The sequence below is a fragment of the Bufo bufo genome, chromosome 2, assembly GCF_905171765.1.
Source record: "Bufo bufo chromosome 2, aBufBuf1.1, whole genome shotgun sequence".
Taxonomy (NCBI): Eukaryota; Metazoa; Chordata; class Amphibia; order Anura; family Bufonidae; genus Bufo; species Bufo bufo.
The window spans coordinates 301859278-301931366 of NC_053390.1; the positions used below are offsets into that span (position 1 = coordinate 301859278).

The 72089-nt window shown below is 41.5% G+C and overlaps 4 gene segments (V, D, J or C); all 4 read left to right on the forward strand.

The window, feature by feature from the left end:
- Window positions 1-5732: 5732 nt before the first annotated feature.
- LOC120989002 lies at window positions 5733-6294 on the forward strand. The segment is given in 2 exon segments: window positions 5733-5825; window positions 5915-6294. Coding segments are annotated over 2 exon segments (345 nt in total).
- Window positions 6295-22448: 16154 nt separating this feature from the next.
- On the forward strand, window positions 22449-23051 carry LOC120990841. The segment is given in 2 exon segments: window positions 22449-22509; window positions 22669-23051. Coding segments are annotated over 2 exon segments (444 nt in total).
- A 20412-nt stretch (window positions 23052-43463) lies between these two features.
- Window positions 43464-44026, forward strand: LOC120990842. The segment is given in 2 exon segments: window positions 43464-43530; window positions 43644-44026. Coding segments are annotated over 2 exon segments (444 nt in total).
- Window positions 44027-62998: 18972 nt separating this feature from the next.
- Window positions 62999-72089, forward strand: part of LOC120990843 — a 17718-nt gene continuing 8627 nt past the window's right edge. The window contains 1 exon segment of the V gene segment in view: window positions 62999-63075. Within this exon segment, the coding sequence occupies window positions 63015-63075 (61 nt within the window).

The window sequence follows — 72089 nt, forward strand, 5'->3', positions numbered from 1 at the left end:
GTTTTTGGGCGATTATCTTGGGTACGGAATGATTTTTGCGGGATGAGATGGCGGTTTGATTGGCACTATTTTGGGGTGCATATAACTTTTTGATCACTTGCTATTACACTTTTTGTGATGTAAGGTGACAAAAAATGGTTTATTTAGCACAGTTTTTATTTTTTATGGTGTTCATCTGATGGGTTAGGTCAGTGATAGGCAAACTGCGGCTTTCCAGCTGTTGCAGAACTACAACTCCCAGCATGCAAAGACTGCCTACAGCTTTCAGCCTACAGCAGGGCATGGTGGGAGTTGTAGTTTTGCAACAGCTGGAGAGCCGCAGTTTGCCTATCACTGGGTTAGGTCATGTGATATTTTTATAGAGCAGGTCGATATGGACGCGGCGATACCTAATATGTATACTTTTTTTTAATTTATGTAAGTTTTACACAATATCATTTTTGAAACAAAAAAAAAATCATGTTTTAGTGTCTCCATATTCTGAGAGCCATAGTTTTTTCAGTTTTTGGGCGATTATCTTAGCTATGGTCACATTTTTTGTGGGATGAAATGACGGTTTGATTGGCACTATTTTGGGGTGCATATGACTTTTTGATCGCTTGCTATTACACTTTTTGTGATGTAAGGTGACAAAAAATGGTTTATTTAGCACAGTTTTTATTTTTTACGGTGTTCACCTGAGGGGTTAGGTCATGTGATACTTTTATAGAGCCGGTCGATACGGACGCGTCGATACCTAATATATATACTTTTTTTTTTTTATGTAAGTTTTACACGATAACAGCTTTTTTAAAACAAAAAAAATGATGTTTTAGTGTCTGAGTCCATACTCTGAGCCATAGTTTTTTTTTTTTGGGCGATTGTCTCAGGTAGGGGCTCATTTTTTGAGGGATGAGGTGACGGTTAGATTGGTACTATATTGGTGGGCGTACGCCTTTTTGATCGCTTACTGTTGTACTTTTTGTGATGTAAGGTGACAAAATAATTGTTTATTTAGCACAGTTTTTATTTTTTATTTTTTACGGTGTTGATCTGAGGGGTTATGTCATGTTATATGTTTATAGAGCTGGTTGATATGGACACGACGATACCTAATATGTCTATATGTCTTTTCCCTATTTTTTTTTACAATTTTTTTTTTTTTCCACTTTATTATTTGTCCCACTCTGGGACTTCAACATTACAGGGTCTGATCCCTGTTTCAATGCAGCACGATACATCTGTATTGTGCTGTATTGAACTGTTAGTGTCTTACACTGTAAGACGCTAACAGTTGCCTTGGAATGGCTTGGGGCTGCCATGGCAATCATCAAGTCCCCGCCACAGCAGCGCGGGGACCGTATGTATGAGGTGAGGGAGCGCAAACCTCCCAAATGCCGCGGTCAGCGCTGACCGTGGCATATGAAAGGTTAATCCACCGGCATCGGCGTTATCGCTGATGCTGGTGGATGCAGCAGGGATCCGGCTGACAGTAATCGCCAGATCTCTGCTGCTGATCGAGGGACCGCACGCGGGGGGGAGGAACGACTGCAGGACGAGAACGCTCGTCCTTTAGCGCTAAGTGCCGGCGATTTAGGACGAGCATTCTCATCCTGGGTCGTTAAGGGGTTAAAGGACACCTGTCACCATGAAAATGCAAATTAATCTGAAGGCAGCATTTTATAGAACAGGAGGAGCTGAGCAGATTGCTATATAAGATTCAGTATAACTTTTATTTCACTAATTTAAGTTCTTACTCATTTTGGACTTTGCAATCAAGAAGGTAGTCCTATCAGTGATTGACAGCCTTACTTCTATGACTGTGTATACAGAGATAGCTGTCAATAGCTGTCAATCACTGATAGGACCACCTCCATGACCCCATAATGAGCAGGAACTTAAATTAATGAAATACAACTTATACTGAATCTTATGTATCAATCTGCTCAGCTTCTCCTGCTCTATAACATGCTGCCTTCGGCATAGACACCATGATCAAAGTGAAAGGTTCCCTTTAAATACAAAATACTATGCTTTTGTAGCAGTCAGCACAGAGAAATAAAACTCCTATGTAGACAGGGCCAGGCAAGATAACTATGCAGAAAATTGGCCCTGTCAATCATGAAGGAGACGGGCTGGCAGAGGAAGCAGGAGGTGCAAAGGTACACAGAGTGGTTTGGACTGACCCTCGGTGCACTTATCTTCCCATGGATTAAAATTACATAATTTCCGCCATAATAACATAACCAATGTGCGTAACAAAGCATTTATATATATAGAGGGGGGGGGGGGGAAATGCAGCAGCACCCTGCAAATCAGATAAAGTACAATAATGCAAAAACTTATTGTGCTAATGCTACGCTTATTTATAAAGTGAGATGCTTGGCCAATGCATTTTGTACAAAACCATCTGAGCCCGTCTGCCGTACGTCAAGGCGATCTCTGTTAGACGGGTCCTAACACTAAAAACTACCTGTTATGCGCCATAATGGCCGCCATAAAGTTCAGGGAGTGTTGGATCCACATGCATGCTGGAGCCACTCTGCTTTCTACCATTTTTGGTGCCATAATGGCCTCCATTACAAGGGATGCAGGTACCAACATGCATGCCGAGCCTACTCTATACCTTTCCTTGTGCCAGACGGCTTCCAATGAATGTAGTGAGAGCAGGCCACAGCTTTATACTAATTAAAATCAACCTATGGGGCAGACAAGCTAATCAGGAGTGCATGACTCGTTGTAGTGCCACATCTCCAGTATTGTAAATCTGCAAAAAAAGGGGGTTAGTCAGCACCTCCCAGTGCGCAGGTGCACACCGCCATGGCAAAGACCTAGAGGAAAAAAAGAGACAATGCAGCAGCACTCTGCAAATCAGATATAGTACAATAATGCCAAAAATTATAGTGCTAATGCTACGCTTATTTATAAAGTGAGATATATAATTTGCACAAGTATTCAAACATTGGGACACACCTCTTAATCACTGAATCCATAGGTTTCATTCAGTCCCATTGCCACAAGTGTATAAAATCCAGCACCTAGCCATACAAACATTTGTGAAAGAACGGCTCATTCTAACGAGCTCACTGAATTCTAGCATGGTACTGTAACAGGATGCCACTGTTGTTACAAGTCAGTTTGTAAAATTTCTTCCCTACTAGATATTTGTGAACTAAGAGTGATAGTATTGTAAACTATAGGCGTTTAGGGACCACAGAAACGTAGCCATGAAGTGACAGACCACGTAATGTTACTGAAGCAGTGTCACCGAGTGCTGAGGGACATAGTGCATAAAAGTCACCAACGCTCTGCTGACTTGTTAACTGTGGAGTTTCAAACCTACTGTAGCATTAACATCCACACAGAAAGTGTGCCCTGGGAGCTTCATGACATGGGTTTCTATGGCCAAGAGGCTGCATGCATGTCTTACATGACCCAGCACAATGGCAAGTATCAGATGAGGTGGTGTAAAGCATGCCACCACTAGACTCCGGAGCAGTGGAAACTAGTTCTTATGGTTTTGCTAAATGCAAGGAGAACATTGCCTGCCTGACTGCATTGCACCAACTGTAAAGTCTGGTGGAGAAGGTTAATGTTTTTTTTTTGTATTTTAGGGGTTGGCCTAGGTCCCTTAGTTCCAGTGAAGAGGAATCTTAACCCTTTCGCCACTAGTACCGTATATGTATGCCACTGGAGCGATGAGAAAACATGGCGCACGCTTGTACATGCAGCGGGCGTCTTGGCCGGTGAGTCTCTGTTCATGGTAATCAAGTGAGATCACAGCATCTAAAGGGCTTCCGGGCTTATTACCGACATCCCCTGCGACCAATGAGGATGCCGGTAAGGGTCCATTCACACGTCCGTAAGTGTTATGCGGATCCGCAAATTGCGGATCCGCAAAACACGGACACCTGCAATGTGCGATCCGCAATTTGCGGATCCGCACATCACAGACACTATAATAGAAAATGCCTTTGCTGGTCCGCAATTGCGGACAAGAATAGGACATGTTCTATTTTTTCCAGGAACGAAATTGCGGATCCCAAAAAAACAGATCCCGAAAAAACGGATGCAGATCCCGAAAAAACGAATGCGGATCCAGGAAATGTGGATTTGCATCCGTTCCAGCCCCATTGAAAGTGAATGGGTCCGCAAATTGCGGAACGAATGCGGACCCAAATTACGGACGTGTGAATGGACCCTAATTGATTTAAATGTGCTAGGTCTCGCTGAAGAGACCTAGGGCATTTAAGCTGCAATTCTTATTTTGGCCAGCAGAAATGAGCAATTCTGACATTTAAATGGACGTAAAAAATCCATGAATGTTCAGAATTAAAAACAAAAAATTGGATTTTGTAGGCTCAAATATGAGCTTTAGAATCATAACAAAAAAGTTTAAAAAAAATTAAAAAAATATATTAAAAATTTCAAAAATATATAACATTTTAAATCACCCCCTTTCCGTATAATAAAAAAATAAATACATAAATAACAAAAAATATAAAAATCATGGGTATCACCGCTAACAAAAATGTCCATACTATTAAAATATAAAAATATTTTTTCTATACGGTGAATAGCGTAATGGAAAAAAGTGTCAAAATGGCCAATTTGCAATTTTTTCATTGCATCTCCAAATGTAATAAAATGTGATCAAAAAGTCACACACACTCCAAAATGGAATCAATAAAAACTACAGATTGTCTCGCAAAAAATGAGCCCTCACACAGCTCAAAACATATAACTATAAAAAAGTTATGGGGGTCAGAATATAGTGATGTAAAAAAAATTTTTTTTATCAAAGTTGAAATTAATTTTAACACTATTTAGACACAAAAAAATTATACATGTGGTATCGTTGTAATCATACTGACGCAGAGAATGACGGGTAAAACTGTGGAGGAATTTCGCTTTTTTCCAATTCCCCCCCCATTTGGAATTTATTTCCTGCTTCCCACTACATCGTATACATTAATAAATGGTGGAATTAGAAAGTACAACTTGTCCCGCAAAAAAATAAGCCCTCAAACAGCTATGTGAACAGAAAAATAAAAAAGTTATGGCTCAACGAAGGGAAGAAAAATCAAAAAACGCAAAAACGAAAAAACCTCCGGTACCCTAAGGGTTAATGCTTCAGCATACCAAGACATCTTGGGCAATTGTACACTTCCAACTTTGTGGGAACAGTTTGAGGAAGAGTCTTTTCTGTTCCAGCATGACTGCCTCAGTGATCAAAGCAAGGTCCATAAAGGCATGGTTGGGTGAGCTTGGTGTAGAGGAACTTGACTGACCTGCACAAAGCCCTGGCCTCAATGCCATCAAACACCTTTGGAATAAACTAGAATGGAAACGTCCTCTTGTCCAACATCAGTGTCTCACTTCACTAATGCTCTTCTGGATGAATGAGCAAAAAATTCCCCCAGACACACTCCAAAATCTTGCGGAAAGGCTTCCTAGAATAGTGGAAGTCGTTTTAGCTTCAAAGGGGGAATAAAATTCATATTAATGCCTAGGGATTTAGAATGTCATGTCATAAAACCTACTGTTGATGTCCCAATCCTTTTGTCCGTATAGTGTATTTTGGGATACTATATAAAATATGTGTAGTAATTGTTGGCACATAGAAGAAATCTGTGGAAAAAATTTGACACAGGAAGTACAGAAAACATGAAAAATGTGTTGGTCTGTCTTATGTGGTTTTGTAGGTTGAGTCAGTTTGTTCACTACATGTTCTGTTCATGTTCTGCAGAGACGACCGTGCTGTGACTACATCAGGCACTGCTGTTAGGACTCGGGAACAATGCTACTAAATCATCTGATTCTCATCTTTATTATAAATCTACATTGTAAGTTACCATAATAAAATATAAAACCTTCTATATTCATGATGTATTATATAAGAAGAATCATGACTTTGTTTTCCATATTCTAACAGGTGGGACATGTAAAGAAGATGTAATACAGACGCCTCCTGCACTCACTGCAGAGCAAGGACATACAGCGGCTATGAGCTGTGAATATACGGACAGTGCTTTCTACAGTCTGCAGTGGTACAAGCAATTTCTAGGAAGGGGTTTAGTGCCTTTAGTAATCTTGAGAGACAGTAATAAGAATGTTACTCGAAACAGATATGTATTTGCATTGAAGAAGGATCAGAAGTTAAGTACCATGTTCATCACGAATCTGGAAGTGGAAGACTCAGCTGTCTACTGGTGTGGGTATGAGGCACAGTAACAGAAAGCAGCCAGTAACTGTGCAAAAACCTTTGCTTCAAGATCAACTATTCTACATATCATAGAAAATCAAAGAAGAACCAATTAGGGTCCATTCGCACGTCCGTAGAATGGGTCCGGATCCGTTTCGCAACGTTGCGGAACGAATCCGGACCCATTAATTCTCTATGGGGCCGGAAAAAATGCAGACAGCACACAGTGTGTTGTCCGCATCCGCATTTCCGGAGTGCGGCCCCGATCTTCCGATCCGCGGCTCCCGAAAAAAATAGAACATGTTCTAATCTTGTCCGCAGTTCTATGGGGGTGCCGGCCGGGTGTGTTGCGCAATTTGCGGATCCGCAATACACTACGGACGTGTGAATGGACCCTATGTGTCTTTTATTTCACATGTTCAATATTAAAGGGGGCTGCTACTAAGGTGAGATGAGACAGTACCAACCACCAGTTGGCTGGGAAACAGAGGAGCGCACTGGCACTTGCTGTTAGCGGGGCATGGGAGTTATAAAACAGTGTAGCACAGAAAGCTATATATTTTCCCTAGCTCAGAAAAAAATTGCATAATTTTCAGTGATATTCTGTTTCCAGAAACAGGATGTGCCGGCACGCTCTGCTGTTTCCCGGACGGCTGGCGGTCGGTACTGTGTCTCAACTCTCCTTAGTTACGGTGAGAGGAAACAACCCCTTTAAATAGTTTCTATCTAATTTTATATGAGAAATGATAATAATATCAAACATAATAAGCAATACACAATAATGTATTATAGAAACATAAATACTGTATACTAAAATAGAAAGAAACAGGTTCAAGCTTTTTATTAGAATATTTGTAATCACTTTTGTAAAGAATCTCCCATCTTTACATCTGCAGTTAAAGTTGAAAAATAAACTATAACATTTTGTATAGAATAATGTATAGAATCATTATTTTAGGGCGAGAATATTCCACAACAGACAATCCAAGGAAGTACCGTATTTTTCGCCCCATAAGACGCACTTTTTCCCCCCCAAAAATGGGGGGGAAATGCCCCTGCGTCTTATGGGGTGAATGCTGACATTTTTACATCGCAGACTGCGATGTATGAGCGAGCGGGGAGGGACTGGGAGGAGGAGCTGGGGGCCGGCAATTGCGGCAGGGCCGGTGCAGTCACTGTACTCCGGCCCCGCCGCTCCAGTGCTGCACTAAACAAATATGAAATGTCTCATTCAATTAAAAGTGATTAAACATGCCCCCCCACTTTTAATATTACCGTACACCCTAACAGCTTCTGTAGAATGCAGGCAGATTTTTTTGTCCATTTCCCAATGATAAAGGCTTTTTAATGCTTTTAAGCCCAATGTAGAGCTTTATGGCAATTATTCAGACTGAATTGTGCATCAAGTGCTATCATTTTAGTTAGGAGTCATTATAGAAATGAGAGACACCCCCTTTAGATGCTTTGACATTGAAAAGAAGAAATACATTTTGAGCCACATGGGAGTGGTAATTAAAACTTGAAAATACCATAATGGTGCACAAGAGAATCAAATTTAACCAAATTTGTGTCTGGTCGTAAATCTAAACATTTAGGGACACACTTATTAAGGACGGCGTTTTAGACTTAAAGGGCTTCTGTCACCCCATTAACCACTTGCCGCAACTGTAACGCCGAAAGGCGTCATCGCGGCGGCTCCCCCAGGCTACGCTAACGCCGATTGGCGTCATCTCGCGTGAGCCGAGATTTCCTGTGAACGCGCGCACACAGGCGCGCGCGCTCACAGGAACGGAATGTAAGAGAGTGGATCTCCAGCCTGCCAGCGGCGATCGTTCGCTGGCAGGCTGGAGATGTGTTTTTTTTAACCCCTAACAGGTATATTAGACGCTGTTTTGATAACAGCGTCTAATATACCTGCTACCTGGTCCTCTGGTGGTCCCCTTTGTTTGGATCGACCACCAGAGGACACAGGTAGCTCAGTAATATGTTGCACCAAGCACCACTACACTACACACCCCCCCTGTCACTTATTAACCCCTTATTCACCCTTGATCACCCCTGATCACCCCATATAGACTCCCTGATCACCCCCCTGTCATTGATTACCCCCCTGTCATTGATCACCCCCCTGTAAAGCTCCATTCAGATGTCCGCATGATTTTTACGGATCCACTGATAGATGGATCGGATCCGCAAAACGCATACGGATGTCTGAATGGAGCCTTACAGGGGCATGATCAATGACTGTGGTGATCACCCCATATAGACTCCCTGATCACCCCCCTGTCATTGATCACCCCCCTGTAAAGCTCCATTCAGACGTCCGCATGATTTTTACGGATCCACTGATAGATGGATCGGATCCGCAAAACGCATACGGACGTCTGAATGGAGCCTTACAGGGGCGTGATCAAAGACTGTGGTGATCACCCCATATAGACTCCCTGATCACCCCCCTGTCATTGATTACCCCCCTGTCATTGATCACCCCCCTGTAAAGCTCCATTCAGACGTCCGCATGATTTTTACGGATCCACTGATAGATGGATCGGATCCGCAAAACGCATACGGACGTCTGAATGGAGCCTTACAGGGGCGTGATCAATGACTGTGGTGATCACCCCATATAGACTCCCTGATCACCCCCCTGTCATTGATTACCCCCCTGTCATTGATCACCCCCCTGTAAAGCTCCATTCAGACGTCCGCATGATTTTTACGGATCCACTGATAGATGGATCGGATCCGCAAAACACATACAGGCGTCTCCCTGGAGCCTTCCAGGGGGGGTGATCACCCCATATAGACTCCCTGATCACCCCCCCTGTCATTGATCCCCCCCCCTGTCATTGATCCCCCCCCCTGTCAGGCTGCATTCAGATGTCCGTATGATTTTTACGGATCCACGGATACATGAATCGGATCCGCAAAACACATACGGACATCTGAATGGAGCCTTATAGGGGGGGTGATCAATGACAGGGGGGTGATTACCCCATATAGACTCCCTGATCACCCCCCTGTCATTGATCACCCCCCTGTCATTGATCACCCCCCTGTCATTGATCCCCCCTCTGTCCTTACATTTTCACCCCTCTGTCCATTCAGACATTTTTTTGGCCCAAGTTAGCGGAAATTATTATTTTTTTCTTACAAAGTCTCATATTCCACTAACTTGTGTCAAAAAATTAAATCTCACATGAACTCACCATACCCCTCACAGAATCCAAATGCGTAAAAATTTTTAGACATTTATATTCCAGACTTCTTCTCACGCTTTAGGGCCCCTAGAATGCCAGGGCAGTATAAATACCCCACATGTGACCCCATTTCGGAAAGAAGACACCCCCAGGTATTCCGTGAGGGGCATATTGAGTCCATGAAAGTTTGAAATTTTTGTCCCAAGTTAGCGGAAAGGGAGACTTTGTGAGAAAAAAATAAATAAAATCAATTTCCGCTAACTTGCGCCAAAAAAAAAAAATTTCTATGAACTCGCCATGCCCCTCATTGAATACCTTGGGGTGTCTTCTTTCCAAAATGGGGTCACATGTGGGGTATTTATACTGCCCTGGCATTTTAGGGGCCCTAAAGCGTGAGAAGAAGTCTGGGATCCAAATGTCTAAAAATGCCCTCATAAAAGGAATGTGGGCCCCTTTGCGCATCTAGGCTGCAAAAAAGTGTCACACATCTGGTATCGCCGTACTCAGGAGAAGTTGGGCAATGTGTTTTGGGGTGTCATTTTACATATACCCATGCTGGGTGAGATAAATATCTTGGTCAAATGCCGACTTTGTATAAAAAATGGGAAAAGTTGTCTTTTGCCGAGATATTTCTCTCACCCAGCATCAGTATATGTAAAAAGACACCCTAAAACACATTCCCCAACTTCTCCTGAATACGGCGATACCACATGTGTGACACTTTTTTGCAGCCTAGGTGGGCAAAGGGGCCCACATTCCAAAGAGCACCTTTCGGATTTCACAGGTTATTTACCTACTTACCACACACTAAGGCCCCTAGAATGCCAGGGCAGTATAACTACCCCACAAGTGACCCCATTTTGGAAAGAAGACACCCCAAGGTATTCCGTGAGGGGCATGGCGAGTTCCTAGAATTTTATATTTTTTGTCACAAGTTAGCGGAAAATGATGATTTTTTTTTTTCCCCTTACAAAGTCTCATATTCCACTAACTTGTGACAAAAAATAAAAACTTCCATGAACTCACTATGCCTATCACGAAATACCTGGGGGTGTCTTCTTTCCAAAATGGGGTCACTTGTGGGGTAGTTATACTGCCCTGGCATTCTAGGGGCCCAAATGTGTGGTAGGAAGTTTGAAATCAAAATGTGTAAAAAATGACCAGTGAAATCCGAAAGGTGCTCTTTGGAATATGGGCCCCTTTGCCCACCTAGGCTGCAAAAAAGTGTCACACATGTGGTATCTCCGTACTCAGGAGAAGTTGGGGAATGTGTTTTGGGGTGTCATTTTACATATACCCATGCTGGGTGAGAGAAATATCTTGGCAAAAGACAACTTTTCCCATTTTTTTATACAAAGTTGGCATTTGACCAAGATATTTCTCTCACCCAGCATGGGTATATGTAAAATGACACCCCAAAACACATTCCCCAACTTCTCCTGAGTACGGCGATACCACATGTGTGGCACTTTTTTGTGGCCTAGGTGGGCAAAGGCGCCCACATTCCAAAGAGCACCTTTCGGATTTCACCGGTCATTTTTTACACATTTTGATTTCAAACTACTTACCAAACATTTGGGCCCCTAGAATGCCAGGGCAGTATAACTACCCCACAAGTGACCCCATTTTGGAAAGAAGACACCCCAAGGTATTCGCTAATGGGCATAGTGAGTTCAAAGAAGTTTTTATTTTTTGTCACAAGTTAGTGGAATATGAGACTTTGTAAGAAAAAAAGAAAATAAAAAAAAAATCATCATTTTCCACTAACTTGTGACAAAAAATAAAAAGTTCTATGAACTCACTATGCCCATCAGCGAATACCTTAGGGTGTCTACTTTCCGAAATGGGGTCATTTGTGGGGTGTTTGTACTGTCTGGGCATTGTAGGACCTCAGGAAACATGACAGGTGCTCAGAAAGTCAGAGCTGCTTCAAAAAGCGGAAATTCACATTTTTGTACCATAGTTTGTAAACGCTATAACTTTTACCCAAACCATTTTTTTTTTACCCAAACATTTTTTTTTTATCAAAGACATGTAGAAAAATAAATTTAGAGCAAAATTTATATATGGATGTCGTTTTTTTTTGCAAAATTTTGCAACTGAAAGTGAAAAATGTCATTTTTTTGCAAAAAAATCGTTAAATTTCCATTAATAACAAAAAAAGTAAAAATGTCAGCAGCAATGAAATACCACCAAATGAAAGCTCTATTAGAAGAAAAGGAGGTAAAATTCATTTGGGTGGTAAGTTGCATGACCGAGCAATAAACCGCTAAAGTTGAGGAGTGCCGATTTGTAAAAAAGGGCCTGGTCTTTAGGGGGGTATAAACCTGTGGTCCTTAAGTGGTTAAACCGTTTTTTTTTTTTTTTCTTTACTAATAATCCCTACACTGCGATCTCATCATACATAAGCTAATTAATGATTTTCGTTCAGTAGAATTTGTTAAAAATCGATTTTTGAAATATGTAAATTACCTTGCTACCAGCAAGTAGGGCGGCTACTTGCTGGTAGCAGCCGCATCCTCCGATGGTAATGACGCCCCCTCCGCTTGTTGATTGACAGGGCCAGCGGACGGGATCTTTCTCTGCTGGCCCTGCCTGTTTTGATTCAATATCCGGCGCCTGCGCCGCGGCCGTACCTCTCTTCAATCTGCGCAGGCGCACTGAGAGGCGGCCACTCACTCGGCTGCTCGCTCCTCAATGCGCCTGCGCCGGGTGTAGATGTGACGTCATCGGCGCAGGCGCATTGAGGATGGAGCGGCCGAGCGAGTGGCCGCCTCTCAGTGCGCCTGCGCAGATTGAAGAGAGGTACGGCCGCGGCGCAGGCGCCAGATATTGAATCAAAACAGGCAGGGCCAGCACAGAAAGATCCCGTCCGCTGGCCCTGTCAATCAACAAGCAGAGGGGGCGTCATTACCATCGGAGGATGCGGCTGCTACCAGCAAGTAGCCGCCCTACTTGCTGGTAGCAAGGTAATTTACATATTTCAAAAATCGATTTTTAACAAATTCTACTGAACGAAAATCATTAATTAGCTTATGTATGATGAGATCGCAGTGTAGGGATTATTAGTAAAGAAAAAAAAAAAACGGTTTAATGGGGTGACAGAAGCCCTTTAATATCCCTTTTAGCTGTTGGTGGATCTGCCAATGTTATGATATGGTGCCTGCCTCTACATAACTTCAGCATATACACCACCGGTATAAATCTAAGACAGCTTCCTTGCTGGCTTAAGTTGAAACCATTTTCTATGCCTAAAACAGACTTAGAAAATGATAAATGAGATTAGCCTGCTGGCCTTTCCCCTTCCCTGCCCACATTACACCCACTTTTTTTAAAACTGGCATGAATGGGGAAGAAGTTGCAGATTTTGCCGCAACATGGCGTGCAACAGAATCTGCACCAGATAAACGCCATGGAAGTGGTGTATATCTTGGTCATAAATGACCCCTTTAATGTCAGCATTTTTCCATGATATGGTCAATGTTAGGCAAATAGCAGGAAATAAATTGTGGCTCTGAGATCAAAAGATTACGGCGTTACATCTGTAAGATTAAAGGGAATCTGTCATCACAAGAAAAATTGCTTTTAAGAGGTATAGATCATAATTTTTATGCTGCCCTATCTGAGGTGATAGATACCCTTATCAAAAGGCTGATAAGCGCAGCGATTGGCCAGCGCTACAGCATGGGAGAAAGAGACGCCGGCAGGTTCCACTGGGTGGAGCCTAACATGTGAAGATACCGGAGGCTATACCGGGCGAACGGAGCGGCGCCCAGGGATAATAGTAAGTGTAGGGGGATCCCTGGGCGCCGCTCTACATGTCTGTATAGTTAGTTTAGATTTTTTAATCTAGTGAAAGGTCCTCTTTAAACTCAATCAGTATTGAGTAACTCCAACGCAATACGCATATGAAGACTCACTGGAGAAGGCTCTGCATTGAACAACTCCAGTGCTCGGCTCACACTGAAAGTGTTTCGTACAGATTTTACAAATATGTGAACTTGAATTGACTCTGCATTTTGCTAGGGCTTTCTGTGACCAGTGTATTCTGCCCTCTGGTTCCCTTTAAGGCTGAGTTCACACTTCAGTTATTTGGTCAGTTATTTCCATCAATGATTGTGAGCCAAAACCAGGTGTGGGTCAAAAACACAGAACAGGTGCAGATCTTTAACTTGCACCTGATCTCTGAGTAGGCTTCACTACTGATTTTGGCTCACAATAACTGATGGAAATAACTGACTAAATAACTGAATTGTGAACTTGGCCTAACCTGTGCACAATGACTCCTAGGGCTGGCTCCCCATATTACACATATACATAAATTGCACGGTACATATATGACTTTTAACTTATATGCAAATAAGCACTCAAGTGCATCGAGAGTAGGCCTGAGCCTCCAGCCCTTTACGCTCTCGACCCCTCTATTGCTGCTTAATTGACAGGGCCTGCCTTCCTCTGCTTCATTACATCTGACCTTGAAATACCACTCCTACACTGTTAGTTTGAAGCTTGGTGCATGCATTGTATGGCCTAATGAGGCCAAGCTGGGCCATCGAGCTGCTCTGCTCATACACTGAGGTTTGAAAGCAGGAGAGGGATTTTGTGGGATTGAGGAGAGGAAGAAGTGTGAAGATTTTTGTTAGTGTTAGTCAGCTCTGACTAGTTAGGTTTATTACCAGTGGCGTAACTACCGGGGAAGCAGGGGAAGCGGCTGCTTCGGGGCCCGGGCTGACAAGAGGCCCGGCGCCCGACAGCGTGTCAGTCAAGTTTTATCTTTTTTATTTATATGCAAATTACCTTCCTAATGTGCCCAAGAGGTTGTCCCTCCGGCCGTTCGTGCCCAGCTGTGCCCATTATCGCCAAGCCCAGCGCCGTCCCGCTATTAATTATTCACTGCTGTCCTCGTCTTTTTTTCTAAGTGCGCCATAGTCTCGCGCATGCGCTGATGTTACTCACGTCCGGGCCCATGCGGTGTCCTGGCAGCAGCCTCAAGTAGTGTAATCACGCATGCGCCAGCTTTCTCCGCTTTCTCCGCTTTGAGGCTGCTGCCAGGACACCGCGCGGGCCCGCACGTGAGTAACATCGGCGCATGCGCGAGACTACGGCACACTTAGAAAAAAAGACGAGGACAGCAGTGAATAATTAATAGCGGGACGGCGCTGGGCTTGGCAATAATGGATGCAGCTGGGCACAAATGGCCGAAGGGACAGCCCTTTGGGCACGTTAGGAAGGTAATTTGCATATAAATAAAATATTTTTATCAAAAATAAAAAGGACAGGTGGGGGTAAAAATAGTATATCAAAAATTGGACGGGGGGCTGGGGGGGCCCATACAAAAATTTGCTGTGGGGCCCAGGCACTTGTAGTTACGCCCCTGTTTATTACTAAACAATATATACATCTTTCACTTCAAGAAGTGAAAAAGAGGGCTTAGTATTTATTAGTGTTGAGCGCAAATATTCGAATATCGAATTTTTTTCGCGAATATCGGCACTTCGCTAATTCGCGAATATTTCGAATATAGTGATATAAATTAGATATTTCGAATATTCTTTTTTTTTTTTATTGTTATATTTTTTTCTTTCCCACTTCCCTAAAGTTGTTCTTACCTGTCCTTTGGATTCCTGGCTTCCTGGCTGCTCCAGGAAGCCAGGAAAAATTAAATTCAAAGTTATAATAATCGAATTTCGATTTTAACTTAGCACTGCTATATTCCATATTAGGCTAGAATTAAATATAGCAGTGCTAAGTTAAAATCGAAATTCGATTATTATAACTTGAAATAATCGAATTGCGATTTTTCACGTAATTCTCAAATCCGACAGTACATTCTAGTATATGGAGACGTTCCCATGGTGATGGGGACGCTCCATGAGCACGGAAGTTGGCAGAAGCGGCAACGGGCACTGACTGGAGCAGCCAGGAAGCCAGGAATCCAAAGGACAGGTAAGAACAACTTTAGGGAAGTGGGAAAGAAAAAAATATAACAATAAAAAAAATAAAAAATTCAAGTTATAATAATCGAATTTCGATTTTAACTTAGCACTGCTATATTCCATATTAAGCTAGAATTAACGAATATGGAATATAGCAGTGCTAAGTTAAAATCGAAATTCGATTATTATAACTTGAATTAATCGCATTGCTATTTCAATAGGAGAGTCCGGTGATGTACTGGGTCTCTGCTAGGCAACGGCTTCCACCTAGCAGTGCTCCCAGTGACGTCACTGGCACTAATTGGCCGGCTGTAGCGCTGCTCTAGTCTGTAAAAGGGCTAGGGCATTGCTAAATCCCGCCCATTAGTGCCGGTGACATCACTAAGAGCACTGCTAGGGGGAAGAAGGGGAGCTCTGAACCCAGACAACCCCTTTAAGACAGATAGAGATATTTCATAAAGTAGTTATTAATTCACCCTAGCTCATCATATGTCTACTTTATGTTGCCATCATTTTGTGAATGTCATTTTATTTTTTTTAGGACCTTAGAAGGCTTAGATTTTTAGAAGCAAATTTTCCATATTTTTTATGGAATTTCCAAAATCCACTTTCTTAAGGACCAATTGAGTTTTGAAGCTCTTTTGTGGGGCTTCTGTAGTAGCAACCACCTATAAGATACCCCATTTTAGAAACTACACTACTCAAGTTATTCAAAACTGATTTTACAAATGTTGTTAACCCTATGTTTCACAAGAATTAAAGGAATATAGAGGCGAAATTTCAAAATTTCACTTGAAAATTACAGAGATAAGGGAGTTGTATTTTTTTTCCAGAAAGGAGATTTTATTGTACTACAATGGATAGATCGTCGAGAAACTTGTGCAAGGATAATAGTAACTTGAAAACTAGTTATGTGTTGTAGATCAATGATTGGACAACATGGCTCTTAGTGAATGTAGAGGTTCATTTCCATACATTTATGCAGTGTTTCATTTTTATGAGCCAAAAGTGTTGTCACCTTAGCAGTAGCACCCCTCAACCTTTAGCTACATCCCTGGGTGGTGTTGTGTGGTGGATATTCAGGTGCAGTCGAGCAGATGATGTCTAATACTGCGGCTTGCAAACAATTGATAGAATCATCAGATTCAAATATAAAAAAAAGTATCTAAAGGAGAAATTAACTTTTTGAATAAAAATTTAATTTTAGTTTGCATTATTGAGAGAATACAATAAAAAGGAGAAACTTAACCACTAGATGGGGTTAGTGTTTTACATTTTATTTGATTGCCTTTTTTGTTCAACAGAATAAAGTGGAAGTAAAATCAAAATAAACTGTGCTGATAAAAGATTATTTTTCAAAATATCAATCTTAAATAATAATTTTTATTAATAAAACACCCTCATGTTTTTAAGTGTACATAATCAGGCTGTACATTATTTCTACTTATATTCCCTACAAATTGCTGAAATTTAAGTCCTTAGGCTTGTCACGTCAGGATTTTAATGATTCTTTCCACACTATCTGTCTTATAACTAATAACAATTTGCCTTCAGAATCAGATGTTTAAGTGTTCTTTCAGCAACAATGAAGAGGAGGCAGCGCTGGTAAGGAGCACATCTTCTCTTCAAACAGCTGATTGGTGGGGGTGCCAGATATCGGACTCCTGAAGATCTGATATTGATGACTTATTGATGACCCCACAGGTTATCAATAAAGATAACTTGGACAGCCCCTTTAATTTAATAAAGAGGTTTTTGAAGATTTTCATATTGAGGGATATCCGCAATATGTCATTAATTTGAGATTGGCTGTGGTCTGACTTGGAGCAACTGTTTGAGTAAGCCCAGGGGCGTAGCTAAAGGCTCATGGGCCCTGGTGCAAGAGTTCATCTTGGGCCCCCTTCCCTCAGTACTTTGTGGCAAGGGGCAAGGAAGAACATAGCCTTCGTGCTGCTTGAGGTAAAAATTGAAACGGCACCCTCCCCCATGCCAAATTCTTGACCTAACCCCTTCCCTAAAGCCAGAGGTGTCACTTGACCAGCATGCACTTTCTACAATACTAGTGTTTTCTTATGCGGCACAAGGGTCTTTGGGCCCCTCAGGCTCCTGGGCCCGGTAGCGACTGCTACCTCTGCACCCCCTATAGCTACGCCCCTGAGGAAGCCAGAATGCTCAACAGAGCTCGGATGAGCATTGTGACCCCCTTGCAACTTACCAAGCATGGTGCCGTCCATTTGATCGTGGCTCTACTCGGTATCGCAGATCAGCCTAATTCACTTAAATGAGACTGAGCTGTGCCTAGGCCATGTTACTCATAAACATAATATCACAGAAAGCCCAGGAAGGAACCTAGGTGCTTTCGGAGTGCTGTGGCCTCTTTTAATAGCTGATCGGCTGGGGTGCCAGGAGTCTCTGTATATACAAAGACTGAAAAGGCAGAAATGGTAAAAATAGTTTTTGCCTTTTTTTCTGTGTGGCTGTATGATCAATATATACACTGAGTAGTGATCAAAATTTCTCAAATTATAAAACTTAACTTTTAATCATATCTAATAAAAGAGATGGCCCTTTTGATAAATAATATGAATAAGCAAAATTGGAACCAATAAACCAAAGCTTCAATCTAGATAACGCAAAGCTTCCATCTAGATAAATTCCCACAGAATAATTCAATAAATAAAGGGAAACTAGTCAGGTAGTAGGAATAGTAGTGCACGGCGGCACCTAAAATGAAAAGCCGTTTGTCCTACCACACATTTGTTAGGCTCCCAGGCGACTTGGTTCTCCCGACAGGTACAACGAAGATGTCCATACGAAAAGTATTGCAGACAAAAAACTTGGATGGGGCCTATGTAACCCTAGAATTGCCCTATCATGGGGGTGCTACACTGGCCCTGATATCCTAACCACAGAGCAACCGCCCTGACAAGGGCGACCCCGTCCTGAACCTTTCCCTTAATAAACTAGCCCTAATTTGACCTATTCAAATTGATCCCTAGCTGTGTGTTTTCTAGATCGAAGCTTTGGTTTATTGGTTCCAATTTTGCTTATTCATATTATTTATCAAAAGGGCCATCTCTTTTATTAGATAGGATTAAAAGTTAAGTTTTATAATTTGAGAAATTTTGATCACTACTCAGTGTATATATTGGTGGGAAATTTCAGTGATCTATTATACAATTACCCCATTTTTTTATGCTTTTTGTGGCCAATAATCTCCAACACTGTTGAGGGGTTAAAGAGTAAAGAGAATGCAGAATCCTTATTTGAGCTATATTCATAAATGGATAAATTGGTGTCAATATTTTCTGTTTAATAAAGTTTATTACTATTAGTATTATTACAAAAAAAATTATAAACTTTTTTGACAAGTCACCTTGAATTTCTTATTTATTAAATAATATTATTTCCAACAAGTTTTGTACCTTTAAATAAAAGCATTTTTTAAAACCAAATGCATAAGCGATATAGTTAAAAACACCATATATTCTGAAAGAGGTGTGGCAGAAAATAAACATGCTCCAAAATTGACAAAAAAAATATAGAATTATTATATTGCACACATGCTCTATCTTGGAGCGAAATCCATGTTGATTTTCTGTTTGAGATGAATGGAAGGCTGAAAAAATAAGAAGATAAAAAAAATGCACCAAAAACTGCACCAAAACAGCACAGGAACGTACCCTTACTGTCTTTTTTTTGCATACCACTTTTTATGATCACATGGAATTAAAAATGTACCATATTCTAAGCATTCCACTGTGCAGCACTCATGAGTTGTGTGTGACACTATATACACTGTACTGTCTTTAACTCCTTAACGACCTGCGCCATACATGTTACAGTGCAGAAAAGAGGGACAGAAATCCCAGCGCCGTACATGTACGGCGGGCTGATCGGGTGGGTGCAGGAGCTGCGCCCGCTCCCGATCCGCGGCAGGGGTCCGGCAGTCACTGATAGCCGGACGCCTGCTGTATGCGACGGCATTGGTGAAATCAACGATGCTGGCGCATTAACCCCTGCACGTCCGCGGTCAGCACTGATCGCGGCACTGGCGGGCTTCAGACATGTTGGGGGGCCATCGGGGCCAGCTCGATGCCTTCCTTAGGCATCCTGGCTGCCTTCCGTGACAGTCTGTGAGATCCAGCCCCCTGGATCTCACAGGCAAGTGTGTAATACACTTATAGCCAATGCATGACAATACAGAAGTATTTTTATACATTGTAAAGGGGATCAGACCCCCAAAAGTTGAAGTCCCAGAGTGGGACAAAAAAGTAAAGTGAAAAAAAGTGAAAAAAATTAAGTTTTACAAAAAATCTATAGTTTCAAGTAAAAAAAAGCGTCCTTTTCCCAAAATAAAGTTAAAAAAATTTGTAAAAAACAGCAAAAAGAGGAAAGAAGACATATTACGTATCGCTGCGTCCGTATCAACTGCCTCTATACAAATATCACATGACTAAACCCCTCAGGTGAACAACGTCAAAAAAACTATATAAAAACGGTGCTAAAAAAAACTTTTTTGTCACCTTACATTGCTAAAAGTGCAACACCAAGCGATCAAAAAGGCGTATGCCCCCAAAAATAGTATCAATCTAACCGTCACCTCATCCCACAAAAAATTAGCCCCTACCTAAGACAATCGCCCAAAAATAAAAATAAACTATGGCTCTCAGACTATGCAGACACTAAAACATGATTTTTTTTTGTTTAAAAAATATTGTGTTAAATGTAAAAAAAAATAAAAGTATACATATTAGGTATTGCCACATCCGTAACAACCTGCTCTATAAAAATACCACTTAACCTAACCCCTCAGATGAATACCGTAAAAAAGATAAAATAGAAATTGTCACCTTACATCCCATTTTTTGTCACCTTACATCACAAAAAGTGTAATAGCAAGCGATCAAAAAGTCACAGGCACTCCAAAATAGTGCCAATCAAACCGAAATCTCATCCCGCAAAAATTACACCCTACATAAGACAATCGCCCAAAAATTAAAAAAAATAGGGCTCTCAGAATATGGAGACACTGAAAAATGCATTTTTTTAAATTTCAAAATGCTGTTATTGTGTAAAACATAAATAAATTTAAAAAGTATACATATTAGGTATCACCGCATCCGTAAGAACTTGCTGTATGAAAATATCACATGAACTAACCCCTCAGGTGAACACAGTAAAAAAAAAAACAACAGTGTAAAAAAACCTTACCTTACATCACAAAAAGTGCAATACCAAGCGATTAAAAAGTCATACGCACCCCAAAATGATACCAATCAAACCATCTCATCCCGCAAAAAAATGAGACCAAACATAAGACAGTCACCAAAAAAATAAAAAAACTATTGCTTTCAGAATATGGACACACTAAGGAATCATGCACACGACAGTGTTTTTTCACTGTCAGTGATTTGGCTTCAGTGGTCCGTGTCCGATTTTGCTTCAGTTGTGTTTCCTTGTGTCTTCCTTTTTTTTATCTGACAGGGGGGAAAAAAAGGAAGGTTAATGAAAAGTGTAATTTTATTGCAACAAGGTCTTGTAGAAAAAAACTGACACAGACGCGGACACGGATGACATACCAGTTGTGCATCCGTTTTTTTTGACGTACCCATTGACTTGAATGGGTTCGTCCTCCGTTTTCCACTGACAAGAATAGGACAGGTTATATTTTTTTGACGGACTGGAATCATGGATCACCGACGCAGAGAAAAAACGGAGGACTATTAGTTTTTTTTCACAGCTCCATTGAAATGAATGGGACCTCCGCTAAACTGTGAAAAATGACGGAACGGACGCGTATGCACACAACGGTCATGTGCATGAGGCCTTAAAAAAAATCATGTTTTTAAAAAAAATGCTTTATTATGTAAAACTGAAACAAAGAACCAAAAAAAGTATTTATGTTTGGTATTGTCGAGTCCGTAACAACCTGCTCTATAAAAATACCACATGATCTAACCTGTCAGATGAACATTGTAAATAACAAAAAATAAAAACAGTGCCAAAACAGCTATTTCTTGTTACCTTGCCTCACAAAAAGTGTAATATAGAGCAACCAAAAATCATATGTACCCTAAAATAGTACCAACAAAACTGCCACCATATCCTGTAGTTTCCAAAATGGGGTAATTTTTTGGAGTTTCTACTCTAGGGGTGCATCAGTCGGTCTTCAAATGTGACATGGCAACTTAAAATTATCCCAGTAAAATCTGCCTTCCAAAAACTGTATGGCATTCCTTTCCTTCTGCGCCCTTCCGTGTTCCCATACAGCAGTTTATGACCACATATGGGATGTTTCTGCAAACTACAGAATCAGGGTAATAAATATTGAGTTTTGTTTGGCTGTTAACCCTTGCTTTGTTACTGGAAAGAAATGGATTAAAAGGGAAAATCTGGCAAAAAAGTGAAATTCTGAAATTTCATCTACATTTTCCTTGAATTCTTGTGGAACACCTAAAGGGTAAATAAAGTTTGTAAAATCAGTTTTGAATACCGTGAGGGGTGTAGTTTCTAAAATGGGGCCATTTATGGGTAGTTTCTATTATGTAAGCCTCACAAAGTGACTTCAGACCTGAACAGACCTGAACTGATCCTTAAAAAGTGGGTTTTGGAAATTTTCAAAAAAATTTTAAGATTTGCTTCTAAACTTCTAGGCCTTCTAACGTCCCCAAAAAATAAAATGGCATTCACAAAATGATCCAATCATGAAGTAGACATATGGGGAATGTAAAGTAATAACTATCTATTGTAAAAGTAGAGAAATTGAAATTTTCAAATTTGCTAATTTTTCCACATTTTTTGTAAATTTGGTATTTTTTATAAATAAAAATGTTTTTTTTTTTACTCAATTTTACCACTGTCATAAAGTACAATATGTGACGAGAAAAGAATCTCAGAATGGCATGGATAAGTAAAAGCGTTTTAAAGTTATTACCACATAAAGTGACACAAGTCAGATTTGCTAAAATCGCTTGGCCCTTCAGGTGAAAAATGGCTTGGTCCTGAAAGGGTTAAACAGAACAGAAACAGATGTGACATGACAGGAAAGACTGAGGTGAGGTGTGTGGTAAATGTCACATCTCCTCAGACACCTGATGATACAAGGTGCAGGACACACAGTACACCATGATGTGGACTACTAGCAGGACTATCCTTCCAGGACTCTTACTAGTCACCATTATTACAGGTGAGGGGAATTTTAATTACTATTTCATAATACAAGTAAACTGTGGATATCATATGATATAAATATATACTGTATATATATATATATATATATATATATATATATATATATATATATATTCTTATAACTAGTAATATTTTCCATTATTTTGTCTTCCAGATGTACAATCAAATTCTCAGGTGTCACAGGATCCAGAGTTTCACATTACAGAAGACCAAGATATCACCCTGAAATGTACTCACCAAATATCAAATTACCAGATTCTGATCTGGTACAAGCAAATCCCTGGACTCGGACTAGAGATCTGTGCTTATGGCTATACCGAAGCCAATAGCTTAAAACCGAGATACTCAATGACCATGGAGAGAAGCACTCTTAGTACTCAGCTTCATATAAAGAATGTGAAGGGGGAGGACACAGCCGTGTATTACTGTGCAGTGAGTGACACAGTGACACTGACGCACTGCAGCTCTGTACAAGAAGCAAACAGCCACCACACCGTAAAGAACTCATCCAAAGAGAACATATGGATAGAGCATTGAAAGTATCAATTATTTAGAAATATGAAGGAAACAGAACAGAGTGTGTTCGGGAAGCATTCGTACACCTCGTCTTTGTAAAATGGAAAAGATTATTTTCTTGTTTACTCATCAATAGTGATGGACAAACATCGGCCGTGAAGTTCGCGGCGTGCCCCATTGACTTTAATGGCAGGCGAACCTGAAAAACCTTCAGGTCATTATTGCAGCCACCAAATACTTACATGTCATGGACAGTGACATACCAGAGGGGGATCAATGGCAAATATTCCCACAAAAAATATGTATTTTAATCAGGGGCCATTTTTATGAGTCTTAAAGGGAAACTGTCAAAAATGTGGCCTGCTGGAGCCTAGAAAAATGTTATCTTAGGCCACCTGAGTACAGGCCCCAAAAATTAGGCATTTACCTGACAGAAAACATCAAGTGATTATGTGGCTGGAGGTATATTAGACAGTCATTGTATATTAATTTTACTGCAGGCCAGTACAAATAGATGTCAAATACATATGTTTTAAAGAACAAAAAATATAAAATTGGATTAAAAACATGGCTAACGAAATCTCCCCTCTTGAAAAAACCCCAAATGATAATAGTTGAAATTCGATAACACGTGGTCGTCACAGGTGTAGAATTCCTTCAACTTCCCAAACATTAGTCATTCACCAGACAGAAAAGGCCTTTTATGCCGCTGTATTTACATTATTTACATTATTTGTTCTGGGTGGTGGCGAATATTCGTCGGCTGTCGTGAGGAAATTCAATTAAACGTTGTCGTCACAGGTGTTGAATTCCTCAGAGATCCATGCCTCATTCATTTTTAAAAATGTGAGGTAGTCCACACTGTCGTGAGCTAAGCGAGTGCGCTTATCGGTCACGATCTTCCCTGCTGAACGTCCTTTTGGACAGGACACTGGAAGAGGGGCCAGCCAAGAGTTCCATAGCGAATTGTGCCAGGTCTGGCCACAAGTCATGCCTTCACACCCAGTAGTCCGGTGTTCCTAATTTCTCAGAGCGTCCACATCGGCCGTTAACCCAATATAGTCGGACACCTGTCGGTCTAGGCGTTCCCTGAGGCTGGATCTGGAGGGCGGCTGTTGATGGGTTGGCTGCAAAAATGATCTCATATCCGAAGTGACCGAAGTGACATTTTCAAACCGCCCTCTTCTTGCATGCGCTGTAGGATTGGTACTCGCAACTGTTTTTCTGTGGGTGGAAATTCCTCTGCCAGCACCCACAACAGCAGAATGCAGCATCTCTCACAGCAAGGCCTAGAAATGCTGCATCCTCTGTGATGCTGGTAACATGTCCATTTTGTGTTTGTACCGGGGGTCTAAGTATGTTGCCACCCAGTACTGGTCCTTTCCCTTTATGCTTTTTATATGGGGGACCCTCTTCAAACACTGAAGCATGAAGGCCCCAATTTGCACTAAATTGGAAGCGGTGGAGCGGCCTGGCTCCTGTTCATCGTCCAGGAGAATGTCGTCCTCGGTCTCCTCCCCCCATCCATGGACAACACCAGGGATCCCAGAAAAGTTTAAAGCCTGCTCTTCTTTCTCCTCCTCCTCCCCCCAGGCACCATCCTCCTCTGACTCCTCTTCAGACTTCTGCTGACTTGTCTCAGATGGAGTAGCCCCCCCTGGGAATTCATTCAGCATTGCAACTTCCTCATCTTCCTGCTCCTGCTCCTCGACGGCTTGATCAATGACACGACACAATGCACTCTCCAGAAAGAAGGCGTAAGATACAATGTCACTGATGGCGCCCTGGCTGCGACTGACCAGTTTGGTGCTCTCATCAAATGGCTGCAAAAGTCTGCATGCATCGCGCATGAGCAGCAACTGACACGGTGAATAAAAATCAAGCTCCCAGAACCTGTCCTGCCGCAGAGTTCGTACAGGTAGTCATTAATGGCACGATTCTGCTGGAGAAGCCTATCAAGCATATACAAGGTGGAGTTCCAGCACATCGGGCAGTCACAAATCAGACGTCTGACAGGCAAGTGGTGTCGTCGCTGGCCTGCCGCAAGACGTCCTGGACCCCGGGGTATTTGGCAACGAATCTCTGCATGACTAAGTTCAGGATGTGTGCCATGCACGCCACGTGTGACATTTTGCCCTGTTTCAGCGGGCTCAGCAGATTGGCACCGTTGTCGCACACCACTTTACCAACTGTCAAATTTTGCAGGGTTAGCCACTGATCGGCCTATGACCGCAGAGCTGAAAGCAGTGCAAGACCCGTGTGGCTCTTGGCTTCCAGGCACAACAGCCGCAGTACAGCATGGCAACATCTCACCTGGCATGTTGAATAGGTTCTGGGGAGCTTGGGGAGTGCAGCAGAAGAGGCGGTAGCAGTGGAAAAGGAGAAGTCAGCCGAGGAGGATATGGAGGTTGGAGTAGGAGGAGGAAAAGAAGAGGCAGGCCTGCATGCAATCCGTGGCGGTAACACCAAATCCACACGGGTGCCACAGGTTACATGCTTGACGGCCGTCAGAAGGTTCCCCTAGTGGGCAGTAAAAGTGATGTACCTTCCCTGCCTGTGTTTGGTAGACCACGTGTGTATGGTCAGATGTATCTTGGCACCGACACTATGTGCCAGAGATACATTCACTTGCCGCTGAAAGTGGCCATATACTGTAGCTCTGTGATGCCCTTCTGGGAGAAATATTTCCTTCCATTGCGGTGTGCCAATGGCCACAAATTTTCTAAAGGCCTCCGAGTCCACCAATTTATATGGCAGTAGTTGGCGGGATAGCAGTTCCAAAAAGCCAGCGGTCAGCCGTTGGGCAAGCGGATTATCCGGCGTCATCATTTTTTTACGCTCGAACATTTGGACCATGGAAGCCTACCTTGTGCCAGATGAACGTGACGACAGCACGGTGGAAGGTGGAATGGAGAACAAATGGGAGAAGGAGAAGAGGCAGGACATGGCTTTGTGGGTTCTGACGGCATTGCTCCCACTGGGCTCGGTGATGGGAGGCTAGGTGCCTTCTTAAAGCGGTCGTCCCTAGGTGAGTGTTGGGCTTACTGCGACTTATGAGTTGACAGCGCAGGCTGCAGATGGCAACACTATTATCAGCAGCTGACAAGTTAAAAAAAGCCCACACTGCGGAGCCATGTGACGGCATCCTGGGAGCGCAAGATGTGACCGTGCATGGTGGATGGCTCGCTCAAGATACATTTGCAGTCTGCTTTTTGCCTCCTTTGCACTGCGAGTTCTGCCTGAATTTCCTCCTTCTCCTCCATATCTGCTGCTCCGTCTCTCCCTCTGAACTCCCCTCCTCTTCCTCTCTTGTGGGCACCCACGTGACGTCCATCGACGTGTCATCATCATCACCTTTACCACCACTGACATTAGAGATCTCGAAGTAGGCAGCAACAGCGGGAACCACACTCCTTGGGCTGATCTGGGTACTGTCGTCAGACCGCTGGGTGGCGCCGATGCTACCTCCTCTTCCTCATCCGATGCCAAGAATGGCTGCGCATCGGTAAGGTCTGGGAATTGATGGGAAAATAATTCCTCTGACCAGAGTGGAGGGGCTATGGTGGTGGTGGTGTCTTTGGGGATGCACACAGCAGAGAGTGAGGAGGGTGCAGAAGCGGAAGGCTGAGTGAGCAACTCAACCAACTCTGGTGCGTCCTTCGACGTAATCGCACGCACCTTCTTCAACTTCCCACTTAGGCTCCGGCCTGGTGCACATGCCAGACCCCTAACACCCCTGCGGAATGGCCTGCCTCTTCCTCTGCCTGTCATTTTCAAAATGACCCTGTAACAAAGTACCTATAGAAGAGCAGTATTTGTGGAAGCAGGTATATAGAACCCCTTAATCAGTTTTTTTGGGGGGGCAACTGGTATATCACACCAGTTGCAATTAGTTGTTCCAATGACGTTTGTCCCTCTGTATAGCTGCGGTATCTCAGCAGAAACGCACACAAATGCTGCACAATACAAATGCACTATATAGAAATGTTATTATAGGTATATCGCACCCCTGCCTCAATCTGATTTTTTTGTGGGCAACTGGTATATCACACCAGTTGCAATTATTTGTTATAATGTCGTTTGTCCCTCTGTATAGCTGCGGCATCTCAGCAGAACCGCACACAAATGCTGCACTATACAAATGCACTGTATAGAAATTATATTATAGGTATATCACACCCCTGCTTCAATCATATTTTTTGGGGGGCAACTGGTATATCACACCAGTTGCAACTAGTTGTTCCAATGGCGTTTGTCCTGCTGTATAGCTGCGGTACCTCAGTAGAACCGCACACTAATGCTGCACTGTACAAATGCACTATATAGAAATTATATTATAGGTATATCAGACCCCTGCCTCAATCAGATTTTTTGGGGGGCAACTGGTATATCACACCAGTTGCAATTAGTTGTTCCAATGACGTTTGTCCCTCTGTATAGCTATGGTATCTCAGCAGAACTGCACACAAATGCCGCATAATACAAAAGCACTATATAGAAATTATATTATAGCTATATCACACCCCTTCCTCCATCAGAATTTTTGGGGGGCAACTGGTATATCACACCAGTTGCAATTAGTTGTTCCAATGTCGTTTGTCCCTCTGTATAGCTACGGTATCTCAGCAGAACCGCACACAAATGCTGCAGAATACAAATACACTATATTGAAATTATATAATAAGGATATCACACCCCTGCCTCAATCCGATTTTTTTGGGGGCAATTGGTATATCACTCCAGTTGCAATTAGTTGTTCCAATGGTGTTTGTCCCTCTGTATATCTGCGGTATCTCAGCAGAACTGCACACAAATGCTGCACAATACAAATGCACTATATAGAAATTATATTATAGGTATATCACACCCCTGCGTCAATCAGATTTTTTAGTGGGCAACTGGTGTAATAAACCAGTTGCCCACGAAAAAATCTGATTGACGCAGGGGTGTGATATACCTATAATACAATTTCTTGTTCCAATGTTGTTTGTCCCTCTTTATAGCTACGGTATCTCAACAGAACCGCACACAAATGCTGCACGATATAAATACACTATATAGAAATTATATTATAGGTATATCACATCCCTGCCTCAATCAGATTTTTCTGGGGGCAACCGGTATATCACACCAGTTGCAATTAGTTTTTCCAATGGCGTTTGTCCCTCTGTATAGCTGCAGTATCTCAGCAGAACCGCACACAAATGCTGCACTATACAAATGCACTGTATAGAAATTATATCATAGGTATATGACACCCCTGCCTCAATCATATTTTTTGGGGGGCAACTGGTATATCACACCAGTTGCAACTAGTTGTTCCAAAGGCGTTTGTCCCGCTGTATAGCTGCGGTACCTCAGTAGAACCGCACACTAATGCTGCACTGTACAAATGCACTATATTTAAATTATATTCCAGGTATATCGCACCTCTGCCTCAAACAGATTTTTTTGTAGGCAACTGGTATAACACACCAGTTGCAATTAGTTGTCCCAGTGTCGTTTGTCCCTTCGTATAGCTATGGTATCTTAGCAGAACCGCACACAAATGCTGCACAATACAATTACACTATATAGAAATTATATTATAGGTATATCACAACCCTGCCTCAATCAGATTTTTTGGGGGGCAACTGCTATATCACACTGGTTGCTATTAGTTGTTCTAATGAAGTTTGTCCCTCTTTATAGCTGGGGTATCTCAGCAGAACCGCACACAAATGCAGCACAATAAAAATGCACTATATAGAAATTATATTTTAGGTATATTACACCCCTGCCTCAATCAGATTTTTTGGGGGGTAACTGTTATATCACACCAGTTGCAATTAGTTGTTCCAATGTCGTTTGTCCCTCTGTATAGCTGCGGTATATCAGCAGAACCGCACACAAATACTGCACTATACAAATGCACTATATAGAAATTATATTCTAGGTATATCGCACCCCTGCCTCAATCAGATTTTTTAGGGGCAATTAGTACATCACACCAGTTGCAATTTCTTGTTCCAATGATGTTTGTCCCTCTGAATAGCTGCGGTGTCTCAGCAGAACCGCACACAAATGCTGCACAATACAAATGCACAATAATATACTTTCTATGTTAGAAAGTATATTATAAGTATATTACACCCTACAGTATGTCACACCTATCGATAGCACACCTATACCAGTCCTTAACCTCTTGCGGACACAGGGCGTACATGTACACTCTGATGTCCGAGTCCTTAAGGACACAGGGCGTACCTGTACGCCCTGTGTATTTATGATCACCGCTGCGCAGCGGATGGTGATCAGAACAGAGTGCCTGCTGAGATCATTCAGAAGGTACTCTGTGACAATGTCGAGGGGGTTCCTGTGACCCCTCCCCCCCACTGTATCGGCAAACGCTGCAAACCGCAGGTCAATTTAGAACTGCGGTTTGCGGCGTTTCCGGGTGGTTCGAGCAGCAGACTGCAGTGGCCATCAGGTCCCCGTGCTGCTCTAATGGGGACCCGATGGCATGGAAGGCAGCCCGATGCCTTCCTTAGGCATCGAGGCTGCCTTCCGGTGAAGAGCCTGTGATCTCACAGGCAGGAAGCTGTATGAGTAATACACACTGTATTACTCATACAGCCAATGCATTCCAATACAGAAGTATTGAAATGCATTGTAAAGGGGATCAGACCCCCAAAAGTTGAAGTCCCAAAGTGGGACAAAAATAAAGTGAAAAAAAGTTGAAAACTAAAGTTTTCTCCCCCGAAAAAATTTTAAGTTTCAAGTAAAAAAAAAAAAAAAACTTCATTTTCCCCAAATAAAGTTAAAAAAAGGTGGTAGTAAAAAAGGGGGAAAAAATGTTGACATATTAGGTATCGCCGCGTCCGTATCTACCGGCTCTATAAACATATCACATGACCTAACCCCTCAGATGAACACCGTAAAAAATAAAAAATAAAAACTATGCTAAATAAGCAATTTTTTTGCCACCTTACATCACTAAAAGTACAACAGCAAGCGATCAAAAAGGCGTATGCCCACCAAAATAGTACCAATCTAGTCGTCACCTCATCCCGCAAAAAATGAGCCCCTACCTAAGACAATCGCCCAAAAAATAAAAAAAACTATGGCTCAGAATATGGAGACACTAAAACATCATTTTTTTTGTTTTTGTGTAAAACTTAAGTAAATTTAAAAAAGTATACATATTAGGTGTCGCCGCATCTGTAATAACCTGCTCTATAAAAATATCACATGACCTAACCCCTCAGATGAACACCGTAAAAAATAAAAACTGTGAAAAAAAAGCTATTTTTTGTCACCTTACATCACAAAAAGTGTAATAGCAAGCGATCAAAAAGTCAAATGCACCCCAAAATAGTGCCAATCAAACTGTCATCTTATCCCGCAAAAAATTAGACCCTACCTAAGATAATCGCCAAAAAACTGAAAAAACTATGGCTCTCAGAATATGGAGACACTAAAACATGATTTTTTTATTTTTTTTAAATGATATTATTGTGTAAAACTTACATAAATAAAATAAAGTATACATATTAGGTATCGCCGCGTCCGTAATAACCTGCTATATAAAAATATCACATGACCTAACCCCTCAGGTGAATACCGTAAAAAATAAAAATGGTGTAAAAAAAGCCATTTTTTGTCACCTTACATCACAAAAAGTGTAACAGCAAGCAATCAAAAAGTCATACGCACCCCAAAATAGTGCCAATCAAACCGTCATCTCATCCCACAAAAATCATACCCTACCTTAGATAATCGCCCAAAAACTGAAAAAGCTATGGCTCTCAGACTATGGAGACACAAAAACATGATTTTTTTTAGTTTAAAAAATGAAATCATTGTGTAAAACTTACATAAATAAATAAAAGATACATATTAGCTATCGCCGCGTCCGTAATAACCTGCTCTATAAAAATATCACATGACCTAACCCCTCAGGTGAATACCGTAAAAAAATAAAAAATAAAAACGATGTAAAAAAAGCAATTTTTTGTCACCTTACATCACAAAAAGTGTAATAGCAAGCGATAAAAAAGTCATATGCACCCCAAAATAGTGCCAATTAAACCGTCATCTCATCCGGAAAATAATGAGCCCCTACACAAGACAGTCGCCCAAAAAATAAATAAAACTATGGCTTTCAGAATGTGGAGACACAAAAGAATCATTTAAAAAAATAATGCTTTGTTATGTAAAACTGAAACAAACAACAACAAAAAAGTAGTTCTATTGGGTATTGTCGCATCCGTGACAACCTGCTCTATAAAAATACCACATGATCTAACCTGTCAGATGAATGTTGTAAATAAAAAAATAAAAAAACGGTGCCAAAACAGCTATTTCTTGTTACCTTGCCTCACAAAAAGTGTAATATAGAGCAACCAAAAATCATATGTACCAACAAAACTTCCACCCTATCCCATAGTTTCTAAAATGGGGTCACTTTTTTGGAGTTTCTACTCTAGGGGTGCATCAGGGGGGCTTCAAATGGGACATGGTGTCAAAATCTGCCTTCCAAAAACCGTATGGCATTCCTTTCCTTCTGCGCCCTGCCGTGTGCCCGTACAGAAGTTTACAACCACATATGGGGTGTTTCTGCAAACTACAGAATCAGAGCCATAAATATTGAGTTTTGTTTGGCTGTTAACCCTTGCTTTGTAACTGGAAAAAAAAATATTAAAATGAAAAATCTGCCCAAAAAGTGAAATTTTGAAATTTTATCTCTATTTTCCATTAATTCTTGTGGAAGACCTAAAGGGTTAACAAAGTTTGTAAAATCAGTTTTGAATACCTTGAGAGGTGTAGTTTGTAAAATGGGGTCATTTTTGAGTGGTTTTTATTATGCAAGACTCACAAAGTGACTTCAGAACTGAACTGGTCCTGAAAAAGTGGGTTTTAGAGATTTTCTGAAAAATTTCAAGATTTCCTTCTAAACTTCGAAGCCTTGTAACGCCCCCAAAAAATAAAATGGCATTCCCAAAATGATCCAAACATGAAGTAGACATATGGGGAATGTAAATAAATAGCTATTTTAGGAGATATTACTATGTATTATAGAAGTAGAGAAATTGAAACTTGGAAATTTGCAAATTATTCAAAATTTTGGGTAAATTTGTTATTTTTTTATAAATAAAAATGATTTTTTTTTACTTTATTTTACCAGTGTCATGAAGTACTATATATGATGAAAAAAACAATCTCAGAATGGCCTGGATAAGTAAAACATTTTAAAGTTATTCACACATAAAGTGACACATGTCAGATTTGCAAAAAATGGCCTGGTCCTTGCGGTGAAAATGAGCCTGGTACTTAAGAGGTTAAAATAACTTTTGTGGCCCTATGAGCTAGCGTTTGGTGTCTCTATACTCTCTAACAGTCTGTCCCTGCTCCACACAGCAACCTGGCAAAAGACTTAATGTAAAATGGCAGCCAGATCGGGTTTATTTATTGGGTAGGGGGTGTGTCCATGTGCTGAAACATCTCTATTGGCTGTCCTGTCCCACCTGGTGGATGTGTCATGGGTTAAAGTTCGGCGCTATACAAAAAAATGGCGCTGCCGAATATCACTATATGTTTGCATGTTCGGCGAATCGCGAACGAGCAAAGTTCGCTGTGAAACAACCGCTGGGCGAACCGCAAGGCCATCTCTACTCATCAATCTATACCCAATATCCCACAATGACATTATGAAATCAGGTTTATCAAAATGTGTTCAGATATAAATAAAATCTGTTAAAAATAAAAAATAAAATAAAAAATTATACAAAAATAATTACATTTAAATAAAAATATCTAAAACACAACATTTATATAATATAAAAGACAATTTAATTACTGTATGATTTTCTTAAAGGGGTTGTCCAACAAAAAATATTCTGTGATTTTCAAACCAGCACCTGGATCTGAATACTTTTGTAATTGCATGTAACTAAATATTTAGCTTAGCCACTGAGGTATTCAATAAAATGTATCTGTATAGCGACACCTACTGTTTGTTCTTATTTTTATGTCCAGCTCACTAAGATGGCCGCACATGCTTAGTTTCATACTTCAACTGCCTCCTGAGTTGTGATTGGGAGGGCTGAAACACACTCCCTGAGCTGCAGCAGAATAGACACTCCCCTTGAGCTGTCAGCTTGATGAAATAAATGGGGAGATCTTTGGATCCATGTGAGGTACAGGGCCGATTCTAGCTTTGTTATAAAGAGATTGTCATGTACTATATGATGTCTGATTTTCATTTTTATATTAATCATGGGATAACCCCTTTTAATGCAACCTTTTAAGCTACTAGAATATCAGATCTTGTTCTCTACAGCCTTGGTACAAATATATTTGGGGATTTTCTCTCATTCATCTATCCAGAATTTCTTAAGCTGTATCAGGTTTGATGGGAAGCATTAATTCTGACAAATATTTAGGTATTAGATCAGGTTCACCTCTGACTGGACCACTTAAAGGGAACCTGTCACCAAAAAAACGCTTACTAAGCTGTTAATAGTACCTTATAGTGCTGCATAGTACAAACCGGATTCCAAAAAAGTTGGGACACTAAACAAATTGTGAATAAAAACTGAATGCAATGATGTGGAGATGGCAAATGTCAATATTTTATTTGTAATAGAACGTAGATGACAGATCAAACATTTAATCCGAGTACATGTATCATTTTAAAGGAAAAATACGTTGATTCCAATTTTCACGGTGTCAACAAATCCCAAAAAAGTTGGGACAAGTAGCAATAAGAGGCTGGAAAAAGTAAATTTGAGCATAACGAAGAGCTGGAAGACCAATTAACACTAATTAGGTCAATTGGCAACATGTTTGGGTATAAAAAGAGCTTCTCAGAGTGGCAGTGTCTCTCAGAAGCCAAGATGGGTAGAGGATCACCAATTCCCACAATGTTGCGCAGAAAGATAGTGGAGCAATATCAGAAAGGTGTTACCCAGCGAAAAATTGCAAAGACTTTGCATCTATCATCATCAACTGTGCATAACATCATCCGAAGATTCAGATGCCCGTGATCTCCGGGCCCTTAAACGACACTGCACCACAAACAGGAATGCTACTGTAAAGGAAATCACAGAATGGGCTCAGGAATACTTCCAGAAACCATTGTCAGTGAACACAATACACTGTGCCATCCGTCGTTGCCAATTGAAACTCTACAGTGCAAAGAAGAAGCCATTTCTAAGCAAGATCCACAAGCTCAGGTGTTTTCACTGGGCCAGGGATCATTTAAAATGGAGTGTGGCAAAATGGAAGACTGTTCTGTGGTCAGACGAGTCACGATTCGAAGTTCTTTTTGGAAATCTGGGACGCCATGTCATCCGGACCAAAGAGGACAAGGACAACCGAAGTTGTTATCAACGCTCAGTTCAGAAGCCTGCCTCTCTGATGGTATGGGGTTGCATGAGTGCGTGTGGCATGGGTAACTTGCATGTCTGGAAAGGCACCATCAATGCAGAAAAATATATTCAGGTTCCAGAACAACATATGCTCCCATCCAGACGTCATGTCTTTCAGGGAAGACCCTGCATTTTTCAACAAGATAATGCCAGACCACATTCTGCATCAATCACAACATCATGGCTGCGTAGGAGAAGGATCCGGGTACTGAAATGGCCAGTCTGCAGTCCAGATCTTTCACCTATAGAGAACATTTGGCGCATCATAAAGAGGAAGGTGCAACAAAGAAGGCCCAAGACGATTGAACAGTTAGAGGCCTGTATTAGACAAGAATGGGAGAGCATTCCTATTTCTAAACTTGAGAAACTGGTCTCCTCGGTCCCCAGACGTCTGTTGAGTGTTGTAAGAAGAAGGGGAGATGCCACACAGTGGTGAAAATGGCCTTGTCCCAACTTTTTGGGGATTTGTTGACACCATGAAATTCTGATTCAACATATTTTTCCCTTAAAATGGTACATTTAAACTTTTGTTCCGTGATTTATGTTCTATTCTGAATAAAATATTAGAAGTTGGCACCTCCACATCATTGCATTCAGTTTTTATTCACGATTTGTATAGTGTCCCAACTTTTTTGGAATCCGGTTTGTAGTTTCCTAATGCACTTTTTCATCGTTTAGCCGCATCTAGCCTCCTTGAGAAATCGATGTTTTATTCAGCCGCTGCCCCCTGCTTCAAGTCAGGTTTGAAGTCAAGGGGGCAGCGGCCTAGGCGTCTCCAATGCTGCTCTCCCCGCCGCTGCTGTAGCGCGATCCCGGCTCCGGCTCGTACACTCAGCCGGCTTCAGTTTCGCTACTGCGCATGCGCCCGCCAGCCTTACATACTAGCGCAGTTACAGAAGATGCCGGGCGCATGCGCAGTAGCGAAACTGAAGCCGGCTGAGTGTATGAGCCGGAGCCGGGATCGCGCTACAGCAGCCCTTTACTGCGCATGCGGGCTGGGAGCCCGGTCCCGGCACTGAGATCCGGCTTATCAATAAAGGCGGCGGGAGGCGGGGAGAGCAGCATTGGAGACGCCTAGGCCGCTGCCCCCTTGACTTCAAACCTGACTTGAAGCAGGGGGCAGCGGCTGAATAAAACATCGATTTCTCAAGGAGGCTAGATGCGGCTAAACGATGAAAAAGTGCATTAGGAAACTACTATGCAGCACTATAAGGCTACTTTCACACTTGCGGCAGAGAGATCCGGCAAGCAGTTCCGTCGCCGGAACTGCCTGCCGGATCAGGCAAAATGTATGCTAACTGATGGCATTAGTAAGACTGATCAGGATCCTGATCAGTCTTAAAAATGCCTGATCAGTCGAAAAAATGCATTGAAATGCCGGATCCGTCTTTCCGGTGCCATCCGGCAAAAACGGATCCGGCATTTATTTTTTCACCTTTTTTTTCAGTCTGCGCATGCGCATACCGGAAGGACGGATCCGGCATTCCGGTATTCTGAATGCCGGATCCGGCACTAATACATTCCTATGGGAAAAAATGCCTGATCCGGCATTCAGGCAAGTCTTTAGTTTTTTTAGCCGGAGATAAAACCGTAGCATGCTACGGTTTTCTCTTATGCCTGATCAGTCAAAACGACTGAACTGAAGACATACTGATGCAAACTGAACGGATTACTCTCCATTCAGAATGCATGGGGACATACCTGATCAGTTCTTTTCCGGTATAGAGCCCCTGTGACGGAACTCTATGCCGGAAAAGAACAACGCAAGTGTGAAAGTAGCCTAAGGTACTATTAACAGCTTAGTAAGCGTTTTTTTGGTGACAGGTTCCCTTTAAGAACACTGACTTGTGAAGCCAATCTAGTGCTCTCTTGGCTGTATTCTTAGAATCATTATGCTGTTGAAAGGTAAATCTTCTTCCCAGATTAAACTGCAATGTAGGTTGTTCATCTTTCTCTCAGTCCTGATGCCAGAAACAGTATTTAACTGATGATGATTGGAATTTGAATTTGAAGATTCCTTTGAGCACATGACTTTGCTGTAGCTCTCATATGCCGGGGTAGGCCTCATTTAATAAAACCGTACACTGTATTACAGCAAAATGGCAGTCTTAATAACAAAGTTGTAACATAAATTGTGGAACTGTTAGGCCCCTTTCACACTAGCGAGTTTTCCGTGCGGGTGCGATGCGTGAGGTGAAAGCATTGGGCCCGCACTGAATCTGGACCCATTCATTTCAATGGGTCTGTGTACATGAGCGTTGTTTTTCAATCATCACTTGTGCGTTGTGTGAAAATCACAGCATGTTCTATATTCTGCATTTTTCACGCAACGCTGGCTCTATAGAAATGAATGGGGCTGCGTGAAAAACGCATTGCATCCGCAAAGCAAGTGCGGATGCGATGCGTTTTTCACTGATTGTTGCTAAGAGATGTTTTTTGTAAACATTAAGCTTTTTATCACGCGCGTGAAAAACGCATCAATGCGCATTTCAACCATGCGAAAAAAACGGAACCACTGAATGCAATCGCAGACAAAACTGACTGCAATTGCTTGCGAAATGGTGCGAGTTTTCCTGAACGCATCCGGACCTAATCCTGATTAATCGTGTGCAAGAGGCCTTAGTGTATTCTGTAACAGGGCCTCATGCCTGACATTTGCCATTTATAATACTGGGGTCATCTCTTTAGTCAGTAGAGCCTTTGGCATAAGGGCCTTACTGTCACTTATGCCACTGTTTATAACCAATGCAATTATATTTTAGTAGAACATGTAATCTGAATAGCACAAACACTAGATGGCGTCATTCAACTGTAAACAATATGTAACAAATGTGTAAAAATGTTCGCATTATTTCTGTATAAAATGTGGGCATTGAGCAAAATTAGTTAACACCCAGATTTAGTTTGTATTTAATTTGTGTGCACAATAAACATAATTGCTATTTTGAAGAATGGGTGTTGATTTAAGCTGAAATCAAACCTGGCATGTGTTCATAGCAGAATAATACACTGGAGAAATGTACACCATCATGTACTGTATTCTTACGGAGGGGAAAAAATCCACAACCGCAACCAATATATGGAGTAAATTTGTACATATAAAATTTTTCCACTGCAGAAATACTTTCTGCAACATGGTCTATATGTGTTGGAGGTGTTGGACACAGAAGTTACCATTTCCTGACCTAGATGGCAAAAAGTCACATTTACCCCAAAATGGTACCAATTAAAACATCACCTGATCCTAAAAAGACAAGGCCTCAAATAAATTTAAAAAATACAGCACTCAGAAAATGGAGACACAAAAACATGATTTTTTTATGTCAAAAATGCTTTTACTGTACTGTGTAAAACAAAAAAACATATATTAGGTATCACTGCTTCCATAAAGTCCTACTCTATAAAAATATCATATGATCAACCCTCAGATGAACACTAAAAACATAAATAAAAACACTGCCATAACAGTCATTTTTTGGTTGCCTTGCTTCACAAAAAGTCCCATCTACCCCAAAATGATGACAATTAAAATGTCACCTCATCCTGCAAAGAAAAACAAGCTCCCTCACAAGACAAAAGCAAAAAATAGACATTGTATACAAGAATTATAGTGGCTCTCCAGATTTGGTTTCTGGATATAGGTGCTCTGTAATCAGACTGCCCCACAGTCTAAAAGTTAATGTTAACAGGCACTATATCAATATAAGCAGCAATATACAGACATTGATATATATATATATATATATATATATATATATATATATATTTATTTTTTTTGTATAAAAATAAAATGAGTGATAAAAAATATACACAGAAATCAGTTATGTGTTCTCCTGTCTACCTCAGTATTGGGCAACGGACCGCTGGTGGTTCAGAACTTTGACTGAGGAAGACAGGGACACAACTTGATCAATGTGTACAATAAAGGTGATCCAAATAGGGGAAGCTCAATATGATCCTAATACGTCTGTTACATCCAATAATTACTTGAATCCAATTTAAAAAGTCCATTTTATATCCAGAAGAAAATCAATGTTCATTAATTGTGAGCAACCGTAAATAATGTAAATTCATCATGATTTAATTTTATTCTCTAATTGATATCCATGATTGTATACAGTAATTATTAACTTGATCCCGATGTTTTATGCAATTTGATTTATAAATCAATACTTAATAGATAATTATATCCTTCAGGATGCAAATTATAATTTAATTAGTCCAATTTCATTCATAAATCAATGCACATGATTATCAACATAAAAAAGTTACTTGATTCAGATAATATTAATCAGTGCTCATATTTCATGATGCATATATATTATGTTCCTTATCAGATGTGGATGAGAGTATAGTTAAAAGCTTAAGCAATTGTTGTCACTGTGCTTTGGCTATTTGTTTAAATAATGTGACTTTCTTTCTTGCAAATGGTTAAACTTTACCAGATTGTTAGCTTCTCTGGAGTAGGTCTTCTGTTCGAGCAGTGGTTTACTCCTAGACCGAACCTCCTGATTCCCCGTGTTACAGCCGGTGCATCCTCTGTGTTCGGCGTCCCCATGTGGCGTCCCACGTGATCGGACTGTTTGCTTGATCTCAGATACAGTTGATATATCTCGGATCCTTGAGTTGCTCATTCAGCTGTGGCTGTATCGGGGGTCTCTCTGGATTACTGTAGTCGTACCATACGTGTTTCGGAGCAACAAGCTCCTTCTTCAGTGGCTCCTACCGTAGAAGCCACTGAAGAAGGAGATTGTTGCTCCGAAACATGTATGCTGCGATTACAGTATAATTGGTATAGTTTCCAAAATAGGGTCCCTTATTGGGGGTTTTCCATAAAATGGGTACCTCAGGGACTCAAAAAAAATTTGATATATTTTACCTGAAAACCATTCCAGCAAAATCTGTGCTCCAGGGGTGTTGCTAGGGTCTCAAAAGATTGGGGTCCCAAGCCCCAATGCCAAATTCTTACACCAAAGAAACCCCCCCAGCCACTCGTCCTAGCAGTACGGACATATTTTACTTGCTAGATGAATACTACATTCAGCGCTAATATATATATATATATATATATAAATATAATAAAGACAAAATGCACATTTATATATATTATACCGCTGACATAAAGTATGATGTGTCATGAGAAAACATTTTTAGAATGGCTTGGATAAGAAAAAGCATTCCAAAGTTAGTACCACAAAAGTGACAAATGTCAGATTTGCAAAAAGTCCTTGTTAAAGTTGATATTAATTATTGATATTTATGCAAATCTCAATAATTTATATTCATAAATAGGCGTGAGTCGTCTAGTGATGACTCCGCCTATTTATACCTAAATAAACAACAAACACTACTGATTACCTCTGATTGCATATACACTACACTGAACTACACTACGTGCGACTTACTATCCTAGGGCGGCGACTAGTAAAAACACCATACACTGTATTATGAACAATAAGGAATATTTATTACACAATACAATTATACAAGTCTAACAATACGCTATATCTAGATATATTCATAGATCAATGGATATGAATATATATACATATAGACGTACACACCGCAGTATAGAAACCGTACTACAATAAACACAATACAAGCCTAACTACTCTACACAGCACAATCCCATATTCCACCCCACACACTAGCTATACTTACAATAATACACTTTCATACATACAATTATCGGTAACCTACCCGCATGGCTACTCACTGTCCCTACGGGGGTACAAGAGGGTTAATCACACAATTGTGGCACTGCAGGGGTTAATACCTGCAGGCCAAGGAACACAGGGAAATGAGTTATCAGGGCAGCGGTAGCAGGGATCAGGCATTGAAGGGGTTAATGGTCAGGACTCTGCAGGGACAGGGCAATGCAGAGGTTAATGCTCTGCAGGGATTTATTCACACACTATATGTCACAGTCTAATATTTGCTTATAATTATATATATCTATATCAATGGAACAAAAACCAAGCAATAGAACAGCACCTCCTAAGTTAAATCGCAGGTGCAAGCTACCTGGCAATAATACAGCAAACAGGAAATAGTAGCAGCACACCACTATATGCGCTAAGACTAAGTGAACAGGTGAATGTGTGAACAGGGTCAAATACATGACGCCATATAGTTACTGCAAAGCAGTGGAGAAGCTCTTAGCGCATATTATTGATCAAAAATATGTTTACTCAATCTCAGTGCATATAGTGGTGTGCTGGGCATCCTCTGTGGAACTTAGCACTCCTCGCCCATCCCCCACCCCTTGGTGCTTTTAATCAGAGAAACAATGGAGCTGGACCCTCCATGTTAGAGTAGGTCCCACCTGATGAGAAGCGACCTTGCCGTCTGGTAGGTGGGCCCAACATATTTTTGATCAATAATATGCGCTAAGAGCTTCTCTACTGCCTTTGCAGTAACTATATGGCGTCATGTATTTGACCCTGTTCACACATTTACCTGTTTACTCAATCTCAGTGCATATAGTGGTGTGCTGCTACTATTTCCTGTTTGCTATATCAATGGAATAGATATATATATTTATAGCAGCACACAACAATATAAGTACACATGCTATAACAATACACTATTACGGTACTAACTACACTAACACAGTCCCAAGTCCTCCCCAACATCTAACTACAATTGTAATAATACACATGCATACACTTTACCAGCAGCCCACCCAATCCTGACAATATACTATCCCTACGGGGAATAACCAGGGGTTATTACGGAACAGGGGATATGAGGGATCTACAATCCTGGGGGAACACAGGGGATATTAGGATTATAGGGGGACTCAGGGCAGGAGAGGTTAAGGGTAACCAAGGGTTATACAGGGGGTGACTGGGCTGCTTCCAGGGTACAGGCTCATCAGGGATTAATGCTAAGACATGAAGTCAGCAGCCAGGGGTTAGGGGATGGTTGGTACTCAGCCATTTCCAGGAGCATGTGGCCTCATGTGGCCTCTCTTCGTCAGGGAGCTGTTCCCATCCCATATGTCTCTGATTGTAGTCCAGATTCCAAGAGACCCTGTTCCTGGTTTCAGGCTCCTATATCAGCCTCAGAAAACCCCCACCTCCCCCCCTCCTCAGGGATGTGACATCATAGTGTGACTGTGACGTATGCCTGCCAGTTGGCCCCCTCAGGCTAGCAGCACCACACGCCCAGCCATGTCACAAACTAAGGATGGGCAGAACATAGTAACTAGGCTGATAAACTCAACAAAAGACCTTTGAAGTCACCTGGAGACATATCCACCCCCCTGCAGGAACTGGCTGAACGCTGTGACTATGGGGGGAATTTAAGTATATATATATGTATATAGATACTTGGGGCGCATCTATATACATATATATACTCATTATAAACCTGGGGCATACATGGGCAGTTATAGGCCCATATATATATATATATATATATATACCTGGGGGAGAGCCATGGCAGATACACATATATAGATGTTTGGGGCACCTCTACCTGCATGTACATATACACAATATAAAAGGGCCAATATACATGCATATATGTAAGGGCATATATACATATATATTTAAATCCAAACTTCCCTCAACAGTCCTTAAGGTGAAAAATGTCTGGGTCCTGAAGGGGTTAGGCTGGGTTCACTCACCATTTAGTTTTCCTTTTTTCTGATCCGTAAGAAGAACAGAAAATATATTTTTTAAAAAGAATCTTTTATTTTGCGCCTCTGTTGTCCTTATTTTACATCAGTTTTAGCCATTTGTGTCTGAAATCCATTATATTTGACTGGAGGAAAAGTCCTGTTAAAAATAAGGGATCTTAGATGGAAATGGCTAAAATAGGTCCAAAATAAGCACAACGGATGCTCAAAATAAAAATAAAAAATTCTGTTTTTCTGAAGGATCACCAAAAATAAATGGTGATGTGAACCCTGCCTAAGGGCACTTTCACACTTGCATTAAACTTTTCCGGTATTGAGTTCCGTCCTAGGGGCTCAATACCGGGAAAAAAACATAAATCAGTTTTATCCTAATGCATTCTGAATGGAGAGCAATCCGTTCAGGATGCATCAGGATGTCTTCAGTTCAGTCACTGTACGTTTTTTGGATGGAGAAAATAACGCAGCATGCTGCGGTATTTTCTCCGTCCACAATTCCGGAACACTTGCCGGAATGCCGGGTCTGGGATTATTTTACATTGAAATGCATTAATGCTAGATCCGGCCCCAAGTGTTCCGAAAAAAACGGATCCGGTTTTGCGCTCTGCACGTGCGCAGACCTTTAAAAATTTGAAAAAGATAAATACCGGATCCGTTTCTCCAGATGACAACCGGAGAGACAGATCCGGTATTGCAATGCATTTGTGAGACGGATCTGCATTCTGATCCGTCTACAAATGGTATCCGTTTGCATGCAGATTGCCGGGTCGCCGGACCTGCCTGCTGGAATCCAGCAACTCAAGTGTGAAAGTACCCATAACTCATATTTACACACAAATGTCACAATGATGAGGAGATTAGGCTACTTTCACACTGCCGTATTGGCTTTCCGTTTGTGAGTTATATTCAGGGCTTTCACAAGCGGTCCAAAATGGATCAGTTTTGCCCTAATGCATTCTGAATGGATTAGGATCCGCTCAGAATGCATCAGTTTGCCTTCGTTCCATCTCCATTCCGCTTTGGTGTCCATCTGGCGAAACTGAGCCAAACGGATCCGTACTGACACACAATGTAAGTCAATGGGGAGGGATCCGTTTTCTTTGACACAATCTGGCACAATAGAAAACTGATCCGTCCCCCATTGACTTTCAATGGTGTTCAAGACGGATCTGTCTTGGCTATATTAAAGATAATACAAAACGGATCCGTTCTGAACGGATGCAGACGGTTGTATTATCTGAACAGATCCGCACCAAACGTGAGTGTGAAAGTAGCCTTAGTGGTATGTGTCATGTGACATGACAGGAAAGACTGAGGTGCGGTGTGTGGTAAATGTCACATCTCCTCAGACACCTGATGATACAAGGTCAGGGCACACAGTACACCATGATGTGGACTACTAGCAGGACTATCCTTCCAGGACTCTTACTAGTCACCATTATTACAGGTGAGGGCGATTTTGATTACTATTTCATAATACAAGTAAACTGTGGATATCATATGATATATAAAAAATATATATATATAACTAGTGATATTTTCCATTATTTTGCCTTCCAGATGTGCAGTCCGATTCTCAGGTGTCACAGGATCCAGATCTTCACATTACAGAAGACCAAGATATCACCCTGAAATGTACTCACACAATAACAACTTACCAACTTCTGGTCTGGTACAAGCAATTCCCTGGACTCGGACTGGAGATCTGTAGTTATGGAGTAAGCTCACCTACTAACCTGTACTCCAGATACTCAATGACCATGGAGAGAAGCACTCTAAGTACTCAGCTTCATATAAAGAATGTGAAGGGGGAGGATACAGCCGTGTATTACTGTGCAGTGAGAGACACAGTGACACCGACGCACTGCAGCTCTGTACAAGAAGCAAGCAGCCACCACACCGTAAAGAACTCATCCAAAGAGAACATATGGATAGAGCATTAAATATCAATTACTTAGAGATATGAAGGAAACAGAACAGAGTGTGTTCGGGAAGCATTCGTACACCTCGTCTTTGTAAAATGGAAAAGATTATTTTCTTGTTTACTCATCAATCTGTACACAATACCCCACAATGACATTATGAAATTAGGATTAGCAAAATGTGTTCAGATTTAAATAAGATCAGTTAAAAATAAAAACAAAAATAAAAAATGACACAAAATAATTAAATTTAAATATAAATATCCAAAACACAACATTTTTTTCATATAAAGACAATTTAATTACTGTATGACTTTCTTAAATGGGTTGTCCCACAAAAAATATTCTACAGCTTTCAAACCAGCACCTGGATCTGAATACTTTCAATTAAATGTATCTGTACAGCGCCACCCACTGTGTGTTCTTATTTCTGTGTCCTGCTCACTGAGAAGGCTGCACATGCTCAGTGTCATCCTTCATCTGCCTCCTGAGCTGTGATAGGGAGAGCTGAGACACGCCTCCTGAGCTGTGATAGGGAGAGCTGAGACACGCCCCCTTAGCTGTGATAGGGAGATCTGAGACACGCCCCTTTAGCTGCAGCAGAAAAGACACTCCCCTTGAGCTGGCAGCTTGATATAAATCTAGCAGAGCAATGAATGGCGATCTATGTGAGGTCCAGGGCTGGTTCCTGTTTTGTTAGAAAGAGATTGTCATCTACTATATGATGTCTGATTTACATTTTTACATTTATCATGGGATAACCCCTTTTAATGCAACCTTTCAAGCTACTAGAATATCAGGTCTTGTTCACTACAACCTTGGTACAATTATAGGCCTCATTCACACAAACTAATTTCTTTCCGTGTCCCTTCTATTTTTTTGCGGGCCGTATGTGGAACCATTCACTTCAATGAGTCCGCCAAAAAAATGGAAGGTACTCCATGTGCATTCCGTTTCCATATGTCTGTATTTCCGTTCCTCAAAAAAATAGAACATGTCCTATTATTGTCCGCGTTACGGACAAGGATAGTACTGTTCTATTAGGGGCCAGCTGTTCCGTAAAATACGGAATGCACACAACGTCATCCGTATTTTTTGCGGATCCGTTTTTTGCAGACCGCAAAATACATACGGTCATGTTAACAAGCCCTTACTCCGTGTGTATTCCGTTTCCGTATGTCCGTATTTCCATTCCGCAAAAAATAGAACATTTCCTACGATTGTCCGTATTACGGACAAGGATAGTACTGCTCTATGAAGGGCCAGCTGTTCCGTTCCGCAAAATACGGAATGCACACGGACCGCAAAATACATACATACGTATGCAAGAGGCCATATTTTCTTCTCTCCAGAATTTCTTAAAGGGAACCTGTCATGTGGATATTTGATTATAATCTAACTAATTATATACAATCATTAACTACTAAAAAGTACCTTAGATGTATTCACTTACTGGTGTGACAGATGGTTACCTCATAATATACACACAAAGATGCCGCATGCATGCTAATGAGCTGATTTGAGTCCAGCGTGATGTCATTGAGTCCAGCGTATATTTAATTCAGAGCGATAGCCACTCCCCTGCCCACCTGCTGCTGATTCATATGGAAAATAACTGTTACTCAGCAGCAGGTAGGCAGGGAGAGTCAGGAGCTCATGAATATTCATGACTCATCATTATCAGCTGGAGCTTTTCAATACAAGATGTTGGCAGATTGACTGGGTCAATTAAAGAAAGTGACCCAGCATTTTGCTAAGAGAATCAATCACTTATTTATGTTGCCCTTAGTTAGGACACCATAAAACTGGTGACAGGTTCCCTTTAAGCTGTATCAGGTTTGATGGGAAGCATTAATATTTATGTCTCAGATCAGGTTCACCTCTGACTGGACCACTTAAAGACACTGACTTGTGAAGCCAATCTAGTGCTCTCTTGGCTGTATTCTTAGAATCATTTTGCTGTTGGAAGGTAAATCTTCTTCCCAAATTAAACTGCAATGTAGGTTGTTCATCTTTCTCTCAGTCCTGATGCCAGAAACAGTATTTAACTGATGATGATTGGAATTTAGTCGCAGTTCAGTTTGGGTTTCACCAGAGTGGAACTATTTCTCACGATTTGAAAATCCTTAAAGGGGTTGTACAGCTTTTTTTTTTTTTTAGGTGATGGCCTAACCTCAGGATAGGCCATCACTAGCTGATCAGCATTACTACAGTGATGCTCCCAGGGATTTCAATGGGCGCTGCATTATAGTAGTGAGCTCCTTCTACTATAATGTTGATGGTGCTGTCTAGCTCTGGCACCAACTTCCACTGATGGATCTACACTAAACAGCTGATCAACGGGTCTCTATGGTTTCAGATAAGCTATTATTTAAAAAAGGCTGGACAACCCTTTAAATTGACTTTTGCCAAGGTCCTTTTATTGAGGACTGGTAGGTTAGTCATAAAAGTCTGTTGGTTGAGGTGGAGAGAGTGTTGTTCTCCCATCTCCTCACTGAAAGGCTGGTGCTCTATCAGAGTTACCATCATCTCAGTGGTCACCTCCCTGACCAAGGCCCTTTTCTCCGATTGCTCTAGAAAGAGCCTTGGTGGTTCTAAACTGCATCCTTTTAATAACAGAATCCATTGTGTTCATCTGGGCCTTCAATACTTCAATAATATTTTGTACCTTTTCCCAAATTGTACATGATTGTACATGAACCCAATCCATTTTGAAGATTCCTTTGAGCACATGACTTTGCTGTAGCTCTCATATGCCGGGGTAGGCCTCATTTAATTGAACCGTACACTGTATTACAGCAAAATGGCAGTCTTAATAACAAAGTTGTAACATAAATTGTGGAACTGTTAGGCCCCTTTCACACCAGCGAGTTTTCCACGCGGGTGCAATGCGTGATGCAAATGCATTGGGCCCGCACTGAATCTGGACCTATTCATTTCAATGGGCCTGTGTACATGAGCGTTGTTTTTCACATATCACTTGTGCGTTGTGGGAAAATCGCAGCATGTTCTATATTCGGCATTTTTCACGCAACGCTGGCTCCATAGAAATGACTGTGGCAAGCAAGTGCGGATGCAGTGCGTTTTTCACTGATTGTTGCTAAGAGATGCTGTTTGTAAACATTCAGCTTTTTATCACGTGCGTGAAAAAAGCATCAATGCACATTTCAACCATGCGAAAAAAACTGAACCACTGAACGCAATCGCAGACAAAACTGACTGCAATTGCTTGCGAAATGGTGCGAGTTTTCCTGAACGCATCCGGACCTAATCCTGATTGTTCGTGTGCAAGAGGCCTAACTGCGTATTCTGTAACAGGGCCTCATGCCTGACATTTGCCATTTATAATACTGGGGTCATCTGTTTAGTCAGTAGAGCCTTTGGCATAAGGGCCTTACTGTCACTTATGCCACTGTTTATAACCAATGCAATTATATTTTAGTAGAACATGTAATCTGAATAGCACAAACACTAGATGGCGTCATTCAACTGTAAACAATATGTAACAAATGTGTAAAAATGTTCGCATTATTTCTGTATAAAATGTGGGCATTGAGCAAAATTAGTTAACACCCAGATTTAGTTTGTATTTAATTTGTGTGCACAATAAACATAATTGCTATTTTGAAGAATGGGTGTTGATTTAAGCTGAAATCAAACCTGGCATGTGTTCATAGCAGAATAATACACTGGAGAAATGTACACCATCATGTACTGTATTCTTACGGAGGGGAAAAAATCCACAACCGCAACCAATATATGGAGTAAATTTGTACATATAAAATTTTTCCACTGCAGAAATACTTTCTGCAACATGGTCTATATGTGTTGGAGGTGTTGGACACAGAAGTTACCATTTCCTGACCTAGATGGCAAAAAGTCACATTTACCCCAAAATGGTACCAATTAAAACATCACCTGATCCTAAAAAGACAAGGCCTCAAATAAATTTAAAAAATACAGCACTCAGAAAATGGAGACACAAAAACATGATTTTTTTATGTCAAAAATGCTTTTACTGTACTGTGTAAAACAAAAAAACATATATTAGGTATCACTGCTTCCATAAAGTCCTACTCTATAAAAATATCATATGATCAACCCTCAGATGAACACTAAAAACATAAATAAAAACACTGCCATAACAGTCATTTTTTGGTTGCCTTGCTTCACAAAAAGTCCCATCTACCCCAAAATGATGACAATTAAAATGTCACCTCATCCTGCAAAGAAAAACAAGCTCCCTCACAAGACAAAAGCAAAAAATAGACATTGTATACAAGAATTATAGTGGCTCTCCAGATTTGGTTTCTGGATATAGGTGCTCTGTAATCAGACTGCCCCACAGTCTAAAAGTTAATGTTAACAGGCACTCAGTCACCAGGAACTGTACCGAAAACTGATATTTATTGCAACACAATATAAATAAAATCAATAAAAGCATCAATATACAGACATTGAGATATATATATATATATATATATATATATATATTTGTATAAAAATAAAATAAAAATAAAAATAAAAATGAGTGATAAAAAATATACACAGAAATCAGTTATGTGTTCTCCTGTCTACCTCAGTATTGGGCAACGGACTGCTGGTGGCTCAGAACTTTGACTGAGGAAGACAGGGACACAACTTGATCAATGTGTACAATAAAGGTGATCCAAAGAGGGGAAGCTCAATATAATCCTAATACATCTGTTACATCCAATAATCACACAAATCCAATTTAAAAAGTCCTTTTTATATCCAGAAGAAAATCAATGTTCATTAATTGCGAGCAACCGTAAATAATGTCATGATTCCATTTCATTCTCTAATTGATGTCCATGATTGTATACAGTAATTATTAACTTGATCCGGATGTTTTATGCAATTTGATTTATAACTCAATACTTAAAATAGATAATTATATCCTTCAGGATGCAAATTATAATTTAATTAGTCCAATTTCATTCATAAATCAATGCACATGATTATCAACATAAAAAGGTAACTTGATCCAGATATTATTAATCAGTGCTCATATTTCATGATGCATATATATTATGTTCCTTATCAGATTTGGATGAGAGTATAGTTAAAAGCTTAAGCAATTGTTGTCACTGTGCTTTGGCTATTTGTTTAAATAATGTGACTTTCTTTCTTGCAAATGGTTAAACTTTACCAGATTGTTAGCTTCTCTGGAGTAGGTCTTCTGTTCGAGCAGTGGTTTACTCCTAGACCGAACCTCCTGATTCCCTGTGTTACAGCCGGTGCATCCCCTGTGTTCGGCGTCCCATGTGGCGTCCCACATGATCGGACTCTTTTGCTTGATCTCCGATACAGCGCGCTTAGTTGATATATCTCAGATCCTTGTGTTGCTCATTCAGATGTTGCACTATTGTATTGAGCTGTGGCTGTACCAGGGGTGTCTCTGGATTACTGTAGTCGCACCATACGTGTTTCGGAGCAACAAGCTCCTTCTTCAGTGGCTCCTACCATAGAAGCCACTAATGAAGGACGTTGTTGCTCCGAAATGGGTATTGTGCGACTACAGTATAGTTGGTATAGTTTCCAAAATAGGGTCCCTTATTGGGGGTTTTCCACTGTATGGGTACCTCAGGGACTCTAAAAATGTGATATATCACCTGAAAACCATTCCAGCAAAATCTGTGCCCCAGGGGTGTTGTTAGGGTCTCAAAAGATTGGGGTCCCAAGCCCCAATGCCAAATTCTTACACCAACGAACTCCCCCCCCCAGCCACCTGTCCTAGCACTACGAATATATTTTACTTGCTAGATGAATACTACATTCAGCGCTACTGTATATTTATATACATTTACATATATATATATGTATATATATATATGTATACACATGTATATATGTACAGTAGCGCTGAATGTATTCATCTAGCAAGTAAAATATGTCCGTAGTGCTAGGACGGGTGGCTGGGAGGGTTTTATTGGTGTAAGAATTTGGCATTGGAACTTGGGACATAAATATATATATATATATATATATATATATATATACAGTGAGGAACAGAAGTATTTGAACACCCTGCGATTTTGCAAGTTATACCACTTAGAAATCATGGAGGGGTCTTCACATTGTAGGTGCATTCCCACTCTGAGAGACAGAATTTAGAAAAAAATAATAATCAGGAAATCACATTGTATGATTTTTAAAGAATGTATTTGTCTTGCACTGCTGAACATAAGTATTTGAACACCTAAGTTAATATTTGGTACAGAAGCCTTTGTTTTCAATTACAGAGGTCAAACGTTTCCTGTAGTTCTTGAGCAGGTTTGAACACACTGCAACAGGGATTTTGGCCCACTCCTCTACACAGATCTCCTCTAGATCTGTCAGGTTTCGGGGCTGTCGCTGAGCAACACGGAGTTTCAGCTCCCTCCAAAGATGTTCTATTGGATTTAGGTCTGGAGACTGGCTAGGCCACTGCAGAACCTTGATATGCTTCTTATGGAGCCACTCCTTGGTTATCCTGGCTGTCTGCTTCGGGTCGTTGTCATGTTGGAAGACCCAGCCATGACCCATCTTCAATTCTCTGACTGAGGGAAGGAGGTTGTTGCTCAAAATCTCACAATAAATAGCCCCATTCATCCTCTCCTTAATACAGTGCAGTCGTCCTGTCCCCTTCGCAGAAAAGTACCCCCAAAGCATGAGGTTACCACCCCCATGCTTCACAGTAGGGATGGTGTTCTTGGGATGCAACTCATCCTTCTTTTTCCTCCAAACACGACGAGTAAAGTTTAGACCAAGAAGTTCTGCTTTGGTCTTATCTGACTACTAGTGTTGAGTGAGCATGCTCGGCCGAACTGCTGTTCGGCTCGAACATCGCAGTGCTCGGCCAAATACTGCGGGTGCTTGAGTACAATTTAATACAATAAAAGTCAATTGGAGACCCGAGCATCAAACCAGGCACCCCCTGTTCTGAAGAAGAGAGTTCTGGTTCACAAAAAAAGGTTAGAAATTGATGGAAACTCCATCAAAATGGTTTGGAAACAGCATTAAGAGGATGGCTGGATGCGTCTTGGACTCCTATTATCTATGACATACGAGGGGCGTTCATTAAAGATTTCCCCTGACCCACTTCTATTTATCACAGGATGCTGAAACTGCACATGTGTAATGATATACAGTAAGTCTCTATAGGTTACATGCCAATTTGCAAGTCAGAACGGATAACAGTCTTGATTTTATATGTGCTGAAGCGGTGTGAGGTTTGATAATGGACCCAGTGGAATACAGAGCAGTCATCAAGTTCCTTTACTTGAAAGGCCACACACCAAAAGAGATGTTCGATGAAATGAAAGAGGTTTATGGTGATGATTCCCCATGATATGATGTAGTCAAGAACTGGCATTGTCAATTCAAATGTGGTCACACTTAGGTGGAAACAGCTCCAATTCCAGGGCGACCCCACTCTGCTATCGATGAACATACCATCCAGCAAGTGGAGGTCACCATTTTGGAAAATTGCCAAGTAACCATTCGCCACTTAGCCTAAAATGTCAAGATTAGTGTGGGGTCCGTGGAAAAAATCATCCAAGACCATCTTCACATGCATAAGGTATCCGCTCGCTGGGTTCCCTGGCTGCTCACACCTTTCCAGAAGCAGGAACGAGTCGAATGCTCTCAAGCTCTATTGACGATGTGCCATGGAAACCAGGAGGACTTTTTCAACAGACTGATCACACAGGATGAAAGCTGGGTCCATCTCTATGATCTGGAGACTAAAATCCAGTCGATGCAATGGAAGAATCATGATTAACCGCCTCCAAAGAAGGCATGTGCCCAACCCTCGGCAGGCAAGGTCATGCTCACAGTCTTTTGGGACCAGCACGGAGTAGTATTGATGGATTTCCGAGCAAAGGGTACCATGATCACTGGGGCATACTATGCTTCACTGCTGCGGAAATTGCGGAAGGCCATCAAAACCAAGAGACGTGGCATGCTCACCAAAGGTGTCCACCTGCTGCAAAATAATGTACCAGTTCACAACTCAATATCATTAGGGTGACAAAAAGTTTTCTGATTGTCCTAACATAGCATTCAATAACCTTTCTATACAGTTTTGTCATGTAAAAACAAATTTGTATAAACATGGGCATATGGGAAAGACATGCAAATGAGCATAATCTGCCCTGTTTTTCAGCTGAAAAACCATTTGCATGGAAATTTTGCGATCTACGCTACTCATGAACAGCGCCATCTATTGGATTCATAGTCTTGTCATAAGACTATGAAACCAATAGATGGTGCTTTTCATCTTGTTGGGACGCTAGTAAGTGAGGCACCCTGCTCAACAGAGTCTACACACCGTGTAGCACTCAGCCTTTGGCATGGAAAATTTGCGATAAAAATTCACGATTACAATATTCGTGATCTACACTACTCATGAACATAGCCATCTATTGGATTCATAGTCTTGTCATAAGACTATGAAACCAATAGATGGCGCTGTTCATGAGTCATTACAAGCAGGGCAATAGTTCTCAGATACACCCTAGCAAGCTTATATTACCGCAGATAAAGTGTTAGAAGATGTGTGAATGATAGCAGCAATCCGATATACACCTCAGTGTTAGGGCAGGCTTTTATATGCTGAGTGCTACACGGTGTGTGGACTCTGTTGATCAGGGTGCCCCACTTACTAGCACCCCAACAAGATGAACAGTGCCATCTATTGGTTTCATAGTCTGATGACAAGACTAATAATCTTGTCATAAGACTATGAAACCAATAGATGGCCCTGTTCATGACTCATGAACAGTGCCATCTATTGGTTTCATAGTCTTACGACGAGACTATGAATCCAATAGATGGCGCTGTTCATGAGTAGTGTAGATTGAAAATTTTCCATGCAAATGGTTTTTCAGCTGAAAAACAAGGCAGATTCTGCTCATTTACATGTTTTTCCCATGTGTCCATGTTTATGCAAATTAGTTTTTACATGACAAAACTGTATAGAAAGGTTATTGAATATTATTTTAGGACAATCAGATTTTTTTTTGACACCCTAATGATATTGATTTAGGTGCGCAGGTCCACCCAAGCCATCCAACACATGTGAAGCAACTTTGAGGCTTACTGGCTCTCAGTCAGATGAGAGCTGGTTTGGAATGTCTCATAGTGCACAAGGCTGCCATTTTAAGGTATGCTGACTGTTATCTGTCTCATGGATAGATTGTTGGCTTCCACATACAGTACCTGGCTTTTGGCATATGGTCTTTATGTGGTTGTCTATTGTATGCCATAGATAATAGGAGTCCAAGACGCATCCAGCCACCCTCTTAATGCTGTCTCCAAACCATATTGATGGGTTTTCTATCAATTTCTAACCTTTTTTTGTGAACCAGACATCCTCTTCTCTTCTGAGCAGGGTGTGCCTGGGGTTCTCCGATTGACTTCCATTATGCTCGGGTGCTCGGTAGAGCACTTGAGCATACCGATGTGTTTGGCCAGAGCACACGAGCACCAAAGTGGTGATCGATTAACACTACTGACAACATGACTTTCTCCTATGCCGCCTCTGGATCATCCATTGGCAAACTTCAGACGGGCCTGGACATGTGATGACTTGAGCAGGGGAACCTTCCGTGCAATGCATGATTTAAAACCATGAGGGCGTAGTGTTCTACCGACAGTGACCTTTGAAACTGTGGTCCCAGCTCTCTTCATGTCATTGACCAGCTCCACCCTTGTAGTTCTGGGCTGATTCCTCACCTTTCTTATCATCAGTGATACCCCACAAGGTGAGATCTTGCATGGAGCCCCAGTCCGAGGGAGACTGACAGTCGTCTTTAGGCTCTTCCACTTTCTAACAATTGCTCCAACAGTTGATCTATTTTTACCAAGCTGCTTGGCAATTGCCCTGTAGCCCTTTCCAGCCTTGTGGAGGTCCACAATTTTGTCTCTGGTGTCTTTTGACAGCTCTTTGGTCTTGCCCATGGTAGTAGTTAGCGTCTTACTGACTGTGGGGTGGACAGGTGTCTTTAAAGAGCTCAGACAGGTGCTACTAAGTTAGATTAATGAGTGGAGTAGAGGTGGACTATGGTAATAGGTCTTTGAGAGCCAGAATTCTTGCTGTTTCTCAGGTGTTCAAATACTTATGTTCAGTGCAGTGCAAGACAAATAAATTCTTTAAAAATCATACAATGTGATTTCCTGAATTTTTTTTATTTAATTCTGTCTCTCAGAGTGGGAATGCACCTACAATGTGAATTTCAGACCCCTCCATGATTTCTAAGTGGGAGAACTTGCAAAATCGCAGGGTGTTCAAATACTTCTGTTCCTCACTGTATATACACTTACCTAAAGAATTATTAGGAACACCATACTAATACGGTGTTGGACCCCCTTTTGCCTTCAGAACTGCCTTAATTCTACGTGGCATTGATTCAACAAGGTGCTAATAGCATTCTTTAGAAATGTTGGCCCATATTGATAGGATAGCATCTTGCAGTTGATGGAGATTTGAGGGATGCACATCCAGGGCACGAAGCTCCCGTTCCACCACATCCCAAAGATGCTCTATTGGGTTGAGATATGGTGACTGTGGGGGCCATTTTAGTACAGTGAACTCATTGTCATGTTCAAGAAACCAATTTGAAATGATTCGAGCTTTGTGACATGGTGCATTATCCTGCTGGAAGTAGCCATCAGAGGATGGATACATGTTCTCATTCTGTTTACGCCAAATTCGGACTCTACCATTTGAATGTCTCAACAGAAATCGGGACTCATCAGACCAGGCAACATTTTTCCAGTCTTCAACAGTCCAATTTTGGTGAGCTCGTGCAAATTGTAGCCTCTTTTTCCTATTTGTAGTGGAGATGAGTGGTACCCGGTGGGGTCTTCTGCTGTTGTAGCCCATCCGCCTCAAGGTTGTGCGTGTTGTGGCTTCACAAATGCTTTGCTGCATACCTCGGTTGTAACGAGTGGTTATTTCAGTCAACGTTGCTCTTCTATCAGCTTGAATCAGTCGGCCCATTCTCCTCTGACCTCTAGCATCCACAAGGCATTTTTGCCCACAGGACTGCCGCATACTGGATGTCTTTCCCTTTTCACACCATTCTTTGTAAACCCTAGAAATGGTTGTGCGTGAAAATCTCAGTAACTGAGCAGATTGTGAAATACTCAGACCGGCCCGTCTGGCACCAACAAGCATGCCACACTCAAAATTGCTTAAATCACCTTTCTTTCCCATTCTGACATTCAGTTTGGAGTTCAGGAGATTGTCTTGACCAGGACCACACCCCTAAATGCATTGAAGCAACTGCCATGTGATTGGTTGACTAGATGTCACGAGGGTGTCGAGGACCACGCCTGACTCCGTTATACCCGGAGTCAGGAAGTCGCAGCGGTTGGCTGCACGCTCTATTTAAGATAGGGCTGTTTTCCTTATAGTAGCTTTCTGGGTTTGCTTAGCAAACCCTTTTGGCTCACTCAGGGATCCGTAGCTCCTTCTCCTCAGCTGTTCCTTGTCCAGCACTCCCAGACCTCCTTACATTATCTCTGGCCATTATTTTGTGGTAAAAAAAATAAAAATATTTTTTTTTTTTACCTACTTAGAATCCAGTATGGATCAAATTGCTGCTCTGTCCAAACAATTTCATGGCCTGTCTTTGGAGGTGGTAGGATTGAAGGCGTCGGTCCTCCAGCAACAGCAGCAATTACAACTGACTGCAAGCCCAGCGGTTGCTACTGGTAACCAGGTTGTTGCGGAACCCAAGGTCCCTCTCCCTGACAGATTTTCTGGGGGAAGGGACAAGTTTTTGACATTCCGTGAGGCCTGTAAGTTATATTTTAAACTGCGCCCTTACTCCTCTGGTAATGAAGATCAGCGGGTGGGGGTTGTTATTTCCCTGCTGCAGGGGGATCCGCAGTCCTGGGCGTTCTCTTTACCTACTGATTCCCAGGCTCTTCGGTCAGTGGATGAGTTTTTTGGGGCCTTGGGTCTCATATATGATGACCCTGACCGAGTCGCCCTGGCTGAATCAAGATTACGGAGACTCTTACAAGGAGAGCGGCCGGTAGAGGAGTATTGCTCTGAATTCCGTAGGTGGGCTACGGATACCCAATGGAACGACCCGGCTCTCAGGAGTCAGTTCTGCTCTGGGTTATCCGAAAGGGTTAATGATGCGCTTGCATTATATGAGACCCCCTTTTCCCTTGATGCGGTTATGTCCCTTTCTATCCGAATAGATAGACGCCTTAGGGTCAGGTTGAAAAAAACGGAGCAATTGGTAACCCCTCCCAAGCAGCAGTTAGTCTGTACGGACTTAGACGAGCCTATGCAGCTAGGAGGAACTACTCGTCAGGTCCGTCCTCCTGAGGCTCGCCGTAGGCGTGGGGTTTGTTTTTTTTGTGGGGAGAGGGGTCATTTCATTAATGTCTGTCCTTTCCTCAGAAACAAAAGATCGTCGGAAAAACTACTAACCCCAGGCTGTGTGGAGGATGTCAGCCGGGGGGGTAAACGTTTCCTCCATACGTACATCGCAATTTGTGTTGCCAGCGGTTATTATTTTTGGTGATAAGACGGAGACTATTTCTTTCTTTCTAGACAGTGGAGCAGGGGTAAATTTGATAGATGCCCATTTTGCCCGCACTTTGGGTTTGTCTCTCTGTACTTTACAGAGACCCATTCCCATATTCGCTATTGATTCTGCTCCCCTGTCTCAGAGAAACCTCACGCACATGGTTCATAATTTACACCTTCGGGTAGGGGACCACCATAACGAGATGCTTTCAGGTTATGTTCTGGAGGGGCTTCCCACTCCGGTAGTGCTGGGTCTTCCCTGGTTGGTAGCGCACAATCCAGTGGTGGATTGGCAGGCCAGGGAGATATTGGAGTGGAGTGAGCAGTGCAGAGAAAATTGCTTAAATAGCAATTGCTTAGTCGCCTCCATAACTACCCTACCTACATTTATTTCGGACTTTGAGGATGTTTTTTCTGAAAAGGGTTGTCAGAAGTTACCACCTCATCGTCCTTATGATTGCCCAGTTAACCTTATTCCCGGAGCAAAATTACCCAAGACCAGGTTATATAATCTTTCGGGTCCAGAGAGACAAGCCATGAAAGATTATATCTCCGAGAGCTTGGCTAAGGGACACATCAGACCCTCTTCTTCACCCGTGGCTGCAGGGTTTTTCTTCGTTAAAAAGAAAGATGGGGGCCTGCGTCCTTGCTTAGATTTTCGCGAATTAAATCAGATAACCATCCGAGACCCATACCCTCTTCCTCTCATTCCTGACCTGTTTAATCAGATTGCGGGTGCTAGGTGGTTCTCCAAACTTGATCTTAGGGGTGCCTACAATCTGATTCGTATTAAGGAGGGGGATGAGTGGAAGACAGCGTTTAACACCCCTGAGGGGCATTATGAAAATCTAGTTATGCCTTTCGGTCTGACCAATGCTCCTGCCGTCTTTCAACATTTCGTTAATGACATTTTTAGTCATCTAATCGGCAGGTTTGTGGTAATATACCTAGATGATATTTTAATTTATTCGTCCGATCTGAAAACACATGAGGTGCATGTCAGACAAGTACTGCAGGTCCTACGGACGAATGAATTATATGCTAAAATTTAAAAATGTGTCTTCGCCGTTCAGTAAATACAATTCCTGGGTTATTTTTTATCTGCGTCAGGTTTCCGTATGGATCCTAGGAAGGTCCAGGCAATTTTAGATTGGGATCTTCCTGAGAACCTCAAAGCACTACAACGGTTCTTGGGCTTCGCGAATTTCTATAGGAAATTCATTAAAAATTATTCACTTATTGTAAAACCGCTTACTGACATGACTAGGAAGGGGACTGATTTTTCTAAATGGTCTGACGCCGCTAAAGTTGCTTTTTCCTCTCTAAAAGAGAGCTTTACCTCAGCACCTGTACTGGTCCAACCTGATGTCTCTCAGCCTTTTATTGTTGAAGTCGATGCGTCAGAGGTGGGAGTGGGGGCGGTGCTGTCTCAGGGTCCGTCTCCTGGCAAATGGCGTCCTTGTGCTTTCTTTTCTAAAAAACTATCTGCAGCAGAAAAGAACTACGATATTGGCAATAGGGAACTATTAGCTATTAAACTTGCGTTTGAGGAGTGGCGTCATTTCTTAGAGGGGGCAGTCCACCCCGTCACTGTAATTACGGACCACAAAAATCTTCTGTACCTCGAATCAGCTAAGCGTCTCACCCCTAGACAGGCTAGGTGGTCGCTATTTTTTACCAGATTTAACTTTGTGATTACCTATCGTCCTGGGGCAAAGAACACCAAGGCTGATGCACTATCTCGTTGTTTCCCTGGAGGGGGTAATGTGAGTGATCCGGTACCCATTCTTCAAAGAGGAGTGGTTGTTTCTGCGGTACACTCTGTTTTGGAGGGGAAGGTGTTAGAGGCCCAGGGGGACGCCCCGGTCTCTTGCCCCTCAGAGAAATTGTTTGTACCGTTGAACTTACGTTTCGAATTATTAAAGGAACATCATAATTCGGCACTTGCTGGGCACCCGGGTAGTAAAGCAACCTTGGAACTATTGTCTCGTCGTTTTTGGTGGCCAAGGTTGCGTCAGGATGTATTGGATTTTGTGTCTTCTTGTTCTACCTGTGCGCGCGCAAAAGTTTCACATACACGTCCTGCAGGGTCTCTATTACCACTCGTCATTCCCAATAGACCGTGGACACATCTGTCAATGGATTTTATCACTGACTTACCTTTGTCTGCGGGTAAAACAGTTATTTTGGTAGTAGTAGACAGGTTTAGCAAAATGGTACACTTCATTGCGTTACCCGCACTACCTAATGCTAAGACTCTTGCTCAGGTATTCGTCAGTGAAATCGTGAAGCTTCACGGGGTCCCCTCCGATGTTGTTTCGGATCGGGGTACCCAGTTTATTTCTAAATTTTGGAAAGCTTTTTGTTCTCGTTTGGGGGTACACTTGTCCTTTTCCTCTGCTTTCCATCCTCAGTCGAATGGACAGACTGAGCGTACCAACCAAAACCTTGAGACATATCTAAGATGTTTTGTGTCTGAAAACCAAGAGTTGTGGTCATCATATTTACCGTTAGCTGAGTTTGCCATAAATAATCGTCGTCAGGAATCCACTGGCAAGTCACCATTTCTTGGTGCATATGGTTTTCATCCCCAATTCTGTACTTTCAAAGAGGGGGGGTCTTCTGGGGTTCCCGAAGAGGAACGGTTTTCGTCATCTCTTTCATCGGTATGGCAGAAGGTGCAAGCTAACTTGAAAAATATGGGAGGTAAATACAAATGCATGGCTGATAAGAGACGGTCGCCAGGTCCGGACCTAGGAGTGAATGACTATGTGTGGTTGTCTACTAGGAATATTAAATTGAAGGTTCCCTCTTGGAAACTGGGTCCTAGGTTTATTGGCCCTTACAAAATTGTAGCCATCATCAACCCCGTGGCTTTTCGCCTGGAGTTACCTCAGACTTTTAAAATTCATAATGTTTTTCATAAGTCGTTACTCAAAAAATATGTTCCACCTCTAGAACCATCACCGCTGCCACCCCCTCCTGTTGTCGTGGATGGTAACCTAGAATTTCAGATATCCAAAATTGTTAATTCTCGTCGGGTCCGCCGCTCTCTTCAATATCTGGTGCATTGGAGAGGTTACGGTCCCGAGGAAAGAATGTGTGTTCCTGCGTCTGAGGTAAACGCCGACAGGTTAGTTCGGGTTTTTCATGCCTCTCATCCTGGGAGACCTGGTCCTGAGTGTCCGGAGGCCCCTCGTAGAGAGGGGGGTACTGTCACGAGGGTGTCGAGGACCACGCCTGACTCCGTTATACCCGGGGTCAGGAAGTCGCAGCGGTTGGCTGCACGCTCTATTTAAGATAGGGCTGTTTTCCTTATGGTAGCTTTCTGGGTTTGCTTTGCAAACCCTTTTGGCTCACTCAGGGATCCGTAGCTCCTTCTCCTCAGCTGTTCCTTGTCCAGCACTCCCAGACCTCCTTATATTTCTCTCTCACACTTCTCTGGTTGCCAGAGATAGAGCTTCCTGCCTGGACATCTATTCTGACCTTCTGGAGCTGTGTTGCTGCGTTCGCTGGTAGTTGGTCCAGTACGCTACCCTCCAGATCCCTGTTGGACCTTTTTGGTTTATTGTGGTCGCCCACCTGGGTGTATGTGTTTGTATGTTTTGTCTGTCCTCTCCCTGGTGTTTCCCTCTTAGTGATAGTGGTGTGGACTAGCGATCCCACCGGCCTGTTCACTATCCAGGGCTCATATTAGGGAAAGCCAGGGTTTAGGCACGCGATCGCCGCACGGGTGAGGAACCCGTCTAGGGACGTCAGGGCAGTCAGGTGCCAGCCGCAAGGTGGGTTAGGGGTCACCACCTTTCCCTCTCCCTTGGGTAGGGCTTTCCCTGTTTTCCTCCCTGTGCGTGTCGTCGGTCATTACACTAGATAATTGCATTAATGAGAAATAGAACAGGTGTTCCTAATAATTCTTTAGGTGAGTGTATATATATATACAGTGCAGACCAAAAGTTTGACACACCTTCTCATTCAAAGAGTTTTCTTTATTTTCATGACTATAAAGGCATCAAAACTATGAATTAACACATGTGGAATTATATACATAACAAACAAGTGTGAAACAACTGAAAATATGTCATATTCTAGGTTCTTCAAAGTAGCCACCTTTTGCTTTGATTACTGCTTTGCACACTCTTGGCATTCTCTTGATGAGCTTCAAGAGGTAGTCCCCTGAAATGGTCTTCCAACAGTCTTGAAGGAGTTCCCAGAGATGCTTAGCACTTGTTGGCCCTTTTGCCTTCACTCTGCGGTCCAGCTCATCCCAAACCATCTCGATTGGGTTCAGGTCCGGTGACTGTGGAGGCCAGGTTATCTGGCGCAGCACCCCATCACTCTCCTTCATGGTCAAATAGCCCTTACTTTCAAAGTTTTCCCAATTTTTCGGCTGACTGACTGACCTTCATTTCTTAAAGTAATGATGGCCACTTGTTTTTCTTTACTTAGCTGCTTTTTTCTTGCCATAATACAAATTCTAACAGTCTATTCAGTAGGACTATCAGCTGTGTATCCACCTGACTTCTCCTCAACGCCACTGATGGTCCCAACCCCATTTATAAGGCAAGAAATCCCACTTATTAAACCTGACAGGGCACTTGACTGCCTCTTGAAGCTCATCAAGAAAATGCTAAGAGTGTGCAAAGCAGTAATCAAAGCAAAAGGTGGCTACTTTGAAGAACCTAGAATATGACATATTTTCTGTTGTTTCACACTTGTGAAACACATGTTTCACACTTGTGAAACACATTCCACATGTGTTAATTAATAGTTTTGATGCCTTCAGTGTGAATCTACAATTTTCATAGTGTATTATATGTATATAATTCCACATGTGTTAATTCATAGTTTTGATGCCTTCAGTGTGAATCTACAATTTTCATAGTCATGAAAATAAAGAAAACTCTTTGAATGAGAAGGTGTGTCCAAACTTTTGGTCTGTACTGTATATATATATATTATACCACTAACATAAAGTATGATGTGTCATGAGAATTTTTTTTTAGAATGGCTTAGATAAGAAAAAGCATTCCAAAGTTAGTACCACAAAAGTGACAAATGTCAGATTTGCAAAAAGTCCTTAGGTTGAAAAATGTCTGGGTCCTGAAGAGGTTAGACTGGGTTCACTCACCATTTAGTTTTCCTTTTTTCTTATCCGTAAGAAGAACAGAAAATAATAATAGTGCATCAGTTTTAGCCATTTGTGTTTGAAATCCATTATATTTGACTGGAGGAAAAGTCCTGTTAAAAAAAATGGATCTCAGATGGAAATGGCTAAAACAGGTCCAAAATAAGCACAACGGATGCTCAAAATAAAAAAAATAAAATTTCTGTTCTTCCGAAGGATCAGAAAAAGGGAAAACTAAATAGTCATGTGAACCCGGCGTAAGGGTACTTTCACACTTGCGTTAAACTTTTCCGGTATTGAGTTCCATCCTAGGGGCTCAATACTGGAAAAAAACTGATCAGTTTTATCCTAATGCATTCTGAATAGAAACCAATCCGTTCAGGATGCATCAGGATGTCTATAGTTCAATCACTGTACAGTTTTTGGATGGAGAAAATACCGCAGCATTCTGCGCTACTTTCTCCATCCAAAATTCCGTAACTTTTGCTGGAATTCCAGATCCGGGATTATTTTGCATTAAAATGCATTAAATGCAAGTGTTCTGGAAAAACTGATCCGGTTTTGCGGTCTGCGCATGCGCAGACCTTTAAAAATTTGAAAAGGATAAATACCGGATCCGTTTTTCCAGATGACAACCGGAGAGATGGATCCGGTATTGCAATGCATTTATGAGACGGATCCGCATCCGGATCCGTCTACAATGGTATCCGTTTGCATACAGATTGCCGGATCTGGCGACGGAACTGCCTGCCGGAATCCAGCAACGCAAGTGTGAAAGTACCCTTAACTCATATTTACACACAAATGTCACAATTATGAGGAGATTAGGCTACTTTCACATTGGCGTTTTGCTTTCCGTTTGTGAGATCCGTTCAGGGTTCTCAAAAGCGGTCCAAAACGGATCAGTTTTGCCCTAATGCATTCTGAATTGAAAAGGATCTGCTCAGAATGCATCAGTTTACCTCAGTTTGCCTCCGTTCCGTCTCCATTCCGCTTTGGTGTCCGTCTGACGAAATTGAGCAAAACGGATCCGTTCTCACACACAATGTAAGTTAATGGGGACGGATCCGTTTTCTGTGACCATTGACTTTCAATGGTGTTCAAGACGGATCTGTCTTGGCTATGTTAAAGATAATACAAACGGATCCGTTCTGAACGGATGCAGACAGTTGTATTATCTGAACGGATCCGCACCAAACGTGAGTGTGAAAGTAGCCTTAGTGGTGTGTGTCATGTGACATGACAGGAAAGACTGAGGTGCGGTGTGTGGTAAATGTCACATCTCCTCAAACACCTGATGATACAAGGTGCAGGGCACACAGTACACCATGATGTGGACTACTAGCAGGACTATCCTTCCAGGACTCTTACTAGTCACCATTATTACAGGTGAGGGCGATTTTAATTACTGTTTCATAATACAAGTAAACTGTGGATATCATATGCTATAAAATATATATATATTTTTTTTTCATTTTTTTTCTTTCTTATAACTAGTAATATTTTCCATAATTTTGCCTTCCAGATGTACAATCAAATTCTCAGGTGTCACAGGATCCTGAGCTTCACATTACAGAAGACCAAGATATCTCCCTGAAATGTACTCACAAAATAACAGGTTACCAACTTCTTATCTGGTACAAGCAATTCCCTGGACTCGGACTAGAGATCTGTGCTTATGGTATAGATACACCTAACAACCTGCACTCCAAATACTCAATGACCATGGAGAGAAGCACTCTTAGTACTCAGCTTCATATAAAGAATGTGAAGGGTGAGGACACAGCCGTGTATTACTGTGCAGTGAGAGACACAGTGACACCGACGCACTGCAGCTCTGTACAAGAAGCAAGCAGCCACCACACCGTAAAGAACTCATCCAAAGAGAACATATGGATAGAGCATTGAAAGTATCAATTTAGAAATATGAAGGAAACAGAACAGAGTGTGTTCGGGAAGCATTCGTACACCTCATCTTTGTAAAATGGAAAAGATTATTTTCTTGTTTACTCATCAATCTATACACAATACCCCACAATGACATTATGAAATTAAGATTATCAAAATGTATTCAGATTTAAATTAAATCAGTTAAACATAAAAACAAAAATACAAAATGACACATATATAATATAAAGACAATTTAATTACTGTATGATTTTCTCAAAGGGGTTGTCCCACAAAAAATAGTCTACAGTTTTCAAACCAGCACCTGGATCTGAATACTTTTGTAATTGCATGTAATTAAAAATTTAGCTTAGCCACTGAGTTATTCAATAAAATGTATCTGTATAGCGACACCTACTGTTTGTTCTTATTTTTATGTCCAGCTCACTAAGATGGCCGCACATGCTCAGTTTCATCCTTCATCTGCCTCCTGAGCTGTGATAGGGAGAGCATGGACACGCCCCCTGAGATGCAGCAGAATAGACACTCCCCTTGATCTTTCAGCTTGATCTAAATCTAGCAGAGCAATGAATGGGGAGATCTCTGGATCCATGTGAGGTACAGGGCTGGTTCTAGCTTTGTTATAAAGAGATTGTCATGTACTACATGATGTCTGATTTTCATTTTTATATTAATCATGGGATAACCCCTTTTAATGCAAACTTTAAAGCTAAACAACCGCCAATAATTGAACAAAATACAAAACAATATGTGTGGAAACATATAAAAAAAACTCCTAAATAATTAGAGCCACATAAATGACAATACAACAACACATCTTTATTAAATCATCCAAAAAGGACATCATATACATAATCATAAGCAACAATGATAAAACCTTGCGAAAAGTGCTATAAATTAGAAGAAAGCCCTCCCCACATAAACTGGAGTCAATAGGGTAAATATGCTGCCCCCAATGGTGGCTGTAAATAACACGGTTTAACACGGGGTTCCAAATACAGTATATACCAACAGGCTGAATGATCCGTACATAGAAAATAACACCCCAATCCACCAATTAAACAGTATATTAAGCAGCCAGCAGTACGGGAGACAGTAAATATGCCACACCGCTAATATGCAATCAGTATATAAATACCATGATGTTATCATATGTTATCACACCACAAGAGAATTTAGACTAGAACCTTCAGAATCACAGGTGCATATCCATGAAGCAAAAATAATTCTAAAAACCAAGATGGCTGCACACCATTATACATACAAACAATAGAGCTAAGAAATGGGGGTCATTCTAAATAAAAGTGGTACAATACCGACTATAAATGAGTTAACGGAATCTCTTAGCACACATATTTGCTCAAACATGTGTCGGGCCCATCCAGCAGGCATCAAGGTGGCTTCCGCAGATGGGTCCCTAACACTAGTATACTGCCTCTCTTTGGACTTACTTAAGCCTACAATATTCAGGACAGTGTAGGAACCAGCTACAAACGTACTCTGCTCAGAAGCCCCAGGTAGATGGGCATGTTCAGTCTAAAAGAGGTGCTACCCTCAATATATTGCAAGAAAATTTAGATTAGAACCTTCAGAATCACAGGTGCATATCCATGAAGCAAACATAATTACAAAAAACAAAATGGCTGCACACCATTATACATACAAGCAATAGAGCTAGGAAATGGGGGTCATTCTAGATAAAAGTGGTACAATACCGACTATTAGGCTGCGTTCACACGGGCGAGATTTCCGCGCGGGTGCAATGCGGTAGGTGAACGTATTGCACCCGCACTGAATCCCGACCCATTCATTTCAATGGGGCTGTTCAGATGAGCTGTGATTTTCACGCATCACTTGTGCGTTGCGTGAAAATCGCAGCATGCTCTATATTCTGCGTTTTTCACGCAACGCAGGCCCCATAGAAGTGAATGGGGTTGCGTGAAAATCGCAAGTATCCGCAAGCAAGTGCGGATGCGGTGCGATTTTCACACACGGTTGCTAGGATACGATCGGGATGGAGACCCGATCATTATTACTTTCCCTTATAACATGGTTATAAGGGAAAATAATAGCATTTTGAATACAGAATGCATAGTAAACTAGCGCTGGAGGGGTTAAAAAAATAAATAAAATTTAACTCACCTTAGTCCACTTGATCGCGGCCCGGCATCTCCTTCTGTCTCCTTTGCTGAACAGGACCTGTGGTGAGCATTAATTACAGGTAAAGGACCTTTGGTGACGTCACTCCAGTCATCACATGATCCATCACATGATCTTTTACCATGGTGATGGATCATGTGATGACCGGAGTGACGTCACCAAAGGTCCTTTACCTGTAATTAATGCTCACCACAGGTCCTGTTCAGCAAAGGAGACAGAAGGAGATGCCGGGCTACGCGATCAAGTGGACTAAGGTAAGTTAAATTATTATTATTATTTTTTTAACCCCTCCAGCGCTGGTTTACTATGCATTCTGTATTCAGAATTTGGGTACCAAACATGCACAATTTTTCTCACGCGAGTGCAAAACGCATTACAATGTTTTGCACTCACGCGGAAAAATCGCGGGTGTTCCCGCAACGCACCCGCACATTTTCCCGCAACGCCCGTGTGAACCCAGCCTAAATGTTGTGCAGCCATGTAGGTTTTTATAATTATGTTTGTTTCATGGATTTGCACCTGTGATTCTGAATGTTCTAGTCTAAATTCTCTTGTGGTATATATTGAGGGTAGCGCCTCTTTTAGACTGAACACGCCCATCTACCTGGGACTTCTGAGCAGAATATGTACAGTACAGACCAAAAGTTTGGACACACCTTCTCATTCAAAGAGTTTTCTTTATTTTCATGACTATGAAGGCATCAAAACTATGAATTAACATACAGTATGTGGAATTATATACATAACAAACAAGTGTAGAGACCAGTGTAGCTGGTCTCTACACTGCCCTGAATATTGTAGGCTTAAGTAAGTACAAAGAGAGGCAGTATACTAGTGTTAGGGACCCGTCTGCGGAAGCCACCTTGATGCCTGGCAGATGGGCCCGACACATGTTTGAGCAAATATGTGCGCTAAGAGCTTCCATTAACTCATTTATAGTCGGTATTGTACCACTTTTATTTAGAATGACCCCCATTTCTTAGCTCTATTGTTTGTATGTATAATGGTGTGCAGCCATCTTGGTTTTTATTATTATTTTTATCATATGTTATAACATGTGTTCAATGGGAGATATGAAGCTGATATTCCAATAATGGAAGTATCAAAAATCCCAAGTGGAAGATACACATGGTGTAAGAACACACCATATAGTCAGCACAATCACTAATCTACCACTTAAAAACATGCAGCAGTCCTGAAGCCGTAGCAGGGCAAGCAATAGATCAAAACATAACTATACGAACCAGTGTAAGGAGAGCCAAGACCCGACATACGTTTCGGAGACGCTTTACTAGAATATCAGGTCTTGTTCGCTAGAGCCTTGGTACAATTATAGGCCTCTTGCACACGAACGTATTTTCTTTCCCTGTCAGTTCCATTTTTTTTGCGGGCCGTATGTGGAACCATTCACTTCAATGGGTCCGCAAAAAAAAATGGAAGTTAGGGGTCATGCACACGAACGTAAATTCTCTATCTGTCTGTTCCGTTTTTTTTGCGGACCGTATACGGAACCATTCATTTCAATGGGTCCGCAAAAAAACGGAAGGTACTCCATGTGGATTCCTTTTCCGTATGTCTGTATTTACGTTCCGCAAAAAAATTGATATTACGGACAAGGATAGTACTGTTCTATTAGGGGCAGCTATTCCGTTTCGCAAAATACGTAATGCACACTGATGTCATCCGTATTTTTTTCAGATCATTTTTTTTCGGACCGCAAAATACATATGGTTGTGTGAACAAGCCCTTACTCCGTGTGCATTCCGTTTCCGTATGTCCGTATTTCCATTCCGCAAAAAAATAGAACATTTCCTATTATTGTCCGCATTACGGACAAGGATAGTACTGTTCTATGAAGGGCCATCTGTTCTGTTCTGCAAAATACGGACTGCACACGGATGTCATCCGTTTTGTTTTTGCGGATCTGTTTTTTGCGGACCGCAAAATACATACGGTCGTATGCAAGAGGCCATATTTGGGGATTTTCTCTCATTCTTCTGGACCACTTAAGGACACTGAATCTAGTGCTCTCTTGGCTGTATTCTTAGAATCATTTTGCTGTTGGAAGGTAAATCTTCTTCCCAGATTAAACTGCAATGAAGGTTGTTCATCTTTCTCTCAGTCCTGATGCCAGAAACAGTATTTAACTGATGATGATTGGAATTTAGTCGCAGTTCAGTTTGGGTTTCACCAGAGTGGAACTATTTCTCACGATTTGAAAATCCTTAAAGGGGTTGTACAGCTTTTTTTTTTCTTTTAGGTGATGGCCCAACCTCAGGATAGGTCATCACTAGCTGATCAGCATTACTACAGTGATGCTCCCAGGGATTTCAATGGGCGCTGCATTATAGTAGTGAGCTCCTTCTACTATAATGTTGATGGTGCTGTCTAGCTCTGGCACCAACTTCCACTGATGGATCTACACTAAACAGCTGATCAACGGGTCTGTATGGTGTCAGATAAGGGTACTTTCACACTAGCGTTAACGTTTTCCGGTACTGAGTTCCGTCCTAGGGGCTCAATACTGGAAAAGAAACGCTTCAGTTTTACATGCACGCGAACGTTGATTGTTTCCGTGTCCATTCCGTTTTTTTTGCGGGCCCATTCATTTCATTTTTTTGTGCTGTCCGCATCAGTATGTCCGTTCCGTAGCCTCGCAAAAAAAAAATATAACACATGTCCTTTTCTTGTTCGTGTTAGGCATTGTTACAATGGATTCGCCCCAAAAAACAGATGGCATACGGATGTCATCCATTTATTTTGCGGATCTGCAATTTGGAGACCGCAAAACACATACGGTCGTGTGCATGTAGCCTTATTCTAATGCATTCTGAATGGAAAGCAATCCGTTCAGTATGCATCAGGATGTCTTCAGTTCAGTCGCTTTTAAGGTATTTGGCCGGAGAAAATACCACAGCATGCTGCGGTATTCTCTCTGGCCAAAATTCCGGAACACTTGCCGGAATGCATTATCCGGCATTAATTCCTATTGAAATTGCCGCATTGACTGATCCGGTCTTCCGGTCTGCGCATATGCAGACATTTAAAAGTGTGAAAATAATATTCAATGCATTTGTCAAATGGATCCGCATCCGGATCCGGAAACAAATGGTTTCCGTTTGCACACGTTTTTCCGGATCCGGCAGGCGGTTCCGTAAGTGTGAAAGTACCCATAGCTATTATTTAAAAAAGGCTGGACAACCCTTTAAATTGACTTTTGCCAAGGTCCTTTTATTGAGGACTGGTAGGTTAGTCATAAAAGTCTGTTGGTTGAGGTGGAGAGAGTGTTGTTCTCCCATCTCCTCACTGAAAGGCTGGTGCTCTGTCAGAGTTACCATCATCTCAGTGGTCACCTCCCTGACCAAGGGCCTTTTCTCCGATTGCTCTAGAAAGAGCCTTGGTGGTTCTAAACTGCATCCTTTTAATAACAGAATCCATTGTGTTCATCTGGGCCTTCAATACTTCAATAATATTTTGTACCTTTTCCCAAATTTGTACATGATTGTACATGAACCCAATCCATTTTGAAGATTCCTTAGAGCACATGACTTTGCTGTAGCTCTCATATGCCTCTTAATAACAAAGTTCTAACATAAAATGTGGAACTGTACCTGCGTATTCTGTAACAGGCCACATGCCTGACATTTGCCATTTATAATACTGGGGTCATCTCTTTAGTCAGTAGAGCCTTTGGCATAAGGGCCTTACTGTCACTTATGCCACTGTTTATAACCAATGCAATTATATTTTAGTAGAACATGTAATCTGAATAGCACAAACACTAGATGGCGTCATTCAACTGTAAACAATATGTAACAAATGTGTAAAAATGTTCGCATTATTTCTGTATAAAATGTGGGCATTGAGCAAAATTATTTAACACCCAGATTTAGTTTGTATTTAATTTGTGTGCACAATAAACATAATTGCTATTTTGAAGAATGGGTGTTGATTTAAGCTGGAATCAAACCTGGCATGTGTTCATAGCAGAATAATACACTGGAGAAATGTACACCATCATGTACTGTATTCTTACGGAGGGGAAAAAATCCACAACCGCAACCAATATATGGAGTAAATTTGTACATTTTTCCACTGCAGAAATATTTTCTGCAACATGGTCTATATGTGTTGGAGGTGTTGGACACATAAATTACCCTATCCTGACCTAGATGGCAAAAAGTCACATTTACCCCAAATTGGTACCAATGAAAATGTCACCGGATCCTAAAAAGACAAGCCCTCAAATAAGTTTAAAAAATATGACACTCAGAAAATGGAGACACAAAAATATGATTTTACGGAGACAAGAGCAATATATCAGGTCCCACTATGACCAATCCAGGGCTCCTGTGGGATTTCAGAAAGTACACAAATAGTGAAGTACTATATGTCACCAGCAACCATTCCTACATAGTTGTACTCACAAGTAGTGATGGACTTGCGGTTCACCACGAACATTGCTCGTTCGTGATTCGCCGAACATATGGCGATATTCGCGCCTGCCATATTCTTTTACATTGTAAAGAACTTTGACCCATGACACATCCATCAGGTGGTACAGGACAGCCAATTGAAGAGTCTCAGCACATGGACATACCCCCTACCTTATAAATAAACCCGATCTGGCCGCCATTTTATATTCAGTCTATTGACAGTGTAGGAAGAGGTTGCTGTGTGGAGCAGGGACAGACTGTTAGGGACAAAAACGCTATCAAATAGGTCCACAAAAGTCCATTTAAGGACTGGTATAGGTGTACTATTGATAGGTGTGCAGTACAGAGGGGTGTAATGCACTTATAATATACTTTCTAACATAGAAAGTATATTATAGTGAATTTGTATTGTGCAGCAGTGGTGAGCGGTTCTGCAGCGATACTGCAGCTACACAGAGTGACAAACGCAATTAGAAAAAATAATTATAACTAGTGTGATATACCAGTCGCCCCCCCCAAAAAATTATAGAAGCGGGGTGTATACCAATAATATACTTTCTATATAGTGCATTTGGGTACTGCAGCATTTGTTTGCGGTTTTGCTGCGTTCCCTCTGCTACACACAGTGACAAACGGTATTGGAAAAAAAATTATAACTGGTGTGCGCATGCGCGTATGCGAAAATTATATTGCTGATATTTCACATTTAAAAAAATAATGAATGGAGATCGCAAATTCAAATAATACATCTGGTATGTCACTGTCCATGTTGTGGGACTATTTGTGCACTTCTAGTAATTATTTCTTGGCTGCAAATATGAGCTGAAGGTTTTTCAGGTTCGCCTGCCATTAAAATAAATGGGACCTGTCGCAAACTTGCGGCTCGCGTACATTTGATCGCGATTGCGAACCGTCCCGGCAGATGTTCGTCCATTACTACTCACAAGCGCAGCTTGATATACAGGCACATTACACTAAGGCCTCTTTCACACTACCGTATTTTTTTTCCGTTTTGTGGGCCGTTTTTTGCGTTCCGTATACGGAACCATTCATTTCAATGGTTCCGCAAAAAAAACGGAATGTGTTCCGTATGCATTCCGTTTCCGTATTTCCATTTTTCCGTTCCGTTGAAATATAGAACATGTCCTATATTTGGCCTCAAATCACGTTCCGTGGCTCCATTCAAGTCAATGGGTCCGCAAAAAAAAACGGAACACATACGGAAATGCATCCGTATGTCTTCCGTATCCGTTCCGTTTTTTTCTGAACCATCTATTGAAAATGTTATGCCCAGCCCAATTTTTTCTATGTAATTACTGTATACTGTATATGCCATACGGAAAAACGGAATGGAAAAACGGAACGGAAACACAACGGAAACAAAAAAAAACGGAACAACGGATCTGTGAAAAACGGAACGCAAAACACTGAAATAGCCATACGGTAGTGTGAAAGAGGCCTAACTCCAAGGCTTTCCTTCTTATCTTTAGTCTTCTTTTCACCACCGCTAAAAATACATTTGATCGCTCCAATAGTGAAGCACCGCTTGCTAAATCAGCGTATAAAAGATATACTCACAAACATAAGACAATAGCAAACAGTCAGAACAATCTTTGTAATCCTGCCCGACCCGAGTTTCGCTCCATGCTTCGTCAGGGACGTAACCATCTTTTACCCACAAGCATTAAATACCCTCCTTCCCCTCCCCCAAAAACACATAACTTTTAAAATGCTTTTGTGCCTGTATATCAAGCTGCGCTTGTGAGTACAACTAAGTAGGAACGGTTGCTGGTGACATATAGTACTTCACTATTTGCGATCTTTCTGACATCCCACAGGAGCCCTGGATTGGTGATAGTGGGACCTGATATATTGCTCTTGTCTCCGTAATTTTATGGG